This window comes from Trematomus bernacchii, unplaced genomic scaffold (assembly GCF_902827165.1).
Source record: "Trematomus bernacchii unplaced genomic scaffold, fTreBer1.1, whole genome shotgun sequence".
Lineage (NCBI taxonomy): Eukaryota > Metazoa > Chordata > Actinopteri > Perciformes > Nototheniidae > Trematomus > Trematomus bernacchii.
The window spans coordinates 1,866,978-1,937,160 of NW_022987910.1; the positions used below are offsets into that span (position 1 = coordinate 1,866,978).

The window sequence follows — 70,183 nt, forward strand, 5'->3', positions numbered from 1 at the left end:
AAGGAGGTCTGGGAATGCTGAAGGGGGGCGAGAGTGAGGAGGGAGGAGAGTTGGAAAGTTGCAACTTCAGGGCAATATAGACCACATGCTATGGGAAGGAATGCTTGTGTCTTTGTAGAAGAGTAAAAGAGCAAATGAAAAGAAGAGAGGAGGAGAATGGAGGAGGAGGGAAGGAAGGAGGGAGGGATCTAAGTGAAGTTCTGCAGTGTGGCTCTGTGTCTGAATGAAAGAGGCTCTCTCTCCCACTCTCTCCTGCTGTCTGTGTGCATGGCTCATGTCTGCAGCAGCAAGTGAGCACATGTCCAGAGCAAACACAGCGAGACTCTCTCTTGACTTCAAGCTTGAAGTAAATATTTTCGCAGGAACTTCGCCTGAAGGTGCAACTTTAAATGTAGGTCCCTGCCTGACTACTTTCAGGAATATGACTGCTTTCTTTGAGGGTTGCTGAGCATCCAGAAAGTAACTTATCTTTTTCAGAAATGGTCATATGATGGACATTAAGATTTTGTAACTTGAAGACTTGGACACTTTCTTTTTTGAAGAACTTGTGTTGTGATCTACAGGTATTTTTGCAGATACTACTGACAAGGATTGAATCTCTTCACCAACCAGACGTTGGGGTATTGCTTCTACCAACCGGCACACACATCCTGGACATCTGCATTCAATCAAATGCATTTACTGGAACTGGATCAGTTTGACCTTACTTTACACACATCCAAATGTGCAGTTTGCCATATACTATCTGGGTTCTGCGAAGTGTACATGTCAACTTGCAGGCAGGTGTGATACTGGGTCAGTGTGTTTGATCTCCTATAGAAACACACACGGATGCATCTGCAGAGACCAGGGAATCAAATGAGGACATCCAATCCTTTCAGAAAAATTCATTTTGAGTCTCAGCCCTGTGCTTGACAGATGCTGCTGGAGACTTAACATGTGCATTGTTTTAGAACAATGCTCTCCTCTTCTCACACATTGTAGTGAAATATCACACCCAAGCTGCTTTGATTTACTGCATAATTGGGTTAAGAGCCAATTTATCCTAATCTGAAAGACAGTATCTTCAAACCATGGCCCTACAGACCTGTAATTTGCATCACTCCTTGGTTCCTCACCTCCTTCCCTTTGTCCTGCTGTTACTTCTCCATGCCTGGGGAGGGTGCTGTCACCCCCAGTGTTTGGATTACAAGCCTCCGTTTGAGCCCCGACAGCCACTGGTCTTCTGTAAAGAGTATAGCAAGTTTGGATGCTGCGATCTGGAAAAAGATGGGGAAATATCAGCCAAGTTTTACACCATCATGGACAACTTTGACCATTCAGGTTATGAAGCCTGTGGCAGGTACATACGCAGCATCCTCTGCCAGGTAAGCAAAACATGTAAACAATCATATCATTATTAATATGTTTGATAATGTGTCCATGTGTTCAAAGGATTATTTTGGTATGATTTGAATTTGGTTGTAATTGATTTAATTTGTGACATAAACTATACTTCTTTACTGTAAACACACACCTGTCACATGCTATAGTCATTACCGAAGTAAAACCCACATTAATCTTTCCACCATGGGTTAGTGTAGCTACTGACTTTAATATACGCGTTTTTGTGAAACAAAATAATTATGGCCTGCATGCAAGGATTACATTTGTCTGACTGAGGATGTTTGCTGTCCCTACTTTGAAACCTGGATTTAGTGTCCAAGGTATTGCACCAAGATGTCTTAAAGAAACAGTGTGCATATTTTTAGTCGTTTATTTAAAGCATTTTCCTCTGGTTTAGTTTCTCAGGTAATAACATTGCCACTCATATTTCAAATGGGAACCAAATAGCCACCAAGCTTGTCTCAAACACAAGGTTCTGTCTCACTCCAAAGGATATTGTGGTGTGGTTGACATCTGTTAGAAAGCACTTACTCATGCTTAGAGAGTTAAACCACATTCTTAACTAATGGTTATGTGTTCTTGGGTGGACCTAAACAAGTCAAATAAAGCTGTGCAATAAACTTTTAAACTTACTTTGAAATAAAGACCATAAACTCACCATTTGATAAGAACATAACTAAATCCAAAGGCAATCCTTTGAGGCAAAACCTCACTTGAACTTTGGACACATTGGCACAGATGTTCAATTGTTGACTGGACTCACTGGTTTTCTCATGTGTGCATCATACTGTATGCAGTAAATCAACAAAGAGAGTATGCTTCCTCCCTGACCAATTCCCAGACGTCTTTTTTTAGTGTCTTCTCTTACACAAGATGGACAGAAACATGACTCAAGACCCTAAATCAGAATGACTTAATGGAAAAAGTTGTACCACCAATTAAACGCCACATTTACTCAAACTTTTTTTACTCCACAAAATTCCCTTGAAGATCCTCACAAATTGGAATAACCTTAGCTGTCTTGAATTGTGGAGGGGAACCTCAATCAACCTTAATTATATAAACATCTTCATGATTGGTGGATGAAAAAAAATTCAAACTGAATATAATAAAACTTTACATTTCTTTTCAAATGTACATTGATTGCATTACTTTTCCATTTAAAAGCAATGACTCACTGCATAAGCCCAACAAGACATTTCCAGGCTTAATGTTATTGTGATAATGGTGTTAAACTGCAGTAGAAGTAGACAGTATACTCTAACTTCCAACGAGCAGGACGAAAGCATATGTTAAGGTCTGTTTCTATTTCAGTATCACTTTGTTTTTAATTATTTTCTGAGCTTGCTAATCTTAAACAACTTCCTCCTCTCTTTCACTGGCAGACTGAGAGCCTTGAAGCCAGTCCCACACTGATTGTATAATTACAGTAGGTGCTGACTTTGCAGCACAGACACTAACTTTGTGCAGATGGTGAGTGCAAATTGAATGATAGCTGCAACACAAATCTGTCTCGGCTCATTAACCTCTTCTTTAAATCCTTATTTGGAGAAAGCCAAAGAAAACGGTCTGTGGGCTCTCCCAAAAATAAAACCTTTGTATTAAGGCCAAAACAAAAGAAAAGAAAAAAACTTCCTGGAAGTTTAATTCATCATGCACTATGTTAAGACAGTGACAAATCCTATGACTCTTAAAATATAGGTTTCTATCATTCTGGTAATTATAGCCCAGTGTGGTTCTTTCCAAGCAGGGTAAATGTTCTAAAGACAGTGCTGCAACGCACGTACAACTTTCAACAAAAAGTATAGTAGCAGTGAGATGTAGCCAGAGTAATGTAGAGTCCTTGACAAAGTAAATATGAACATCTGAGACAGGGGTTACAAACAACATTACCTATTACGACCTACTTTTAGAAAGCAAAAAATATACGGTTACTTAGCATTAGCATTCATTTATAAAATTCTTAAAGAAGCACAATTATTATAATAGAAAACAAAAGTGTTTTGGTTACAAACCTTTTCTGTTTTTTATGATTTCAGTCTTTTGACGTGGTTATTCAATTAAAGTGGATAATAGCACCGAAATGGGTGTTTGTTAATTCTTTAAATTATGAATATTTGTATTGTCAAAAAATCTACTTGAGAGCCTCACTCAGACACACTCTGTGGTTTTCAGCTCCAAGGGTTGCAGTTTGAGGTGAAAGATTCCCTGGAGGTGGTCGGATTGCCTCTCTGCCAGGGTACTCAGAGTAAACCCACCACACTGAGGCCCTCTGTTCTCCATGCACTGCAGGAGCTTCCTAGCACTGATAAGACAGTAAAGAGAGAGAGAGAGAGAGAGAGAGAGAGAGAGAGAGAGAGAGAGAGAGAGAGAGAGAGAGAGAGAGAGAGAGAGAGAGAGAGAGAGAGAGAGAGAGAGAGAGGCAGACAGACAGGTGTGTGTGTTGTTTTTGTGGAAGACAGGAGGGAGATTGTCATCTTCCCCCAGCTTAACTGACAGAGCAAACAATAATTTCCTCATCTGGCCCGGGGTACAGGATATATCAAGTTCCTGCAAGAGAGGGTCACAAAGAGAAGGGATGGAAAAGAAAAAAGAGTGAGAGAGATGAAATCAGTAAAAATAGATCAGTAAACTCGATGAAAACAGGAAGACAGAAGTTGAAAAGTTCAATTATTTTGAGCAACTGTTTTAGAATAATGTGTTTTTGTGTCTGTGTCTGGTCATTCAATAATTGAATTGAAAACACAACTCAAACCAACTGAGGCCATTTCAAGCATTTAGTGAGCACTTAGCAAAACAACACAACACTGAATTAATTGTTTCCCAGTTGCATTTTTAATAAGAAGTGTTTCTGCATCTTTTAGACTCTTGTCTCCAATTACAGCTGAAGAAAACTGCAGATGTTCAAGTTTCTAAACAGCATGTGAGAGCCCCATACCACAACAAATCCCCAACACACAGAAATGCAGTATCCATACTGTAGTAACTAACCCCAACTATAATTGACTATACTTGAATCGGGTCGTTTTTGTAGGAAAGTTGAGGCACAGGTACCTCTCTTCCATTTTTTTTCCATCTCCCTTTTCTTTTAACCTTACTTTCTCTATGGGGTCCATGTTCACACATTTACTGGCCATCTGTTTGCCATGACTCCTCTCTCTGTCTCTCACACCACAATGTGGACATTTAAGTGCAGTATGGAGTCAGTAAGGCAGAAGACAAAATAAAGGCTTTTATTTCCAGCTTAAGTCTGAAATTCAGTTTATTCCTAACTGTACAGCGTAAACAACAAATTATGGTAGTTTGAAGTGGCTGCATTGTTAGGGAACAGCTGTTAGCACTTACATAGATGCATTTATCCTACCCTATGATAGTAGGATACAAAATAAAACTCAGAACAAAGGCTGTTTGTTTAATTTCAGAGGGTCAAACAGGCGAAGTACAGACACTGCAGAGCAATGTGACCAGTGCCTTCTTGTTTCCCAGGCTCTGATCTCTGCCCAGCAAAGCACTTTTATGTTATTTAACAAAGAGTCTCTGTTACAGCTAACTTCTCTTCATCTCTTCTTTGGCCAATAATGAAAATCTAATCATTTGTATTTTAGGGGTTCCATGCCATAATCGTAAGGGTTAGGGTTGATCCAAGGGGCACCAAGAACATTTCTGAAAATTAGATTAATGTAAGACTAATAAAATAAATGAATTATCTCAAAAAGTGATAAGTATAGAGAAATAACCCTTTTTTTCTTTTTTAATCGTTTATTTGGCAGGGACAATGCACAGTAATGAACACTTAAAGGTAGGGTAGGTAATTCACTTCAGAAACACTTTTTGTTATATTCCATGGAATGCTTTTAACATCCCAATAGCAATGAATACATTAAATGCTTTGATAATAAATACATTAAAAAATGTCATCTGTGGAAGCCGTAGTGCTGTAAAAAGCACGACCAATCATTTTAGCCAGCCCGGCTAAAATAACTGGATGGCCTACCTGCCTGTCAGCCTTCCATCTGTGCACAAACTTATCTCGTGCCCTCATTGGTCATGTGCACGTTCGTGTGTGTTGGAGGAGGGGCTCTGTACGGAAGTCTGAAGGAAGAGGCAGATTTTTTCCGGTTGTGTACTTTCAAATTCTAGCGCACTCGAACTGGTTTCTCCATTCTTACCTACCCTACCTTTAAAACATTCAAATGTGTCAAGCGTAACAGTGCCAGATTTAGCTTTGAGCTAATTTCCATCCGCAGTCCCTCACATAAAACATTTAAGAAGTTTACATTTGACAAACATAGCAAAAACAAAATACATGATATGCAAAAGGTGCAAAAGAGCAAGAGCAGCATACACAAGTATTTATGACATCGTAATACAATATAGCAGCAACGACATATAAAGTGCAAGAGAAGATACAAGAGCTACCTAAAGTGCAAGAGGAGATACACCTGTGTTAAAGTGCATTTAGCGGTGATTGCACGGATGTTTGTTTCTCAACCAATCTTTGAGTTGACCTTTGAAGCTATTGAGAGTGGGACAATCCCGTATCTCAGTTGGGAGGCTATTCCACAATGAGCTGCCCTTAATGGAAAGTACATTTGGTCCAAAAGTGGTCCATCTGCGGTGGACTTCACAGTCTCCTCTGGTTTCTGACCAAGTGCAGCGTCCAGTGTGTTTTTTGCATAACAAACCTTGAAGCACATAGACGGCATGAACGCCACATCTTCTGCCTTTCTATTATATTCATTATTCATAATATGTCATAGTTAATGGGGAAGCTTTACATGCACAAAGAAATAAAGGTGTAAATTATTAATAAGCAGAAGATCCAGGTAGAAGCACACACCCACATGCACTGTTAAGAGACAGAGTTTGTCTGTGTAGGTGTACGAATAAAGTTTTTGTTTCTTGTGTGTATTGTTTTCATGACTGCACTGTATGATCTCGGAAGCTAGTTTATGCATATTCAAAATATTTCTCAGATGAATTTGCATCTAATTACAATAGATTATGTGGTTGCAACTACAAAATAAAGAAGACAATATTTATTTTGTGCCTACATTATCTTTAAAGTGCTCTTCTTCCCTTAGACATTTAGGAGAAAAACTGAAGCAATCTCGAAAAACTACTGAATCTTTCCTTACCTAAAAGTAAGAGACAGCAGCAACTTTTTTGTTCAAGGCTTACAAGTGCCATGTGCATAAGAGTACGTCTAAGACCTTCTGATGTGTGCTGAATTATTTAATGTAAAAGTTTTGCATTCCCCAGACCAGTTACTTTTTGATACCTAAAAGCCAAATGCATTTGGAAAATAAACTCATCCTTGGGCATTACGCAAACAAAACATGACAGTATTCAAAAGCCTAGGATCGTTTGACCATCAAGTTGTAACCTCTTGTCAACAATGTTATCTTGTCAGTTTGTCAGCATAATTACGGAATAAAACACCTGGCCTGATTTGTAGGAATCTTGGTGGAAAGGTGAAGCATTAGACAAGGAATAAACATATTACATTGTGGGGTGTTTCCCAATCATGGTACAAAAACAATTATTATTGTTGTCAACATTGGGAGATATGACAGTTGGACTTCTTCTATGCTCCAGGGTGCTTTTCTAGTTCAGTTGTGTGTTTTTTTAACAGTGATCTCATCCTTTTGAGCTTTGGGCTTCGTTTTTATGGTGATGATCGGTTAGGATGATCTGGCTCTGAGTAAAAGAGCACCAGTTGACCACACGATGGTTTGGGTGTCGTGCCTCCGTGTGCATGAAGCTTACCATTCTGGGTGTGGACAGTGTGGTTGTGACTTAATAACTGACTGGACCTTTCCAGGGATCCATTTATACCATACCCTCAGACAGCCAGTATATAAGCAGGCCTGACCAGTCATAGTGAGGCGGTGAAGAGCTGCGGTGAATAAGTACACAAATCCTATATTTATGTGATCCATACATATCCTTTACTTTACCTCTGAGGCAAACACATTGGCCTAAAGGAGGGTTAATGAGTACAGACACAGATGAAGACCTACGTAGATAGAACCAGAAATATCCAGTGAGACACAATACTCACATACAATTATGAGAAAATGTCTGTCTTTATGGCTTCTTCATTACTTTCAATATTTTTGTGTTAAATCCTCTTTCCCTTTGCAGGAGTGTTCTCCATACTCGGCCCACCTGTTCGATGCTGAAGATGCTAACACGCCCATGCGGATGCTGCCTGGCCTCTGCGGGGATTACTGCTCCGGCTACTGGATGCAGTGTCGCTACACGCTCAGCCTCCTCTTGGAGGACTCGGGGAACCCGCAGCAGTTTGCAAACCTGACTGCAACGATAGAAGAAGACCGCAAAAAGTTCTGTGACTATCTGGAGCTGAAGGACAAGCAATACTGCTATCCTAATGTGTTGACAAATACAGGTATGGTGTAGAAACAGGTTCAGCAGCACACACACACTCACACTGATGAACACTCGTCTGATCTTACTGTGAGGTTGAGTGGAAAAGTGGAACACATTTTGATTTCCCCACTTAAATAAACAGCCAACATGAACAAACAGGTTGTCAGAGACTGAAAAAATTGTTTCCACTGGCAGGAACCTGAACTTGCACTTACAGAACAGTCTTGTTATGAATTATGAGCAGACATTGCTTCACCTTGTTATCCTGCTCATAAGGATGGCAAAATAATGATTGTTTAGACATATATTATACATTATACAGCTAGCCTCCCCATATCTTATGATAACAATCCATTAGATGAATATGAAGAAGGTTGTATTGTTTTGGTCTAGAACTGGCAGTAGTAGGTTTTATATGCGCAGGTTGGATTTGGAATGCAAGATACCAGGTCAACTCTTTTCTATAAGACGCACTTATATTTGGCCCTAAAACCCTTTCCTGTTTTGTGTGCATCTAATATTCCATTTACTCCTTCCTTTCTTATTTACTTTTCTGTCCCTAGAGCTGAATGCTAACCTCGGCTTGGTCCGTGAAGATCCCACGGGATGTCTGGAGCTGTGTTTGCAAGAGGTTGCCAACGGGCTCCGTAACCCTGTGGCCATGATTCACGCAGAAGACGGGACTCATCGATTCTTCGTGGCGGAGCAGCTGGGCTATGTGTGGGTGTATCTGGCCAACGGCTCCAGGATCGACCGGCCTTTCCTTAACCTCACCCATGCCGTCCTCACATCACCGTGGGCAGGAGACGAGAGAGGATTCCTTTGCATAGCCCTACACCCAAGGTTCATACTTCTATTCAAGTTATCTGTGAGGGTTAGGGACATCAACAGTGATGGTTTTCATGATTCTCAGTGAAAAAAGGGTCACTAAGCCTTTGTGTGAAGTATGATCTCTTCTGCTTCCTTTTCTTTGTAAAGGTTCGATGAGGTCAGAAAAGCCTACGTGTACTACTCTGTGTCCGTAAAGAAGGAGGAGAGGATACGTGTCAGCGAATTCACTCTGCTAACAGCCGATGACAACCAACTAGATCACTCCTCTGAGAGGTGAGGAGAAAAGTCTACAGAAACACAAATGGAGACAAATGAGTTATTTTAGAATAATGTTGTAGCGGAATATTTGTAAGTTCTGGTATTCTACACGTTTAGGACTATTCTTGAGGTGGTAGAGCCAGCATCCAATCACAATGGAGGACAGCTTCTATTTGGCCGTGACGGGTACCTGTACATCTTCATCGGTGATGGTGGCCGAGCTGGAGACCCATTTGGAAAGTTTGGCAACTCACAGAACAAGTAAGTATACATAAACCAATATAGTAGCTAGAGTGGGTTGACTTTAGTTTTTTCTTAAACTCACGTCAAATGTCCTGAAGTAGCCGACTGTTGTTGCAACATGCTACAACAGCATACCTGAAAATTAGCTTCAAATCTGTGACGTGAGCCTTGGAAAACTTTGACAGTAATTGTTTGGAAGATCAATCTACTTGCAAAAATAAACATATCCTTTGATTGCTCTGAGAGGTTGTTAACATTTTATGTGAAAAAGGTACTCTTCATGTCAAATTTTGCGAGACACCGTGACGTTGTTAAGATGTTGGCTAGATACCAATACCAAAGTCTGGTTAGAACCAGTTCTGCCAAAAAGGAGTTCCCGATAATTCAATTCCAATTAAGTCTAATGAAAAGGAGCAGATTTATGGAGAAAAAACACTTAAAAGCTTTGCAGACTCTCAAGTTGCTCTGTTGTAACTTTCAATTATATATTTTACAAGTCTGGTTATCTTCCACTTATGAAAATTCCTGTAATGATTGGCTTAAATGCTGCAAATTAGTCCAATTGTGCACACCAATTATCATAAAGATGCATGGCAGGCCCTGTAGAGCACTTCTTCAATTGGAGCTGCAATAACAAACGTATTGTTCATTCTAGGGGGATTATTGAGAACTCCATTATGTATATTTTTTAAATAGAAGTGCTCTACACTTTCGGGAGGATTAACAGGGCTGAAAGTTAGCACGCCACCGAAGATTATTGAAGAAGTTGTGTAAATGAACTGTCCGAAGATCAAGAGTGATATAGATTTCCATTATTGGACTGCATATTTGAAGTAATTGTGGAAAGAATGTAGAGCATTAATTAAGAAAGTACAGTATGTCCATTGTTCTCTTCAGGATTAAGCAATGACAGTAAACACATTTATTAAAGAACAAGCCACATAAGCATCTGGTGGCAGTCCACAGACGTCAATGGGAGATGTGACAAGATGTGTTGATGGCAATGGTGCATGTAAGCTTTATAAAAGGAGCTTTTGTTGAAGGGACTGCAGGGAATAATCTCATCAACATGACCTTTGCAGTGTAATTAATTTGATTAATTTCATAGAAAGGCTAGCTGTATCTAAAGGCATTGTTTCTTTGTGTGTATATGTTTATGTATGTGCACATATGTTTGTGGATGTGGTTTGTTTCACTGTCATGAAAGATTAGCCTTGATTGCTACAAGCTACAACTGTCATTCTTCATTATCATTTGATCAACTTTCAGTGGCTTAAATGTGAATTACAGCTAAAGGACAACAAAGTTGGAAGGACATATATTACTACACTATACTCCAACTACTTCATGCATCATACTTACACTACAGCTACAAATACTTGGACTATAATAAACAATTATTGCAGCTTCATATTAAAAGAAAAACCTTTGTTATGCTCATGAGAGAGGCTCAATTAAATTTAGACCAAAACTAAGAATAAAACAGTATTGGGTTAATGACACTTTAGGAACCATTTCACAAGGATTATCTGAGATGCTGACCACTTTTCTCCAGACAGTTATAGCGTAGCTGTTTCTTAGGAGTTTTGTTGACAGGCTCCATTAGCCGTTCTGGGAATGAGGGAGCACACAGAGCGCCAAGTCTAATATTGACACAACACGTTACTGACCACCACACATTGGTATGTGGAGAGAGAGAGAGAGAGAGAGAGAGAGAGAGAGAGAGAGAGAGAGAGAGAGAGAGAGAGATGAGAGAGAGAGAGAGCGGATAGAGAAGAGATAGAGATAGAGAAGTCGATCTATTCTCTTCTAGAGAGATCTATCGTCCTACGAGTATCGCGTAGAGACATCTTCGATTTCTCTAGCTAGACAGAGTACGAAGAGAAGAGACATTTAGACAGACAGACAGAAGACAGAGACAAGAGCAGAACAGAGACAGAGACAGAGACAGAACAGAGACAGAGACAGAAGACAGAGACAGAGACAGAGACAGAGACAAATGTGAAGCATTGTAACCAAACACAGTTGGCCTTTACCAGGAAATTAAATGCAAGTTTGATATTTCATTGCAGAAAATAAATAGGTTTTTCACAACAAGTAGAAAAGAAAATGAGACAGTGTTAGGTCAAAGATGAAACAAACTTTACACAAAATGAACACAAATTACAGGTAAGGATCTTTTTGGATCTGCCTTTTATTAAAGCACTCACTCATTCTGTCACCTCAGTCTTTCTGAATCCTTTTCATTCTCTCATCTACTTTCTGTTTTGAAAAGATCAACACTCCTCGGGAAGGTGCTGCGTCTTGATGTGGACAATGACGATGGCACCCCGTACAGCATCCCCTCTGACAACCCTTTCTTGCACGAGAAAGAAGCTCGACCCGGTAAATCAGCTTACATTTTCTACAAATGTTGGATAATGTTATTATATCTCTTCACAGTTAGGATGAATTGAATATTTAAGATTATGGCACAATTCCAAATATGAATTTAGACTTTGAAATGTGTGTCTACAGTGGGGCTTCTCTAACTGAGAAAAAGAAGAAGAATGAACACTGAGAATAAAAATACGCCTTTGGTGTCTGTACTCAGCCTCACAAAGGATGCATGGTATTTGTGTTTACATATAATGTGTTTGTTTTCTTTCCGTTCAGAGATTTATGCCTATGGAGTTCGCAACATGTGGCGTTGCTCCATCGACCGAGGTGACCCCAGCACAGGCCGAGGCGGAGGCAGGATGTTTTGTGGTGACGTAGGCCAAAACAAATTTGAGGAGGTGGACCTTATTGTTAAAGGTATGATGACTTTAGTTCAAAACACCATCTCATTTCAAAACCTCTAAATTCACGATCACACTGACAGCGTCTTTATCATATCTCCAAAATAAATGGTTCAATCTTACACTAGATGGCTGTCATTATCTACTCATCCTCATGTCATATAACTCTGTTATCTAAAGACCACACAGAAATGGAGTCAGACATTATAGTTTAATGTCAGCCTTCTACCTTACAATTACAGTGAAAGTGATCTGCTTATGTAGAAACCCAAAAGAGCTATGAAATAGTCATCTAATTACAGCCAAACAATACTCTTCTCAGTTAGAAACTTTCTACAGTATATTTACTGCACCGTGAAGCAATTCCATTTTGAAATAATGGTACGGTAGCTGTCTGCCTGCAATGTTGCACTAACTTTGTATGTACATGTTTGAAGGAGGGAACTACGGATGGAGGGCCAAAGAAGGCTTCAGCTGCTACGATCGCAAACTCTGTCTAAACTCCTCGCTAGGTGAGGACGCTCTCCTGGCTGCTGCCATGCACTTTTTTACAATCTATGATGATGAGGATGATACGTTTCACAATATATATGCTGTTAAAGACTGTGAAAGCTTCTTAAATTTAGGTACATTTAAAAAGCACTTAAAATGATGATGCATAACTGTCATTCTTCATGCTTAGTGTGTAGTGGTATTGTCTTCTTGTTATGCTGACAAAGGAAGTTAATTCATAAGTTTTTATTTTATGTCGATGTCTAGATGACATCCTGCCTATCTTTGCCTACCCCCACAAACTGGGCAAATCAGTGACGGGAGGTTACATCTACAGAGGCTGTCAGATGCCCAACCTTAACGGACTCTACATCTTTGGGGATTTCATGAGTGGGTTAGTGTTTCTGCGTTATTCCATAATGTAAACTTCACACATCTTCTTCAGACACATTCTCGCCCTCACTGCAGATACCCAGTGTCCAATTTGTCATAGTGGCCATAGTACACAGCCTATTAAAACAGGCACATATATTTCTTTGTCCTGGAAATTGTGGATATTAAGCAAAAACCTTTCAACACGACACTTCAACATCAACCATTACAGTAAGCATGACATTCTTGATTTTAAATGTTTAATTGATGTACTGTTTGTTTCTGTTCAGGCGTCTGATGTCTCTGAAGGAGAATGTCGCTTCAGGTGAATGGCAGTACAGAGAGATCTGCATGGGAGGAGACCAGACCTGCAGATTCCCAAAACTCATCAACAGTTATTATAAATACATCATCTCTTTTGCTGAGGATGAAGCAGGTACGTTTAAAAGTTAAAGCAATGTTGAATAACTTGACTGAGCCCCATTTCTTCCCTTTCAATAACTTGTGTTTGCTATTTTCCGTTTGGATTGTCTTTTACTCTCCACCTATCTCTGTCTCCCTCTCTCTCTCTCTCTTTTCTCTGTCCATCTTTCTAGGTGAACTGTATTTCTTGGCCACTGGAGTGGCGAGTGCCAAGGCCAGAGCAGGAGTCGTCTATAAGATAGTGGATCCTTCCAGGTAGCTACACATTACAACTCAATAGTAGAGCAACAAATACACTTTCATCATACCTGCAGGGGTTTGTGGGGTAGAGGTTTTTAGAGTAGCTGATCTTAGAATAACCTACATTTCAAAAGTTCAAAAGTACTTGTATAGGTTGCATGAGTGACCTTTTTTTCCCCTCTCGTGTCTACATAGGCGAGCAGCACCAGGAAAATGCAGCTTCAAACCTGCTCCTGTTAAGATAAAAGGAAAACTGATTCACTTCTACCCCAAAGAAGGTAAGGAATTCTTTAAATAATGTTAACATTTGAGACAACATTTCCTGGTAACCTTCTATTGCACGTTTAATTTCTCAGTGTGTTTTGAATCCAACAAAATTATATTGTTTATTATTATCATTATTTTGTCAATGTGCAACATGTAGAAGTTATGTTTCATAGTCTGAAGCATTTTTTATTACGCTGATCAAATGTATTTTTTGTTTGCAGAGTTCGTAATCAACAAGAAACCAACAACCACACCAATACCAACAACATCCACAAGAAAAACTACAACAACAACGAAAACACCCCCAAGAAGAAAAACACCAATTATTATTATCAAACCACCAATGCCAACAAGAAAAACAATAAGAAAAACAACATTACAGACAACAAGAAAAACACCCCCAACAACAGCACTAAAAACAACCTCAAAAACAACAATTAAACCAACAACCGTACCAACAACTGTCCAGAAGGCCAAGGAAACAACCCCCGCCCCAACCACACCCACCGGTAGGCCCACTGGTGAACCTGTTCATCTTACCAGCTCCACTGATAACCCAACTACTAGCTCCAATGTTCACACAACCACTAAGGCAACTGGTAAAACTAACCGTAAACCCACCAGTAGACCAGTGCAGGGAGAAGCCACCAGAGTGAAACCAGCTGCTTTCTTCTTCTGTGCTCTACTGTTGCTTTACATTTAACATGCTAATAGCCAAATTACTAAACTCTGTTCAACTGATTTTCATTCAATGATTAATGCTGAGGGATCTTAGTTGCTAAGTGAGATACAGGCAGTATAGTGGCTTAACTTTATAAATAAGTTATATTAAATAAATACATACAAAATAACATGAATAGTTTGGCAGCTAAGTTCAAGTAAGTTTACTTTGAAAATTGATCAGAACCTTTTTTAGGTAGTTTTTGGTCAGTATATAAAGGTAAAACAAGCAGCTAATACAATATTTTAAAGATGTCTTCTTACATGGTGAAAATAGAAGAGATAAAACAGGTACCAAATAGTGAGGAGAGAAATCTACTACAGTAAAACAGCGAGTGGGCCTTCTTGATACATGCAACAGCAATCTATTTATAATAAATTATTTTATGTTTTTTGTGGAAAATTAATTCAAACATTGTTTATTATATTTGAAAAACTAGATTTTCTGTTTTGCTTATTCTTATATTAACCACTTCTGAGACGCCATAAAATAATATGCAACATAGGTAGGTAATAATTTAATGCAATTTTGTTCTTTTACATATGCTTATTATCAGTCTTTGCAATTTGCACTGGAAAAGCTGAAAAAAATGCAATGCATAAAATGCAACAAAAAAAACAATGCATAAAATGTTATTATAAATCATTGAATGGAAATATTCTGAAACTTGATATCAAATACACTACAGCTTTTAATGATATTTTGCTAACTGCTAACCGATCATATTTAGGAGGTTTGCCTTTGCTGACGCACAGGGTAAGGACTCAGGTACAGGGCTTTTAGAAAAAGTAGAAACTTGATTTCCTGCTAGCATAAGTTTCTTTGGCTGGTACAAGAATCTTGAGCAGAAACAATGGTGCTTATTTTTGTGTTGGGTATCTGCAATACTTTAATTTAAATCAAGTACTTTGGCATTATTTATTTTTAATAAATGGTTCTGCATCAGCTTCAGTTTGGACATTCATCTTTGTGTGTCTGTGTTTATGTCTTTCCTTTGCCTTTTCATGGATAGCATTGCTTTAAATGGCTTGGAGAAATCTGAGATTTGTAACATCCTCAGTTCTAAAACTACCTTCTTGGTGTATTACTAAAAGATATGTTGCAATGTTTCAAAAATAAGCTTATTTCATTTTTGGAAACAGTGGGAAACAGCTAGCCTAGATCTGGCCAAAGTTAACACAATCTAAAGCTCACTAATACATTTGTTATACCGCCTACTCACAGAAACAAAATTTGAATATAAATATTTAAAGTTTCACAGGGATTCTTGGTTGGATGCATTGACTTCTTTGACACTTTTACCCTTTTGGTCTGGTGGTATGCATATTTAATTATCTTTGGACGGATCCAGACGAGCTTTCCCCTCATGTTTTCGTCTTTCTGCTAAATTAAGCTTACTGGAATTAGCTTCATCATTACCAACATAATGGTATTAATCTTCTCACCCACTCTTGGCAAGAAAGACAATAAGCACATTTCCCAAAATGTCAAAAAAAGCACAGTGTTAAACTACATATATTCAAATAAAGAGGGTGATTCTGTCTCTCCATCAGGTTATCGCACAACCATCATGACTGCGGCCTTCACTAGGAGTGCTCAAACACCAATCATCCCCACATCTCCAACCAGGAAACACGGGAGACCCCTTCAATACGCTCCTATTACCACCTCCAAATCTTTAACATCAGCACAACCTCCTCCTTCCCCATCCACAACATCCATGAAACGCCCCAAGGTGGCTTTGACCTCTGAGCGCCCAGCAGCGTTGACCACACCACGGCCGCAGTATTGGAGTCTGAAACCCACGACATCAGGATACAAGCCCCAGAGACCGCCGGTCAACACAACACCGACCAAAACACAAGAAGAGGGGCAGCGGCTCGGAGAGAAGCTGGAAAACACCGGAGGGGCTAACCAAGTATACAAGAGGCCCCGAGGAAGAAGTCGAGGTTCGAAGAGAGGAAGAGGAGGAAGAGGAGGAAGAGGAGGAAGAAAGCTGCGTGCCGGCTCGGTGCGACTGGTGACCACTGATGGATTATCAGATCGAGGCAGACTGGAGATCTTTATCCGTGGGGAGTGGGGGACGGTATGCGATGACCTTTTCACCAGCAAAGCAGGTTCTGTGGTGTGTCGACAGCTCGGCTTCACCACGGCGTTGGCGGTGATGAAGAGGGCTGCCTTGGGGGAGGCGGACCGCAACGTCAGGATCCTGTTGGATGACGTGGAGTGTGAGGGCGGGGAGAGGTCGCTGCTGGAGTGCAAGAGATCCAGGGTGGGGAAACACAACTGCTCACATGGGGAAGATGTAGGGGTGATCTGCGGTTAGCATGGAGGAGATGAAAGTAGAACAAAGTATAGGAAGGAAAGGAAACAAGGAGGCAGGGGAGGGATGTATGTTATGTATTGCATACAAGAAGTAACGGGATGAGGAAAAAAAGTATTAGAAGAGATTATAAAAGATGACTGCAGACTGCTTTATTTTCAAGCATGAATGTTGGTGAGGTTGGACAGGTTGCTTAAATGTCTATGAATTGTATTTTTTTTATTTTCCAGGTCTACATATTCATGTTTCATATGTCAGAAGACATATGTATGTTTTTTATGATAAGTATTTTTTTTTGTAAAAGGTCAATAAGGAATGAGTGAGTGTCTTGAGTAACTTGAATCCTACTTTTGAAGTGTTTTCTGTTTACATACTTACATGTGGCAGACACCAGATCCTGTTAAACAGTCAGGTGTGTCCTAAGAGAATATATTTGTATTTTTGTATCATCTCAAGCAGGTCTTTTATTTTTCTCAAACAGCTTCTTATATTTGCATTTTGATACCTTTTTTAATGTAGTTTTAAGATGAACACATCTCAAGAGTTTTAACAAGGAAATGCTGGACATTCTGAATGATGAATGTAATAAAAGGTTTCCTATTTTATATAAAGAAATTTGAGGGCACAGAGTGCCTGTGATATGAATAAAGATTTACTGCAAACTGACAGCCTTGCTCTTCTCTATTATTCTCTGCCAATAGTGATCTGAGGAATGAAGGCTTACATTGATCAACACCGACTTCTCTACAGCTGCGAGAACAGACACATATTAATCATGAAACTATTTTTCCCACTGTATGGCTCTGCTTGTGTTTGGTTTCTGAGAGTTTCAATAACACTCCACTAATACACGACTGATTTTCAGAAACCTGTGAGAGTAAAGCAAGATTTTTACCATGGGAAAGAAAATGTGTTTTAGGGAAGGGAAAGTCCAACTGGCTTGCCTTTTTAAGTTCAATGTTGTCAAGGGAAAGAAGGAAAGAAAACAGACTACAAAAATATTCAAGTGCCGACAATTATACTCTAGATAGAATTATCACTGCTCAGTAAAGTGAAAATGTTCTCCCCTTCATTTCATTTACATAAAGTAATTTCAGTGGCAAAACTGTAATTAATAAACAAAAAAAATATTTATGATAAGGAAAATAATCAGTTTATATACAAATGTCAGAATAACATTTGCCAAATGAGAAAAATAAATGATTGAACTCCAGATTGGGCACATCATAAAATCTGGTTTCCCCACTCTTTGTATCTACATTATATGAAGACTGCATTGACTACATTGTAACACTGCCACACGCATCTTTTAAGAGTTGTTGTTTTTCTTATATAACCATTGAATAAAAATCAATGTAAATATAAAATGTGCCAGTTTTGGGTTTTGCACATACGGTACATCTTAAAACAACAAGAATAACAAGCAGTAAATGCAGACTAGCTGTCTGGCAAATAAATGTGTCTGCTTGCACACTGTAATGTTTTACAGATCCTGACACACCACTAAACTATAAGGTGCGGTGCATTGCTCAGTCACAGCGGTTTGCATGAATGATTACAGTAAAGGTAACACGTGTGTGAACCTCATGTGTGTGTCTGTCTGCGAAGAATAGTTTCTATCCCTGTTCTTTTTATGAATCCATGCTTTTATGGCATTCAGAGTGTGTGATGGCATGTACGCCAAAAGACAAACCTGACCTTGCTAAGGGAAAAGTATTTTTTATTTCAAGACCTCTGTACTATTTTAGAGCGAAAGAGTCTTCAGGCAGTCAGGCAGGTAAGCATTGGAGTTCATGAACATGGGCAGAACATTTTTATCTACTTTGGCTCTCAGTATTTTAGTGAGTTATCAAAATATAAGGCATTTCAGAGAGAACCGTTTAAGCCTATATAACAAACATGAAACTTTGCCTAAAATTAATTTTGTATTAAAGAATAAAATGATCCTTACTAACACAGTTTTTCAACAGCACACTGTGAACAAATGGTCTGATATTTGTTTTGCTTCTGCTTCTATACCAGAGGGAGGCAGTCATGTATCAAGTATTATCACTGGTGGAAGATTTTATGAGAGCAGTTCATACGACCCTTCATATGAATGGCGACTGGGGAGATTGTTTTTTTTTTTTCAGTGGGTACAATTATGATGAAAATCTAAAATATTTAACACGAAAAAAACTGTAGACTTCTGCATCACAACATTGTCATGGGAAAACGTTACTATAATTAATGCAAACCATAATGCCAGACACCACCGACTGTCCTACATTGCAACACTTTTTTAATCCCCGTAATAAACAACATAACAGTGCTAATCTTTGATGGTGCCTTGTGAAAGTAATTAGTAAGAAGAAGGCTGGTTATAATGTCAATAGACTATAAAATGAATTGTTCTGGGGATCGAGAGAGGGTTTCATTTAACATAAAAAGAAGGAAACAATTTAAATGTTGTGTCACATCACGATTTAATCATGAGTTCTTAAGTGTGGTAAAGACCCTTTTCTTGAAGCTACAGACCAGGCTGATTAAAGCATCTTTGGAACAAACGAGTAACATTAAGACAAACCAAACCAATTGATTGGCAACAGAGGAATATGTTTTAATCAGTTTGAAAATGTTAATAATTACCAATTAAATTCTGTCATATCATTCTGGCCTCACTCCTTTCCATTTCAACAAATGTTTCACTATATAACTGATACAAGAGAGAGTGTCAGAAACATGCAGCAAACTCCAGGCACTGAAGCCAAGGTGGTATTGAACATTGCTGAAGATCCTCAATGGCCACTCGAAGCTGGCTTAAAAAACGAGTAATCTACATAAATCCATGTAAATGAGTCCAATTTTACATCAGAAATAAACTGTTTTGGTCTATATTGCAAATGTGCCTGTTCATGACAACTGTGTGGGCAGATCATTTATATAGCATGTTAAAATGATATCTAGGCTTAAAGCTTTTGAATCGTTGAGGGCTGCTATGAGTAGGTGGGTACTTACTTAGCTTATTGTAGTAAAAGTTGGATGGTAAATATTTCTGGTAAGAACATTGAAAACAAGAACAAAAAAAAATGGATGGACAAAACAACCATGGCAAATAATATCCCAGTTAACAGAATGTAAGGATGCACCTTGAGTCATATTGGTTCGGCATCAGCATACTTGCGACTGTAGGTTATGCTGTGTATTTAGCCTTTTTATGTTGCCAATGGGTTTTTTTACGCCATAAATATTCTTTCGGTATTTTTTTATGACAGAAGAACATAATATTTAAAAGAATAAAATAACAGTGAATCCCTGAGTCTACAAAAATATGTATTCTAAAGTCATCTGAAGGTGAGAAGAGTTTTATTTTTTTTTACTTTTAATTTTCAATACACTGGTAGCGGATGATCTTATATACAAATGAAGACTCTTAGAAAGATAAGACCGAAGAATAGAGGGAATATCCTAGTTAGTCATTCAGGCATGGTGAATAATGAACAGGGCGGGATTAGAAAACGCATAGTGGAATCAGCAGTCAAGCAGAATCTGTGCTATGGATGAGGATGTATTCGTCTGTCGCATTAAGAGCAGCCTTTAAAAATGAAAAGTACAGCCATGTTGACTTGATGTGACGTATTTGGCACACAAATGCATTTGGCATTCAGCCCCTAAATGAATGAACATTGCAACAGTGATCAGAGAGACAGAGGTTTTACTGTATAGGGATGTGAGAGGGAGATCGAGTGGGCAGTATATTCATCTATGAATACTCTTCTTGACAGTCAACTTACATATAGAATGAACAATGGGCTACCGAAATGTGTTATCAATGCTGATGCCTCTATAACCTTTCTCTGCACACTGGGTGCTTTTGTATGAAAACAATAATACTGTTGCTTAATCAGGCAACAATTTAAGAGGCAAAGCAAACTCTAACCAGTGAGCATGTTTGAATGATTGGAGAAAACATTGCGATGATGTGTCCCACTTCCTGTTTACTTCTTTACTGCCAACTTTGTCACAGTCAAATGGTCAGCAATGCATAGCATCAAATGCCACGAACAAAACTGAATAATAGTTCAAACTGTTCACTCCAAACATAAGAACGTGATGTGCCTATTCAGCTGTATCACATTGTGACTCATGAGCAAGACAACTTAAATAAATAATGTATTCATTTCGATTTGAAAGGTCACATGGCATTTAACCACGGGTTAGTATTCAGAATGGTTAGTCCTGTATTTGTTTTATTTAAAGCAGTTATGACTTAAGAAATACAACGGTGATAGATTTATGTTTTATGTGCGATTAAACATTCACACAATTAAATTATATTCTTTCACATGCCAGATGTTAACTTCCATACATTGTACTGAACAACGGTGAAGTCTGATATAGTGGCAGTGTACGCATTTAACCTCTTCATATTTTCTACATTTACGCACAGATTTAGATATTGTATGAGTGGCAAGTTATATCTGCACCTCTAAAATAATATGTTTTGTTTAATCATGCTTTCAACATATCACATACATGTCGATGCCATAATACAATCCCTCACATTTACCAAGAACATAATGGGATTTTAGATGTGCATTAGACTCATCAACAAGATCTAGACCAGTATCTTCCAACAAGAATCAAATTCACCTTCAATATGATCTTAAAAGATCGATCAGATAATCAAAGACAATTACTTGCCATTTCAACTGGATCAATTGCCAAAGAGAGACAAGGCTCCCCCCTTGTTTTAGTTGCCAATTTCATATATTTTCCAATAACTACCTCGAGTCCTGAACTGATGATTGATGTCATGCGAGGAAGTATTTTATTGACTGCAAAATGTTCAACCTTGGGTCTCTAACCGGTCTGCATCGATAGGCCTTTCTTTGGTTATAAGGGCTTTCAGACTATCAATTGATAAGACAAAAAACTAATATTTAGTTGCCTCCTAAATAACATTACCACATGTGTGTGCATGCTACCATGCTGGAAATAAAAGTGGGACCGACATGTTTTTTTGTACTTTATATTACGTTATATAGTACGTCAAACATCCAGTGGGCTGAACTCTTTCAACACTAAAATGTATTCTTTGTATTCGTAACCATTAAAATATAAACTATAAAACACTAACTGATGACAAATTGGTTGACCAGTACCCCTGAAAAAATGTCTACTATACACACACACACACACACACACACTTGTATATGCAAAGACACACACCCTTCCGATCCGGCTGGCAGGACAGATGGTGGCACTGGGTGACGCTGGAGGCCAAAAGGATAGCGCTAACCACACACACACACACACACACACACACACACACACACACACACACACACACACACACACACACACACACACACACACACACACACACACACACACACACACACACACACACACACACACACACACACACACACACACACACACACACACACACACACACACACACACACACACACACACTTTACACATGATGCACAATGTTCAAACACACTCTCCCTTTCTTTCCCTGGTCACACAATGGGGCTGATGTATAATTTATTTGTTCAATGACTTGGTCACTGTTTGTCAAAAACAATCGCCATTTCAAATGAAAGTGTTCTCTACTCTGTGTGTGTGTGTGTGTGTGTGTGTGTGTGTGTGTGTGTGTGTGTGTGTGTGTGTGTGTGTGTGTGTGTGTGTGTGTGTGTGTGTGGCTGCACTGTGAATGTTTGTCAGGTATGCATGCATAATAAAAACCTTGCTGCATGTTTATTTTCCAGCAGGATGTATTGTTGTTTTTGTCAGCCAGTTGCAGATAAAAGGAGAGTCAGAGAATGTGTATTTTGCAAATGCATATGAGGAAATATGAATGTACTGTGAGTGTATTATTCATGTGGCATCATTATGAATGGTGTTCACATGTCCTGAGAGCTTTCCACTCCGAGATTCTGGCCACTCTGTTCTCGAAGCTTCTCTTAGCGAGGGAGGGGTGAACAAACCAAGTGAGAGGACAGAAAAAGAGACAGAGAGGTGCTGGTGGAATAGGAAGGGGGTGAAAGAAGTTATGAGGGGTAGTAAAGGAAGGATGAGGAGAAGAAGTGGAATGAGACCGGGAAACAGAGGCAGAGAAGGACAAATATAGAGAGACAGGGAGTGGATGAGGAGGGAGGGAGGGATGCTGCATTTTGGTGATAGCCCAGACAGAGACTGCAGGAGCAGACAGAGGCAAGAAGAAAATCGATGAGAAACTTAGAAATTAAGAGAGCGCAGCGGAGCATTATCAAAGGGAGAACGGCAGCATTACCATACAGGTAAAATATCAAATAGCTACAAACTAATTATGAAACATTTACATAATACATCCTGGAGTCTAATAGTATCGTTAAATGAATAACCAGCTTAGGGCTTTTTCTTCAACGACAGCTGTCTCAAAGATTTCCTGGATGTCATAGAGGAGCAGTCAACCTGTCAAAGCATCCATCCATACATCCATGCACATGTCCATCTTTATCCCCCATCTAGCCCTCCATCCATCCATGTGCTTCCACTCACTCATCCATACAGTCTTCCCTTCTTTCTTCCAAGCTCCTCCTCTTGCTTCACTATCCATCTTACAATCATCTCTCAATTCCACCCACACACAAGCTTTTTCTCCACAAACCCCCCCTCTTCATCACCGTCCTCCTCCCTTCATATCTCCTCTGCTGTCACTTCCAAAGATCCTGAGGGCAACTTTCTCTTTATTGATCTCCAAATATCCTTCTTTCTCTCTTCTTTGTTTAACATTTACCACTTCAGATTTCCTTTTTCATTTTGTCTAGACTGTGACAAACGTGTACTTGTAAAAGTAACAGGAGGGGGAACAGAGAGGGGAATAATAGGATAAAGTTTGCATCTCTGACGTCATCAATGGCAACTGCTGTCAGAATAGAAGAGACCACCTGTAATCAGCTGCTGTGTGAACACAGGCAAAAAACGACAAGCATGAAGGCAGACTTGTGCCTCTGTTGTGTGTCTCTCTTTCAATTGTGTCTCTCTGCTCGACTGTCTCTCCACAGGACATCCTTCCATCTACTCAGCGGCATGCAGAGGTGTCATTTTGGTGCCTTGGACAAAGAGAAATTCTAAACCAGTGATTCTCAAACTTTTTTCAATAATGTAAAAAGATTCAGCCAAGTACCCCCTGATCAGCACAAAAACAATTTGTTAGGGAAAGAATGCCTATATAAAGAGGTACAGTACAGTGCTGCACCATCGGTGTCTGATTTATTAAAACAACAACCTTGTAACTGAGAAACACTTAAATGCTACATTTCAAATGTTTACAATCCATCACTAAATTCATGGCCAACCAATTTTAACATCATGCAATAACACTAAGACGACATTAGTTGCATTGAACTGATCTTTTTAATAAGTTGTACTTACAATTTAGTGAGAAACATGGGCTTGTGCTTCACTGAGGATCTTTGTTATTCTCAGTGACAGGAAGGCCACTGCAGTTATTACACTTCGCTTTTGAAATATGAACTCTGTTAATATAAAACCCACACTGCTCAAACTTCGTTACTTTTCCAAAACATTTTTTTTTTTTTTTTCATTAGCATAAAATAAATCTCACATGCCCCCTGCAGTACTCCAACGTACCCCTAGGGGTCCGCGTACCCCCATTTGAGAACCACTGTTCTAAACGGATCCTGACGTGATGTTAGAGAGAAGAGTAAAAGAAAAAAGAAAAACATAGGAACATTTGCAAGCCTCTGGAGGGAGAAGGGAGGAGAGAGCAGTGTGAGTCAGAGCACAGCAGCTAGAATACTTTCTAGTCAGCAAAGGGAGAGGTAGATGGAGATAGAGGAGAGGAGCAGAGTGAAGCGATCATCAGACAGAAGAACGACAGGATGAGACAGAAGCAGCCACATTGGCATGCGGTGAGTGAGATATAGGCCAAGTGATTCAGCTTGCTAGAGGGAGAAGAAGGCAAGAAGAGGGTGATTCTGGGAAGTATAGGGTTTGACTGAAGAGGGTTGAGAGAAGGTTAAATGAAGGTTGGCTGCAGGGTGGACAGAGGACATCGGATGACAGAAGGACAGGCTTAATGAAAAACGTGAGCAGCTCCAGGGCAGGGAGTCCTGAGTGACTGTTTCTTGCTACAGTGAGGGAGCATTACTGAGGTTTGCATGTGGCAGGGCAAGGTTGTCCATAAAGAAGAACATGAGAAAGTAGAGGGGTTAAAAGAGCAGAACAGATACAAGAAGAGAGAACATAATATAGGTACAAGAAACATGGCCAGATAAAAGCAAACTTTGTCGTTCAAGCAGAGAGCAAGAGCTGAAAGGAACATACCGCAAATCAGAGAACATGTCATCCAATGTACAGCGCCGGGGATGTGGAAACTTTAACTGTGACAGCACCACAGCGAGAGGTTCCTGTTAAATATTGATGCTGACAGACCACTCTGGAACTGCTCGCTCCTTGCACCACAGAGGAGGAAACAGGAGGAAGAAACAGAGCGGCTATTTTATTCTAAAGGATTTTTTCTTACGTTTTTTACGGAGATTGAAACAACTACAGAGAGAGGAACTGGACCTTCTGCTTGTGTGGGGAAAACAAGAAATAAGTACATTTGGGACATCATTGAGACTACGTAAGGACCAGAACAATTCCTACAGAACAAGAACCAACTCTGGCTGATAAATTCAAATGTATATTTTGGATTGACATGCTGTAGATGCCTTGACAGACACTCTTAGAAGATCACTGCCAGATGAAAGGAGCCAAAGTGAGCTGAAGCATTAATAAATGTTTCCTACTTTTATTTTTTCCTTCACGGATTGGAAATGTTCCAACTATCTTGAAAATTGCCTCATTACAGAGATTTAGCCAGTGGAGGACTGCTGTCATGTTTTGAGGAGATATCAGTGTGGAAACGCTTTGATGTGCATCAACACGCAAGATCCTTAAATTGGAAGGAGGACGTACACTTTGTATTTGTCTACATAACTACATAGAATGATTCTCCAACTTCTAATTAGGAAAGAGACTTCCTACAGTCTGACCTAAATCACAGATTCTCCAAAAATCACGACATCAATGAAGAAAGACACAACACCACAGTCTCCGTTCAGCTGCGGATAGACCAGCTGCAGCTTCATGTGTGTCCGTGTGTGTGTGTGGCTGCGTGGGGGTATAAGGACTGTCAAGGAGCTCAGCTGTGTCTGTGCGTATGTTTGTGTGGGTGTGGATGTAGAGGTGTGTGTGAGCCCAGCTGTGTCTAAGTGCATTTTCAAAGGATTGCCCGGAGCTTTTGAGTGAGTGTGTATTTGTGTGTGTCGCCTGGATTCTCCCCACCAGCGACAGAGCTGGACCTGAACAACAGTGGTGAGACGGGGGACAGGGAGGGGGAGGAGGAGGAGAAGAGGGAGGTGAAAGGAACCAGCAGGACAGATGAGCAGAAACAACTGACAACATGCTTGGATAAAGAGAAGAAAAAAGGGAGTTTTCGGCTGCCCCACTGGTGCAATGTGTGGTGAGTAAACATTTCTCCGCCGTCGTGGCTTCCATGTGTCTCTGCTTATGTGTGAGTGCATGTATATCCACCAATCATATCGCATCATATTCCCACCAGAAGGTTAGCCAAGGTCAAAGGTGAGAGGTTACTTAGGGAGTTAGGGATCAGGAGTATTAGGATAGGTCCCATTATTGGATGCAGGATGTGTCATCTTCACATAATAGGTTGGTCCAGTTGGACAAGTCCTTTTTCCTTCCTCTGATTCACACATTTATTGTAACCACATTGTCCAGTAGGTCACGTGAAATGGAGCTTTTCACCGGAAAGAAACTGACCCCTGTTTCAGTACCCATACTACCATACTATTTTGTATGCCAGAAAAAGATTGAATACGTCCCAATACATATTAAATGCAATATGCCAATACTACCAGATTGTCCTAGTGCATCCGGTTGCTTTTTACAAAGTAGTATGCCCCAATAGTTTGCATATTGCATGCAACAATACAAACTAATTTAATTAAATATTATCAGCTAAAAACCCAAAGTTATTTACACTCTTCAGAGACTTCTTTGCTGTCCTGAGTGTCTGACTTAGGATGAATTTTGACATTCTGAAACCTCTCCGGTATGAATATTAAACAATGCCTTTCCACTAGTAATCAATGTATTGGGCATGAAAGAGTTTATGCTTGCCTAGCAATAACCTACTGCCGGCAGTCTTCATTAATAATTTACTACTAGTAGTAGTATTTGTAGTCTTGGACCAATCACAGTATCAACTATATTATATCTTACATTAAGCACACTCATCCTCTCTTCCCGTCTTGTTCCTCACATACAAGTACACACTATGAAAACACACATGCCCAAAAGCGGAAGAAGCGGGTTCGTGGCTGAGGAAAAATGACAGTTGCTTCATGGCCGTTGGCTTCATATTCAAGCAGCGCCGGCCAGCCGAGCTCGTAATGAGGCCGAGGGACGCTCAAGTGTCATACGGATCTGGTTCCAACACCATCATTCTGTGCATCATGCTGTGTGTGTGTGTGTGTGTGTGTGTGTGTGTGTGTGTGTGTGTGTGTGTGTGTGTGAGAGAGTCAAGAAGAGACAGAGAAAGAAAGGGACTTTGTGAATGTTTGTGCGACTTGCAGTAAACCGCTGCCTTATTGCTCACCTTGCAAAATGTATCTTTATCAAAATACAGTAGCCCACAAAAGCTCTCTCTGTTAGCATATCTACAAGTTTGTAATTGATCTGCAAGGAATGAACAGAGTGTATATATAATATAGCCATTACATCACTGATTGAGACTTTCTGTGAAGTCAATAACATTGATCAATGACTCCAATCATTTCCTGCAATTCATCCTTTGATCACTCCTGGATAGACAAGGTACCCTGCACTACAACATGGAACTCAATTTGTTGATATTGTAATTCACATCATTGGTAATGTGCACTGCTTAGCAAAACTCAAATACTTTGGCGGGTTAAAGTTGAAAAGGAGATGATACAATAAGATAAAGTTTTCTCATATCATGACAAATTGCTGATGTTTTTAGTTATGCAATCACTCTTCTTTTATTCATATTTTAATAATTTTTCTTTAGATTTTGTGTAGCCTGTTACTCTTTTATTTTGCTTTCGTGTGTTGCAAAATTTGGAAGGGTTACAGAATATCATATTACCATCAAGAAGAGGTTGAGTAATGAAACATGAATTATTTCGTTTACTTTTTGCTGGCTCGATGATTTCTAACAGCTGCATACCGCACAGGTGACATGCTGGTGGCTGTGCGGAATACAATTACATTTGCGGTTATCAAAACTACCATCACCCATGCTAGGAATGTGAATATAATTGCAGGGTAGATAAAGAAATGAGATGTAACAGCAGTCTATCATGTTTTAGGGCTTGGATTTTTATTCCATATGAAATCAATTGACAGATTATGGTCATCCGCCCATACTAAATACCTGCTTGGAAAATATACATTGCCTACCATTAAATCATTTATATAGCCACTACACCAAGACAAATTCCTCTTATGTGTTGACCTAATTGGCAATAAACCTGTTTCTGATTATGATTATGACAGTGAATTATAATCAGTGTGCTTTGTCAGTGGCTCATTATCAGCATTGGAGTCAGTGCCAGTCAGTTCTGGTGAATGGAAAGAGGACATTAGGTAATGAATCTCCTCTACTCATACTGCAGTAGTGGGTGAATTAGGTTAACACAAGTGGATTATTTCAAATGTATACATATATTAAATTCCTGTGGGTAAAAGAAGAGTATGCAAAAGATTGAGGTTTTCTTGCAGGAAAGAATTGCAGCTATTTGAGACTTTACAAAATAATCAAACGCATACACGCTCACACCAATCTCTTATCTCTTCTGTCTCCTCTATGGTTTATAGTTCATATACTTCAATGACTGTATCTCTACTACTACTGTTTAGTGAAGATTCAGAAAGGTAACATTAGATGGGGGTAAACAGTGCAGGATAGCTCTCTTGTACCGTGTTTAAAGTATATATAAAAATAGGGGGGAGCATTTCACTGTTACTACTGGGCCATATCAATATGAGATCATCGGTGATGTAAACAAGAAACTAACAGCAAGGCACACTTACATTTTGTCCAAAGTACTTTAAAGTGGACCTACCCATACCTATACAAAACATGTCTGTGAAGTTTGTTGCTTAAAATACCAAACAGATCACCCATTGTAGCCATGCCTCATACTGCTCATACCCCTCTTTTGCACCCCCCCTGTTCCAAACAGGCTGATTCTGCTTTAAATTGAACGTCTGCTGCTAGCCACGCCCCTTTGTAGCGTCACGCAGCTTTCCCCTGCTGGAGAGAGATTTCTACCGGGAGATATCAGCTAAACACTGCGGTGATTAAATGCCATGTTATGCTCCTAACCACTTCAAGCTTTATTTCTGAAACAGTATGGAGCTCAAACCTTTCTCTCTCGCAGGGTTTACCACAAGGACATTACGTTAAGGTCCCATCTCATGCTTTTCCGGTTATTACCCGTCCCCTTGTGTGTTATGAAGGTTTTTATGCATGTAAACGGTCTGCAAAGTCTCAAACCCTCAAAGTACACCCTGTAGCGAGTAAAACTCTAACACAGAAAATACCTGTCTATGCTGCCCCAGAACGCCTCGTTGGAGATTTCTCTTTTTCCATTGTTTTCTTCCTGGGTACAGTGACGTGCCCATACCCAAATGGACCCATTGGCCCAAATGGACCAATCCATGGAGCTCCTCACACACACACACACACACACACACACACACACACACACACACACACACACACACACACACACACACACACACACACACACACACACACACACACACACACACACACACACACACACACACACACACACACACACACACACACACACACACACACACACACACACACACACACACACACAACACACACACAACACACACACACACACACACTCTCAGCGGCGAAACTGCTTGTTAGCACCCCCCTTTTTCTTTTTCTTTTTAGAGATGTGGGTACGGAGGAAATGAGAGAGGGTTTTGTTTTCTGACACTTTGTGAGTTCCCTGACACACCGGGGACACATATTTATGTATGAAAGACATCAAAAAGTGCATTTTGCATAATAGGTCCCCTTTAATAAGACTTTTAGAATTAACTGATCAAACCCACTTACTGTGTGATGTAAACCTATAGTTATGTTAGACATCTGTGTGTTTGTGACACTAACCCAGGGGCTGTACGGTCTGTGTATGTGTGATAGTCAATTTGTTGGATTGGGTCTGAAGAAGAGAAGGCGACTTTTCTTTCTGTTGTATCCTCCTCGCTGCCGGGGGGCTACTTTGCTGAGAGGGAAGCGTGTGGTAGCTCCAGTTGAAGGGCCTTCAGTTGGCGGTTGTGATGTCTGATCCGGCCAAGAGTTGCCTTGGATCAGACTCCAGGCAGTGGGGTTTACATTGGCTGGGTTAGAGTTGCTGCAGCTGTTGGCTGGGGATCCATCTCCTGGAGCCGCCCTGCTGGGGTCAATTTCTCGTTTCTGCCATTGTTCATTTAATCCGGTTGACACATTTTCAGAACTTTCAGAAATCCTCTCCCATCAAAGTGATTGACAAGCCTTTGGGGCTGCCCCAGTTCTTTGACTCCTGACCGAGTGAAGACTGAACACTTCAGTGACTCACCATTGCATCATAAAAAAACAAGTATTACAAGACAGATGGGCAGGGGCTAGCTGCTTATCATGCTCATGTGAGTATATATATCTCAAAACAATACATCAAACATCTTCAAATTCTGTGGATAATGTTTGTTTGTTTAGAATAGATAAACTACCAAATAAAATGTTGGCCATATCTCATGTACTGTACCTTTAACAGTCCATCTTTATGCTCACTCTCTGTCTTGTAATATATTCGAGCACATCTATCTTTCTATCACTCCATAGACATAGAGCTGGCTATTTGGACCATACTCAAAACAGTGAAGGTGTGTAGAAACAAATATTGTGATTAAATCAATCCACACATTAATTGTAGAAGATTGCAGTTGTGTCCGAAAAAAAAACACATTTCCTTCTGAAATAAATGCAATTCAAAACCCCCGGTAATGAGCCCATGTCAGATAAAATCAAACCTTATACTTTACTGACTTTCTTTCCCTTGAGGAAGGCTTCTCAGTCAGTGCTTACACACAGCATTTTCATTGCGCTCGAAATAGCTCCACCCTTTGAAATCTTACATATAAAACCTTAAAATCCAACATTTTGTTGATGAGGCTTTTTGGGAGCATTACACAGCCTCAGAGGAAGCAAGAAGTGTGCAATGAAGGGCAAAATAACCCTTCAAGAACATTAACCTCCTGGTTATGTCTGCACAGATTAGTGCTTACTAGCTATTTCATGAGTTTACACAACTGCTCACATTTTCAAAAATGAATATTACTAAAACATAACTTTTTAAAGAAAATATTATGACAAATGACTTCTTAAATCAATCTTCCTTGTGTAATATCACAGGCTCGTATTTTCACTCTAGATGTTTCCTTGAGATGACCCCGTTAGTGAGTGTAACCTCTCAGACTTCCAGAGTAATCTGCAGATGGACCATCTGTAGGGGAGTCATATCACACCCTATATAAATGAACTTGACAGCGAAACAAGCAGAGTAGCTATCTGCACCAATAATGATGAATATTATGCATGAGTTTCATGGGGCAGACCACAGCGCATTGCTCATTCAGCAAGGAAGACCTTGTTGAATTCCCCAGAGCTACACTCTGTGTTTCTACTGCACTGGAGTATGTCCTCAGAGTGTGGTTTAAAAACAAATTAAGAATTATATTGGATTTTGGAAGCTTTAAGTACACATTTTCCTAAAACACCTTATTTGCATGAAGAATAAAAGCATGAAGAATACAAGCCAACCCCTTAAATTAAAATGGGCAAACATGCCATTGATTGAGCTGCTGCTGTTCATTTATATTTGTTTTCTTGAAGAGAGGGAAGGAGGGAGAAAAAAAACTAATAGAAGTGAAAGAGAGTGTTTTCTAGGAGTAACTGTATGTTGTCTGAAGTCTAGCTTGTGACTGGATAGTAGATGCTGCAGTTGTATTGCAAAATAATATGCATTTGGTAAACATATGTAGTATGTGTGATAATTCATGCTTGTTCTTTAACTCTAGAAGACACTGACAACACTGACAATGTAAAAACATTAATGTTGAAACTAATCAATTCAACCTCAACCTTCAAGTCAAATAAGTACAAGCACACAACATATTGTAAGAAATTATATTTCATAAGAATATTAGAATAAGAATATTTCACTTGCCTTTAAACAGTCTACTATGACCTTGTGAAATTTGCTTTTGTTAATGAATATGTTGAAATGTTTGCCTTGCGCACCAATACAAAACTATAGAACAACAAGTGGACAATACTGTAAAGCAGACATAGGTGAAATTGAAATGGATGCTTCCAAATCCACACATCGGCCGGCCGTTCCAGCTAACTATGGGTCGTCACTTCACAAAGATGCCGCTTTACGTTACTGGTGATTGAAATATGGTTTTGTATGTGTCTGTTTTATACAACTTGTGCACTTACGATAGGTTGACTGTAGCCTGGCACAAGCAGATTAAGAAACAGACGATGCACTAGTTGACAATTAGCCAAGGTAACTGACTAGTGGGTCTAAATGTGAAGAGTTCAGTGTAGTGCAAATCTCACATCCGGTGGAAAGCCCAGGAGATGTTCTTATTTTAGCACAAAAAGAGATATAAATACACACACATTCAGAGTCCTCATCCTAACCTCGCTATCTCTGTTCGCTCCCAAACTGTCACAGAGCACAGCACATAATACACCAATCAGCTTCGAACTTCATTCATTTTTAACAGACACCACTGATCACACATCACCACTAACAGAGGAAGGTTAAGATGTTTGTGTGCAAGTGTTTGGGAAAGAGAGGGATCGTTTTTCAGCTACTCATAAATACTGAACATGTTTCATTCTCTTCTGCATATCTTTTTTACCAGACTTTCACCTCTGTTTAATGTCAACTTTGTCTGTCTCCATATCCAGGCGTCACGCCCTGTGGGGGTGGGGTTCTTTGATGGTAACCATGGTCCCCGGCAGCCGCTACGTCTGCAGCACTCACGCTAGAGAGGAAGACCCACAGAACGACCGCGAGGAGAGAATTTTAGCCATGCTGGGCATCATTGGGACCATCCTCAACCTTTTAGTGGTCATTTTTGTCTACATTTACACCACTGTCACCTAAGCTTTTCTACAAGAACTTGAACGAGAGCTGTTGGACCTGTCCCTCACTCTCCTCTTTCCTGCCGTCCTCCTCTTTATGTATATACTAAAGAGGGTTTGATTATTCAGAGTGAGCAGTACGATGTGAGGATCATTGTCTGTGTGTTAAGCTGGATAGAAGCCATATTTATCTAGACCTGCATCACTGCTTATCTCTTCAGACAGCTCTACTTTGTTAGCTTAAGCCTGCTGTCAATCACAGAGCAGTAGCTGCAGGTGGAGTTATATGCACACTCACACAGCTTCAATTCTTTAAACTGCATTTCCAATTTCTTCAGGCCAATTACCCAAATGTATATGTGTAATGACTGGTGTCCATTCTGGTTATGGTCACATGTATCTGTATTTATATAACTGGGCCAAACTGTTTTCGGTCTGATGGTGATCATCATATTTGACTGTGTTCTGTCCAAATATCTTCTGTTTTGTGACTTAACATGTTAAAGTGTGTCTTTTGACAATCAAGCTACTCTGACATTTAGGATTGTATCACTGCCAGTTAAATATATCTAAATGGTTTGACAAACAATGCACATTTGAGTTAACTTGACAAATTCAGTGGTTAGGGAGATATCTTTACAATATAAACCTGGTTAAAAGCGAACAAAACTGCCAAGTAAACTATTAACAGAGGAATTGAAGCCAATATACTTGTGAGAACCCTTAAATATACTTGAATAGAACCTTTATACAAATATACAGATAATCACTCGCACACATTAATAAATACTATTTTCTGTACTTAGTAGTGACTGTAAAAGTTGTACATGGACCTGACGTGTCCTCACCTGAGCACCCCAGAGGAGAGATTCCTGGCTGTGCTGGGTGTCATCGGCATCGTACTCAACCTCGTGCTCCTCCTGTTTGTCTACTTATACACCTCCACTTAAAATATATTCCTAAACACATATTCAGTTATGAGATAATCTTGCCACACCTAACAGCACCAGTACCTTAGAGTACACTGTTCAACCACATCTGTATATATTGTACCTAAGCACACTGTGGTTAACATTTGTAGTACTTTGCAAGAACATATATAATAGAAATACACATTAATGATTTACCTTTTTTAAATGTGTATCCTACAGTTGGTGTTTTTCTATATTGTGATCGTTCTCATGTGTGCATGATGAGTTGTTTTGCTTGTATTTCTTTCAAATGTATACCTCTATCAGGATTTGAAAAATACCTGATAAATGACTGCCATTTCTTAAAGTTATTCTGTTTATTCTACAGGCTTATTGATGTTATAAAAAAGAAAGCAGAGACATGGAACTGGGTGGTGTTAATGATTCAATCTGTGAAGAGTCTCATCACACCATCAAAGATCTCTCTGCCTCTTTTCTGGTGTCATGTTACTGTGATTGGATCCGTAAAGCCTGCATGGAGCAGCATTGGAGAAGGCAGAATGTGAAACTAAGAACATTTCGCACAAATCAGGACAGTGATATGTTGCGGTGCAACACAAAGGAATACAGCCACAAACAAATCAGATTGAGCCGGTGTGGATCGTCTGGAAAAAGAAGAGATAAAGCCTCTGCGCAAGTCCTTACCATCTGTGTTGAAACTCATAAATGCACAACAAACTCTTTGGGATTGGGTTACAGCATTTCCCCTAGAGCGGCATGTCACTATGGATATGAGTTTAGGTCTAAGCACTGTGCCTCTAATGGAAGAGCAAACCTCAATGCAGCTGACACGCAAACAGAGAGGACCGGCCTAAATCTACACTTCATCTTCGTCATTCTCTTCTCCACCAACAAACTCACGCCAGAGAAGACATAATAGAGAGGACCCAAAGAAATCTCTTCAGTCGTTTCCCATTGCACAAAACTTTATATAATTGATATATACACATGCACATACTTCTTTTCATACACCATCAGTCACAGGATGAAGACATAACAAGCAGGACCTCAAAATGAACGAGCATCTCCTCACTTAACAATTTCACATGCTTGCTTTTGAGAAAATACATACTGAGATTTATCTAATCATTGCATATAATATTACTTCTTACAAAGTGTATGCATGCTCTTAGTAATGGCATCAGTTTATTATGGAGAATTCATTTTAACAGGTTAGCAGACATTCTAAAAGTACCATTCACTAAAATCTAAATATATGATTCTGGTTGCTATAGTGTATTTTTACAAGTGTAGAATTGTACAGATCAGTATATTTCCATGGTATAGTCTACAGAGTGCTGAATGAACAACTGAACACAGTTAACCTGAAGAAAAACTCATATTTTACTAAGTATCTTTTAGTTGGTTTATGAGTTTAAAAACAGTGAATCAAAACAGTGTATGTGTACTTGAGGACCCTTATTGACATTTTGCATTGTCCTTTTGATTTAATCCTTACACAAAATGATTATTCCCAAAACATTTACCTTATTCAGGAATTCTCCAAGGAAACCTTTAGGTTGTAATTTCCTCATCAGTTCACTCAATTAAATTAACATTGTACTCATCAAAGTAATTGCAGGAATGTGGGAGAAAATATTTCCAACACAGCAAATTACACAATGTTAGTCCAACAAGTCTTGAAGTCAAAATGACCCAAGTGTCTTTAAAGAACATCTTCCTGGTTCAACTTTGACCTACCATATTTTCTGTAGTAATGCGCATTTAAGATTTTCCTTTGCAATGAGAGATTATTAGCAACATTACGGCTTTACTCCCTTTTGATCTGGCAAAAACATTTAAAATCTGTGGGCTATTTGTCCGAGATCGTAGCACTTTAGATTAGTTGAACAACAAAATTAAACCCAGATTGTGTGAACCATTGTTTTTGTTAAACCCCTAAATAAAGTCTTATGAGAACCAGCAAACTTATGCCAAAAAACATTATCACTCTTGATACCTAAAGCTTAAACTGGTCCTCACAAAGCTAGAAAGACAAGCCCCCCAGAAACACGTGCACTTGCTAGTTGCATGTCTCTTCATTAATTAATTTTGCACCATCTTTTAGCACACATCAGGAGATTGGACCGTCAGCACACTGCGATGTGACTTGCACACTTACCTCCTGTCATATCTAATAATTGCAGAGCAGAGTTTGTTGAGCTAAATCTACTGTAAGAGTGCACCAACGCTGTGTAAGCCACTTTTGGTCTGCCAGACATCTGCTGTCAGATTGTGACAGTCGACCCAGAGCTGTGTAGAAACACATTTGAATAGACTTTGAAATACCTTCAAAGCACTAGAGATATTTTTGGTTCTAAAGGGTCACTTGATGTTGGCAAATAAAGAAATTGACACTGTTTTTAACACTGTTTAACTCAGGATCACTTAGGTGCTGTTTACACGAGAATGCAAACGGTTGTATCCGTTACTTTTCTCTTTCGTATAGCCCGCTCGTTCACACGAGGCCGTAACGGAACCGCGGAAACGGACCCCGCAAACGATAACGGGTCCCAAAGTGGATAGATCTGCAGACGGAACGCTCTGGGGGGGCAAACGGCTCGGTGTGTACGCCCTATACGATCATTTCCTGATAACGATGAAGCCATAGCCCCGCCTCTCCCCACCTCTGCTGCTCACTGCTATAGCATGGTCAGTAGCTACTGTCAGTAGCTACTGCTACTGCTACTGACCATGCTACAGATGTTAGTGCAAAATCTACAGCTCCTCTACCACAACCATCAGCAACAAGTGGACATGGAGAATTACATGAACTACATGTTGCTAAATCCACCGCGGGGCATAAACAGAAGGGCAACCATGGCAACCATGCTCGGGGGTCTTCTTCGCTGCTTTTGGTGTATTTTGTGGCGGAAGTACAGCGCCACTTACAGGCCCAGCATATGTACTACAGCGTCTCCAGCGCTTTCGATTGGTCTCTTGCGGAAGTACAGCGCCACTTACAGGCCCAGCATATGTACTACAGCGTCTCCAGCGCTTTCGAGCGGTCTCGTGTGAACGGAAGACTTTTTTGATATCGTATTCGGTTAGTTTGTGTTTCGTTTGCGTGTAAATGGTGTCTTAGACACTGGCAAAGGTTTTAAGATACCAGCTTCTAATATTTGTCTCTTTTTAAAGATGAAAGATTTATTTAAAATGAATAAGTCATCTACCCCTGCTTTATAAATCAGTTTGAAGACATAAATAAGAACAACTCTTAGGTTTCTATGTCTTTCCTGTCATTTACTAATGCAATATGGCCTATGAGAAAGTTGAATATTGGTTTTTCTATCTATTTGTTTTGCTTTTCTAACCCCTTTTAAAGAGTCCCCCTCACAAAATGGTACCAATTTTACCAAAACACTGTTTTCAAAGGCCAGGGATGAAACTGTAAATGACAATTATTTTTGTTCTAATAATACATATTTTTAACTTGTCAATATTCATGCCAAAACAGGCCTATTAAAATGTATTTTGAAAACTGTGAGGCAGACCAAACCTTTCTTATACAACCAAGAGTTATGTGGTATATTGAGCCTTTTGTATATTCATTATCTAATTACATTTGCAGTAGCTTTTGGTGATATGGTGATCAAACTCCATGGTTACAGTACACATGTTTGTGTGTGAACTGTATGCTTTAATTTGTTTTTGTAAAAAACAGTCTAAAGATGACAGACTCACTGCCAAGCCCATGAGAGGAGAGAGCCTAGAGGACATGTCCTGCCATCTGCTCTCCTAATAGACCTTTAGCCACCTCCTCAAAGCACAAACACACACACACACACACACACACACACACACACACACACACACACACACACAGACACACACACACACACTGCATGTACCTTTTTCTCTAACAAAATGTATTTTTCATGCATCAAAAACACAACACTTTACATTGATTAATTTGATGCTTGAACATTCTGTTTACAATGTGCATATGCATTATGTTATGGAAATAGTCAGTAATGCCAGAGGAAAACAGCTGCATCAAAGTACACCTGGGAATCCTAACCAGCCCCGAGGTATGGTTGTTAACACAAAACACTGAAAACAAGGAAGAAATGACAGGCAAACGCTCATTCTTGAGTCTGGGTTCAAATATGTTCATTTTCAGATTCTGAGCCAGCCGGCAACTGTGTTATGTTCAGCCAAGGCGACGGAATTTACTGTTTTTTCATGATGCATGACTTGATTTTAGCCTAGGGCCACATTTCACACAGACTGTCTGAAACTAGACAAGACAAGATAATGTGGACAAGAGCATCCCTAAGATATTTCAATGTTATTTCAGAGCAACAAAGCTGAAAAATATTGTGTTATCTCAGATTTTGACAAAAGAGAAGTCCCTGGGGGTAAATGGGAAATTTGCATGGGGAGGCTGAATTGTTACTGCCCCGTTTTGAACAAATTGGGGCATAACTGATTCTGGTTTTACATTATTTTCTGCATTAGTTGTTGTACAAGTTCCTTGCCTGCAGAAAATGAACCTTCAAATGACTAGCAAATTGTTCCATAAACAGGCAGGATCAGTAAGTAATATGTGAAATATACAGTTTGATATGACCACTAAGAGTTACTTTTGAACAAATGCTTTGAGATCTGGTGTACTTTCATGTGATGTGCTTGTAAATAAATATATTTATAATGTACAGTTATAGTAATGCCAATAAAACAAAGAAAAACACTTTCAAAGAGTTTGGCCTTTCTTTAATTTAAATGGCAAAATCTTCATACTTTGAAAATAAGTTTATGCCAACAATGTTACTGTTGGTATTATGATCTCTTCCACTATAGCAACCTTTTTTGATTTGATAATAAGTTGTAGTCTTTTGTAATTCTGACCACCAAGGGATATGTTCCTGAGAACTGGATTACAATCCAAAATCGGATACGAAAAGACATCTGAACCATCTCTTGTTGTGAATAATCACCTTGCCTGGCCAAAATAAGTGAAAATATCAAATATGAGTCTTATTTTGTGTCCATTGGCGGATATAAGACCACTAAATGCACACTATTAACCATACTTACATAGTTCTGATGGATTATATGCAATGTGTTGAAACTGTGTGTGCTTTAAATCATGCCTCCAGTTTCCATCGCCATACTTGTTTCACTGGGGATTGTATCTTTCTGCCCCGATGACTCCTGCCTTAATTTATATCTGGGAGCCTGAAAGAACGTTATTTCACTTGACAAGACAATCAAGCTGAGCATCCTAACTCCTCAAAATGTTTTCTTATGAAGTTTTTTACTTATTTTTCACCCAGATTCAACTTAGTGCTTAGTGCTTGGTTCCCTTTAGCTCCTCTGAGGGTTTTTCCTCTTGTTTATTCTTCCGGCTTGTCGGTGAGAGGCATACTAATTTGTATCAGTATGAAAACATGGTCATCACCCAAAGAGCAGAAGTCTTTTAAAGTAGTATGGCTGCTTTAGTAGACCTGTGCTGTTGTGTGCAGCCATGCTCAGTCAACCAAATAAACAGTGTGTCCTCAGGCAACCCATAGGACAGCCACTGACCTGGCTAATGTGGGTGGCTGCCCTCTGTGTGCATATAGACACACAAACATGAATGATTTTATAAAAGACTCATACAAGTGTGACTTTCCTTTCTTTCTGTTCTCCCTTACCCTTTGCACTCTCTGTACCGCAAACATTTATGATGTCTCCTCAGCGCCCGGTCCATTGTTTTCCATGTTCCTATTTCAGTCTTTAGTTAGTTTGCCAGCTCAAGCATGAACCCCATCCTTAGCTCTAAGCCTCTAGCCACTGACAGACGAACAAGGAAAGATGTTTTATGTAAACAGTAATATAATGTCCTACTTGCCTGTTGAGTGTAACAAGTCACTTAGAAGTTTATCCAGCCTTGAAGGAAAATACCCAGTGAGTCACATAGTTTTCTGCTCATGTTTATTGTTTCCAACCTCCTTAAGATGTATCTAGCTCTCCATTTAATGCACAAGCGATAGTGTGTCCGGAAATATTTAGATTATTTACATTTCACTTTTAAACTAAAACACATTCCCACTTGGAGATATCAGGAAACCAGCGTGGTTAGCCAGCATTTACTCAAATTGTATTGCTAACCTTATGAAGGACACGAGAATCGAGAAATAGGTAATGGTAAGTCAAATAATTGTTGTCTGTTGGGTTTACTAAATGATAAATATCAGATCAAAATCATTAATGTCCTTGTCACGATTGACTCAATATCTAAATATTGAATGGTGAATGAGATTCAATCCGACATGCATTAAAACTTATAAATATGTAAGTGCCTATACACAAAGAGGACATTGATTTAATATTTGGCTTTAAAACAAATAAAATCAATTAGATGACAACTTTGCATTAAAACGTCATCAATATTCATACATTCACATAGCTATATTCTCAATCAATAGTTCTCTTTTAGCCATTGGCAATTCAAAAACACTGTTGTTTTTCTTTAAGGAAAGAGAGCAACATAATATGTTGTGCAACTTTTCTTTATTCAAGCATAATTTGTTTAGCATTGATAGAAAGGATAAGATGACGTGATGTCTCATCATCGTCATCATCGTCACTTGGATCTAATGGGTTTTTTCCATTCAGGATAATTTTTTTAAATGCCGTTTTTTAGTTTAATCCTGGAACTCCTGGAGTCAGGACACCTAGAAGCGGTGTTTACACGAGAACAAAACGGGTTGTATCTGCTACTTTTCTCTCGCGTATAGCCCGTTCGTTCACACGAGGCCGTAACGGAACCGTGGAAACGGACCCCGCGAACGATAACGGGTCCCAAGGTGGATAGATCAACAAACGGAAAGCTCTGGGGGGGCAAACGGCTCCGTGTGTAGGCCCTATACGATCATTTCCTACGATCACCTCTGCTGCTCACTGCTGTAGCATGTTCAGTAGCTACTGTCAGTAGCTACTGCTACTGCTACTGACCATGCTACAGATGTTAATGCAAAATCTACAGCTCCTCTGCCACAACCATCAGCAACAAGTGGACATGGAGAATTACATGAACTACATGTCGCTAAATCCACCGCGGGGCATAAACAGAAGGGCAACCATGGCAACCATGCTCGGGGGTCTTCTTCGCTGCTTTTGTTGTATTTTGTGGCAGAAGTACAGCGCCACTTACAGGCCCGGCATATGTACTACAGCGTCTCCAGTGGTCTCGTGTGAACGGACACATTAAATGAGCCGAATGTGTGTGAACACACACACACACACACACACACACACACACACACACACACACACACACACACACACACACACACACACACACACACACACACACACACACACACACACACACACACACATTGAAAGAGAGATATCTTTCTGATGATGTGAGAAATGTTGTTTCAGCAGGTTCTTCAAATGATTCATGAACTGTGTTTAACACTTTCTTCCAACAAAAAAATAATCAATTCTGGGTCAATCTTATTGTATCTTATCTTAGATAAATGTTGCACAAAGTAATAGAAAGTCAGTATAAGGCATTACAATTTGAAGATCACTAAACACTTCTAAATGATGACAGTGGAATCACAGATGTTTCATAAATGGTAGATGTAAAAGAAAATTATATGTATATAACTTGAGTACTTCAAAATATTGACCCCCATGTTTTAATCCCCATTTTCTTTATTTATGGCATCAATCATTATCTTGTGCAATTTTGAACCTAAAGCTGATGTTGCAAGATATAATTTCTTCAGAGGCCAATTAAGTCCAATTCAACTTTTCCATAGACTAAACTATTGGCATTTGCTGACAAATGGCCCAAGGTAGCTTCACCCCAACACCTCACCTTTACCCCTTAGTCTTTCCAGGAAATGAAGTCTCAGGGTATCTCTAATATCAAGGTTCTCTAATGGCAAACACTCTTCTGTGTGCTTTGAGCATGATGGATGTGCTTCACCTCGTGAGGGTCAGTTAATAATCATTTCAAGTTGAAACGGTTTAAATGATTCAATGATCAATTAAATGTATCATTCCGTAAAACAGAAACAAATTCCCTAAAGGATATCGGGGTAGTTTGACAGTGGCTGGAAGTACACATTTCTCTATGGGGAGTTTCTTTATCTGTATAAAGAGCTTTCAAACTAACAAAAGCAGTAATTACAATCCACACACATACACACCAATATGAGGTCACTAATGATGTCAGCACAAAGTATTTGAGGCCCCTTCCCTCTCTAAGTAACACACAAACCACACACATAAAAAAAACACACACACAGAGGAAGCTAAGAGCCAACATTATATCACCTGACACAGAAAAAGTGACTTGGCAGAGGAGCAGCTTCTTGGCCTTGTGAGACAGTCTGTGCCATTAGCCGCACAGCGAAACAAAACAGAATGCCTTTATTCTCCCACCAAGTACAGAGCTGTGGGTCTCTGGAGCCCTGGGAGGAGAGGATAAAGAAGACTTTAACTCAGAGAGATAACGCTGGAGCACAAATCAAATCAAATCAAATCAAATCAGGTTTTATTTATATAGCACATTTAAAAGCGATTTTTGGTCGAGCCAAAGTGCTGTACATGTAATAAAAACACATTACTACAAATCACAATAAACGACAATAAATTACAACAGATATATCTTAAAAAAACAAAATAAAAATAAAACACACGGAAAAGTCAGGAGTCGTGCTCCGCTCTAACTAGAAAGCCAGAGAGAAGAAGTGTGTTTTTAGTTTAGATTTAAAAAACCCTAGGGTCTGGGCCGACCTCACATGGAGGGGCAGAGTGTTCCAGAGCCTAGGGCCAGCTGCTGCGAAGGCTCGGTGCCCTCGGGTTTTTAGCCTGGTCTTGGGCACTACCAGCAGCAGCTGGTCAGCAGACCTTAAAGCTCTGGCTGGGGTGTAGCGCTGGAGCAGTTCAGCTAGGCCGGAGCCAGCCCATTTAGTGCTTTAAAAACAAATAAAAGGATTTTAAAATCAATTCTGAACCGAACTGGAAGCCAGTGTAGTGAGGCCAGAATAGGGGTGATGTGGTCGCGCTTTTTGTGGCCAGTCAGCAAACGTGCAGCAGCGTTTTGGACTAGCTGTAAGCGTTTAATTGAGGCCTGGTCCATACCCACATACAGAGCGTTACAATAGTCCAGTCTCGAGGTTACAAAGGCGTTAATAACACTTTCTAAGTCATTAAAAGATAAATACGACTTGGTTTTGGCCAATAGTCTTATTTTAAAAAAGCAGGATTTTACTACGGTGCTGACCTGCTTGTCAAATGTAAAAGTGCTAGTGAAGGTCACTCCAAGGTTCATGACCGAGGGGAGGATGTTTTTTTTGATAGAGCCCAGAATATCAACCGGAGAGGCTGGAGGTTGCGGTCCAAAAAAGATGACCTCGGTCTTGCTCTCGTTGAGGTTGAGGACGTTTTTGCTCAGCCAGGATTTTATCTCTGCTAAGCAGTCCATCAACTGCTGTAGTGAGTGTGTGACATTTGCTTTGAGAGGCAGATAGATCTGTACATCGTCGGCGTAGCAGTGGAAGGGAATGTTATGTTTTGTGAGTATTGAACCTAGGGGCAATATGTACAGTAGAAAAAGGATGGGGCCCAGAATCGAGCCTTGGGGAACCCCACAGGTAAGAGGGGCTTTGGCAGAGGAGAAGGCACCTAGCTGTACCGAGAAGCTACGGTCTGTCAGGTAGGACCTGAACCATGCAAGGGCAGAGCCTGTGATGCCAGCGGACTGTTCAAGCCGTGACAGCAGGATGCTATGGTCCACAGTGTCAAAGGCAGCTGTCAGGTCTAACAGCACCAAGACAGCTGGGCCACAAAGTCCCACCAGTGATCATCCCTGTGAATATTTGGATCTTTTTGTTAATGGACTCAACAGAATACAGGTTAAAGTAATTTTTACTGTGCTGAGTGAGTTTAAGTTCTGAAAAATGGAGCCATCGGAGCCGAAGAATGATAGAGGACACTGCAGAGAGGTACATTTTAGAATTTTAGCTCATCAAATGATTTATAATTTTTTTACTTTCTTAAAAAATGCATGTTGGTGAGAACACTTCATATTGTAACTATTTCATTATAATAGATAAAGAGATAACATGTAAAACAAACATATAATCTGTGTCTTTGACTAAATGAAATATAACATTACTTAATTTTACTCCAGACCAGTGGTGGAAAGTAATTTTGAGCATTTCTTCAAATACAAGTACAATTTGAGATATTTGTAATTAAATTGGAGATTCATATATTATTCATATAACACGATTAACAAATAATTTATCCTTTTTTATGAGTACAGCAACAAAATTGTATGTACACGTGAATGCATCAATTTGTGTAATCCAGTAATATACAGTATTCTGAATTGGGCCATTTTGCACAGTGTTACCTTTAACTGATGGATTACATTTTGATGCTGATAATGTTATACTGCCACTTGAGTAGCCTATACTTATGAATGCATGATCCCGAGAACACAACGGTTTTGTGTTGTTTTTTGTGAGTGGTGTAATTTATGTATCGCTGCTGCCATCTGGTGGCGGCAACATGTTCAGACACTAAGAGTGAATCTGATAATCCCACACTACACAGCTCTCTCCTCTCTTTCAGGGGGCCCAGCCAGTGACCATGCTTCCTAATTTAGACAGATGGAAGGTGGATCCAGAACACATGCTTGGCCTCACGGTTATTGTGGGCGCAGTTCTCAACCTGCTGGTAGTAGTGTTGGTTTATATCTACACACCCGTCTGACATGCCACACACACTGGATGGATTCATGGTTAAACTGTTTACTGTTTGTTGGACTAATGTTTAAATGGGACAGCACCTTAGTGATGGATGTATGGATGGACAATCAGAAGGAAATTACAGAGTGCTTTGAAGTGACAGGCCTTTTGTATAAGTAGTATTTGTCCTATTGTTAGTCTTTAACTGAGGTTATCTCAAAGCTAAAGTCTTTTTCCATAAGGTAGCAGTTGTTATACCAACACTGGGAACACATTATGTGCTGTTGATCTACTATAAGTTAAAGGGGACCTATTAGGCAAAATCTACTTTTTCATGTCTTTTCTACATCTGTTTCTTAGATATTCTGAAAGTTTCAGGAAAAAAGATTCGCTCACTTTTTGTCCTGATCCATTTATATAAAAACCTGTCTGAAAATGAGCTGATCAGATTCTGGCTACTTTATGATGTCATAACGAACACTTCAGAGACTTGTTTTGTATATGTCTGAGACCTATAATATATTGATAAAAAACAGTATAATAGGGGACCTTTAAAACACATTGAGCATGACACAAATGTTATTCTTCCTGTAATATGTATGCAATAACTGGATGTATTTGCCGATTACTTGTTATATGCTTTGTTTGTTAGAACTGTATATTAATAAACAACACATTTCAAGTGGAAACAAATCTGAATTGTTTTTAATCACCACCACTTTGTTATTCAAAACCACATCAATGAAGCATCGAGGATCAGAAGACAGCAAAGTATGAAAAAAGATTTGTCTTGTGAAAATCAGAGTACTATGTTGTGTTAAATAAATATAGTAAAATAGTGCAAGGAAACAGAACTACAGAACGTCATATCTTTACAAAAATGTTCCAAGAGCTCAATACAGAAAGACAGATCAGGAAAGTGTGCAGTTGTTCAATAGACACGGTTATTTACATGCCTATGTATTATCTGTAAACACTGTAATAAAGCAAGCTTTTTTTTTCTAGATTGAAACCTACTCTCTGCTTTTCAATACTAATATATCCATTATGACATTAATATTTTAAATATATATTTTGATTTGTTTCTTTAAGGTACAGAAGTAGTATTATTGATTTGATTGTTGATGTGAATATCTGGCAGTATTTGACAGCTGGTAATGATGTCAATCTTCTCGGACACAGCCTTTAGGTCATCCAGGATTAATCTGATGCTGTGGGAGGCATTGATGATGGCGCCCTGCGAAGTATTCAGCTGAGATGTTGCACTTTGCACCTTCAACAAAAACAGTCAGGAAAAAAATGGAATGAAGGCATTACAACCATAGACAATAAACTGTTACAGGATACTTACAATAGGATATTGCAAACGCTTATATTGTAATTATGTGTTACAAAGGCGATTTGTAAGACCTTTGTATTCCTAATGAATATATCTGATAATAAATGTGCTGAGAAAAACACAAACCTCTCTACTGGCACTGCCATAAGCATGCCGTAGTGTCTGTCCCACATCAGAATACAGCCGGCTGTTAGACTCCTGCAGCTTCTGTTGTAAAAGGGTGTCGCCTGGAAAAAAATAATACATACTGAAAAAACTGAGAACTAAACCTAATTTTCATTGTTCGCTTATCTATTTGTTTGAAGCCATCCATGGAACTGCATTTACTTTTAAATACAATTAAATAATAAACTGTGCAATACTGCTTTTGGCATTATTACTTTAATATAATGCACATTTCCAACATAATTGTTTTTCAGCATTAATATGGTTATTAATAATTATACACAACTATATGCATATTGTAATATACATATTTATTTATATTTGTTTTTGTATTATATTGTAGTAAAATGTGTATATTTTAACTTCAACTTTTCTATGTTTTTATGAATATTTCTATTTAATATTAATCCAAAATGGAGCAACTATTATAAAATCAAATTTCACCTCTTTGTGGAAAAAAGTATTGTCAGAATCAACATTTTGACTTTTGATTACTTGCTTTATTTTAAGATGATGATTACAGTTCACCTAGAGGCTCATTTGTGACGTTTGTAACAAGATACTCTAAACCCACTCTCAACCTGACGAAATGCATCTGTTTTATTCATACATCAATGCATTTATGCAGCCAGATTATTAACTCACTCATGAAGCATCATGAGAAGCAGGTAAATGGACCTCTGAGTTAAGCAAACTCTGCAGGTTATATATTATCATAACATATGTATTACCCTAAGTATAACCATTCATTTACCATTTCTTTATAGTATTCCTCACCTTGTGGCCTGTGTGTGGGACTGGGCCTGTCTTCCACTATGGACTGGATATCAGGATGGTCTCTCACTACGATAAGAGGAGGAAGGTCTCTCCTGAGAATCTGAGTGCTCTCCTGGCTCAGAGAGGAGGCTCGGCCCGGCTGCTCCTCCTCATCCTCACTGTCTGTTTCAGAAGCCTCCCCAGGAACCTGACAGCATTCAGAATATCACAGACAGCATAGTTGTTTTATATCAGATGGTGTGGAGGTATTGGTTGATGATTGTTGACACGCTTTCATCTCTCTATGCCACTCAAACAAAGACAGCATGCAGACAACCTTGGCTCCCAAGGTGGCAGTTTGGGGAGTCATGGAGGTGATGTACACTTCATCATCAGAGTCTGTCTCAGAGGCCTCACCCTGTACCACTATCTGGTAACTGCTGGACATGTCTGTACACACACACACACACACACACACACACACACACACACACACACACACACACACACACACACACACACACACACACACACACACACACACACACACACACACACACACACACACACACACACACACACACACACACACACACACACGAGCAAACACACACACACACAAAATCAAACCAGGTTAGCTACAATTAAAAGATAGTTGATACACAAAGTATATTGTCACTGTAGCTAAACATTGTATTGATAATAATCATAACGATAACATTGAGTCAAGATTAGGTAATGTAGATCCAGACATATCAGCCTCCCTTTGATCGTTACAAATGCACTTACCTAGAAACTTTAGAACAATGTTCGCTAAAAGCTAATGTTAAAGTATAAGGTCCAATAATCAACAAACTGTCAAACCTTCTCTGTAATATCATAAACACAAATCACATGAGCAATAAGGAAGTGGCTTGTTTTCCAAGACCCAATCCGATCTGAGCTTGGATGTCATGTGATATCTGACGTCTCATACCGCCATTCGAAGACAGGACAGCTCATATAATCATGGGTCCGTTTGTCATTGAAATGGCGTATGCCGATAATTTAACGTAATTCTCAAACACGCTCTAAGTTTGGTGTTCCCCACATAAAAGCAAATTATTATGTAACTGGATGTGTGATTGTTGTAACAGCATGTAAGCCGCTGCCACCAGGTGCTTTTCAACTGAATTGCAGTGTTAAATTCACGCTAACTCCGCCTTCCTGATCCAGAGGGGTACCCTGAATTGAATATCGAGTGCAACCCAGGAAACAAGCTTCTGTTTACTTCGTGTAGCCTACACTCAGTTGACAGGTACAGAACATTTAATGTTTTACTCTGTTTAATGTATTGTAACTGCAACACATGTTATATACAAATCCACAGTTTTGTTCTTATATACTGATACAGGCAAAACCAGGTTTGGAAAATGTTGCCAGCAAAAAACACGAGCCATCTATCTGGCGCTATCGATCAAGCTAACGCTAATGTCTTTAAGGGTTTTCAATGTCCCCTTACTCTTGATTTTGTCTTTTGAGGCACAGCTAACTAGGTTACGTGAAACTGTTTAGCTTATGTGTTATATTGGGCTTTATGGTTTGATTTTTGTTTTTGGCAGGAATGGCAGACGAGTGTTTGTTTGACTTTCTCCATATGGAGATCGTCTCACATATGTACACGGAGCAGCAATCCAGTAAAGGGGAGATGGATAACAAGGTGTGTTCAGTAAAGGCGTCAAACAATCGACTGAGACTTAATATAAGGGATAACTTTAGTATGGATATGCACTATTTTCTGTATAAACCTTGCTACACACTTTCTATTTTTTAATATGCTAGTTAATAAGTGCATTGTTGATACTAGCAAACCCTATACCTATGTGTACTGTGCAAATAAATAGATTGCATTTCCTTTCCTTTAGGATAGAGCTGTCTGTGTTTCTGTCCTTGAAAGCATGGGCTTCAGGGTGGGACAAGGAATCATTGAGAGGTAGCTAAGCATATAAACACATATTCTGTATGCCAAACACTAAATGCTGTGGTGCATGAATCCATACCTACATAACATGCCTGTGTTGATGTTTGCTCTGTGTAGGTTGACCAGGGACTCTCCCAGCTTCAAGGATGAGTTGGATGTAATGAAGTTTGTCTGTAAAGACTTCTGGACGAAGGTGTTCAGGAGGCAGGTTGACAACCTCAGAACAAACCATCAGGTAAAATAAAAGTTAACAATAGTCTTTATTGTATACAGGAAACTGGGACCTGATTTGTGATACATACCTGACCTATTTATTGCAAAGAAGAGCTAGAATACCATCATCTTCAATAAAAAATGTACTACGATCAGATCATTTTGTTAGATCTTCATCTGCAATTAAAGACGTCTTGCTGGTAATTTAAGAAACAAATATATGCAAACTTGAATCAAGTGTTGATTCAAACATGATATTGTTTGCTAGTATGGTTGTTACTACAAATGCATGTTTTCTGCCACAGGGTACCTATGTCCTGCAGGACAACAAGTTCTCTTTTCTAACTCAGCTCTCAAGTGGAAAACAGTACCTGGATCAGGCTCCTAAGGTTAGTCTGTCTGTCTGTATTGCATACTACATACAAAATAAGAGTTCATTTATAAATAGTGCTAATTTATATTTGTTGTGTTTTCTTTCAGTACCTCGCTTTTTCCTGTGGTGTGGTGAGAGGAGCTCTTTCTAACCTTGGTATGGACAGCGTGGTGACAGCCGAGGTCTCTGTTATGCCATCTTGTAAGTACTTTCCAAACACCAATTCATGCCTCTATAACAATCCTAGCCAAATATGTTACTCATGCAAGTTGTAAGAACTGTTTTTGGCTGGTCAGGTCAGAACATGTTGTTGAGAGTCATTAGCTTCGCTTAAATAACACACTTACTTTCTTAAGATCCTACAAATGGTTCATCCCTCTGACATTTTTTTCTTTCCAGGTAAGTTCCAAGTGGTGGTCCAGAAGTTGTGACCTGATCCTCTGTGCTACCCTGGAGCAGATAAGCAGGGCCCTGAAGGCTTCAGTTAATCCTTAAGAGAGATAGTAGTTCCTGTCCAACCACAGATGGAATCAAACATCACCCTGATTCCCACAACTAAATCAAAGAGGACTAGGCAGGTTCCGCTAAAAAACAAGGTGCCGATGAAAAGGCATAAAGGATTCAGGGCTTACCTTCCCTTGTCATACTCTGACACCGAACACAATTTGTTTTATTTCTTGTGAGTTTTTATTATTTGAGTATGGTTAACTGAAATAACGTATGGTGTTCTCAAATGTAGTTTTCACAAATAATTGGAGCCTGGCCCTACCTGACCTGGCCGAGCTTTTTAATAAAGTATCTACAGTCACTGGTGTTAATGCAATAATGTGAATGTATAGTGAATGAATAGGTCATTTAATATTCTTTGTAATTTGTTACAATTTTGAGAGCTCAATTTGAGAGGACATAAAAGGAAGACATCATTGAACATTTGTTGTTTTTTAGGATAGAACAACTGCGATACCATCTATTTTATCATCCATCTAAAAAGTAGCTTTTTTGAAAATGATTGCACCTCACATCAAATTCATAATTTAATGCACATTATCTGTAACTAGTTCCTGGTGCTGTGCTCTGCCTTGTAGCAGACTGCCTTTTGGGGCTGGGTCATTCATGAATGCTTTTGTTTTTTTAAATTTCAGTTCATTTAAAGGCAAAATGCAAGTCTAGAAGTAGCCATTGCTGCAGAAATTTTACTTTTTTCTAATTACGTTGATTTACTGGATGTGATATCGGTTTCTCAGCAACAGTCTCTTCCTTTGTAGTGACATTATATTTTGGGGTTTACAAACTATTATTTCTTGTACCAAAATGTACATTTGTTGTCCTTCTGTACAGATTAATTTGTGTAGTATATAGTAATGAGATTTGCTTGCTGCAAATGTGATTAAATCGTGTTGTATGGCTTGACATAATTGTGCATGGATTTCTGGGTTATATTTCTTAATGACACTTTTTATTGTCTACTCTAATATTATATAAATCCCTACAGAGCTTAAAAACTTTGATTCCATAAGTATGGGATTTTTCTGTGTTTGAAATATTATTTATATATAATTTATGGCACAAACAACAAAAAATCACCGTCTGTTGAAAAAGAAAACAAAGTAATGAAATGAACCTCTTGTAGATGCTGTTGCCTCCCACTAGAGAGCGCATGAAGCTGTCGTTGTTTCGTGAGTTGCTTTACCATCATGGTTCTGCTCAGTGTCTTGTTTTCTTTTTTCTCTATTCTGTAGTAATCTTTCTGGTGAACTTTTATTGTCTGGGAGAAAAAAGAACAAGAAGTTGTAACTGCTCTACAAAACAAAACAACAAAAAAATCTCTTTTGTTATTCAAATTAGTTTATCACAATCAAAGCAATTTCTTTTTTATTATTATTCAAATAATGCAATGCAAGATGCGTACTTATCCTTTGCATATTCTATAATTATTAAATGCTATTAACTACTATTTTTACGCAAACAATCTATTAAAACATGTACCTGAAACACAATTGGCCTAGAATTCAGGACTTGTTACTTTCCATAGCACTGTAAATAGCAAAAAACACAGTTAAGAGGGCTATTAAGATATCTTATGTAAATGGGTGCTTTACCTTTGCTCTTTTTATTACTCTTCTGCATAACAACACATTTCACTGTGCGCACTAATACAGTAGTTCCATTTCCCATCATCCCTGCTTAAGTTATTAATATTGCTTTCATGTTGCTGATCCATATCATGAGCTTTGTATTAAGAGGTTCTACTGTATGTGAGTGCACTGCAGTTCTGATATATTCTCTCTAAAGTTTCGTCCCTGCAGCTTAACTGTACTTAGTTTTCAAGAAACTCAAGGTCTATTTGAGTTTTTAAGTCAGTGGTTGTGCCTAAGTTTACAAAGGTATTGCCACATCCATCATCAGGTTGATTCAAATATTTTACACCTTGGGTTCACCTCTGGGTTTTAATTATACCTACATTTTGACTGATTGATTGACTGACTTTAATCTAGTCGATGGATTATGATGCTAACTCTGTCTTTATTTATGTCTCTGCTCTAAAACATATCCCTGACGTTGTTCCAGTATATAATTGTTGTAATAGTTTTTACACAACAAAGGTTTACATTTTATCCATTTAATGAGCTTCCAATAATGGCTCAGACTCGGCTCTGAAAAACTGCAGTCATTACTGTCTACATGAGACACCTGATCAACATTGCATTTCAATATACAAGGAGAAACTCCAGCGTCAGTGTTCCATTGAGTTTTTTACATAATAAATATTATCATGAATGACAACATTCGAGTAGTGTTTGTAGGTAACATAGCATTCAGTAGGGAATATGCTCACTGGAAAACATATCATGCTCATACAGTATGTTGACAATTTAGTAAAGTCAATGTTGCACTAAATATAGACATCCTCTATGGTTTAAACACGGCAGATTTCAAAATACTGCTGCTGGTTTATAAAGCATTGAATGGTTTAGGCCCAAAATACATTTCTGACCTACTGCTAAATTATGAACCATCCCGATCTCTCAGGTCTTCTGGGACTGGTCAGCTTTCTGTCCCTATAGTCAGAACTAAACATGGTAAAGGAGCGTTCAGTTATTATGCTCCAAATATCTGGAACAAACTCCCAGAAACCTGCAGGTCCGCTGCAACTCTGACTACTTTTAAATCCAGGCTGAAGACTTTTCTTTTTGCTGCTGCTTTTAATTGATATATTCATATCTTAAACTGCACTGTAACTTGTATTATCTTTGCTTTTTATTTTTGCTTTTAAATTAGTGTTTGTAAATGTCATTTTATATCATTGCTTTTAAATGAGTGTTTTTAGATATCATTTTATAATATGCTTCTTAATGCTCTTAATGTCTGTCATTTTTGTAAAGCACTTTGAATTGCCTTGTGTTGAAATGTGCTATATAAATAAACTTGCCTTGCCTTGCCATAAAAAAAGTGGGAGGAGAGAAAGTGAAAGACCTGGACTGCATCTTGAAGAGGCACTCCACCAATTTCCAATCGGCCTGTGAAAACAGTTGTAAAATGGCTTCTATGGCTCTCAAGGGGGCATTTTATCCCTGGTGATGTCATCAGGGTTATTTCTACTTGGGCTTGGAGAAAACTGATTTTTCTATCTTCACAAAAAGCCTGCTTGACAAACTGATGGTTTGAAGTTGGGATAGCGTAATATATGAGTGGGAGGTGTACAATATATATATTTCTTGCAAGCACCCACATTTAATGGAAGTGAAACACTACATGCTATTTAATATATTATTACATCCTTTGTCTAAAACTTTGGGTTAGCACTCAAACTGTTCTTACTTCAGTATGACAGCGGCCCTCAAGATAAGAGTTCTTGAATAAGCTTAAGACTTCAGTAAAGTTAAAAAAAGATCCCTGTTTATAAGTAGACACTCAGCAGCACCAGAATGGATTTTGAAGTGGGGCTTCAGCTTTGGGTGACGTTATAGTCTAGGGAACTTTTCAGCCTATATTTGGTACAACTCAATTATGGTAAGAAATGCATTCCCCCTTCTCATTATGGCACATAAAGATCAAAATGTCATCAGTTTAGTTTTTTTTGCTCAATGGTTGCAAACATGGGGTGAGTGCAATACTTTCATCGATGTGCAGTGCTCTTTTGAGAAGCACTTTAAAAAGAAAGAATCAAAATTGATGGCAAATAGGTCTTCCAATCCAATATGCCTGCTAACATGAACAGAAACCCAGCAGAGCTAGGTTCAGTCTTTAGAGCTGGGATGTGAAAATACAGACAATTCATCAGATTATGTTGGATCTCGGATGACTTTGAATGTATTTGAAATACACAATGGTTGATTTTGATTGGATAAAAGTCAGATGCGTTAGAACCATAGGTTTGGAAACCATCACCAAGGTTGAACTCACTGTAATACCTAGGTTAGACTTTGCAGTTTACTACCATAACGTCTAGAAGTATGGGGATAAAAACTCACATTGCCGCCGCTTTATCGGTGCCATTGCAGGCAAGGGCTTCCACTCTACCCTCTAACAACATTTCCCATACTGTTTTTCTTCCTGCAATGCAATATGCAAATCAGTTAGGGAGATTTTGTTAGGCGTCTGCTTAAATGTGCTGCACCTGATTATAGCCAACTCTTTCACCCATTTGTTGCAATCGATTAAACACTTTGCCCAAATCCTCTCTGTAGAGAAGGAAAAAAAACCTGAAAGGGGGATTAGAGAGAAAGCCTGGGAGGGGGCGGAATTATAGAAAGTTGGTGGAGGAGGAGGGTGAGATTGAGAGAGGGGACAAGAGGAAAATGAGATAATAAGAATAAGAGCGAATAAGGAGCCTCTACAGGAGGCTGGAGGGTATTGAAATGTAGAAAAGAGAAGTTTATTAAAGGGGAGTGGGGGGTGGAGAGGAAGCAGTGTAGGAGAAATGAAAGATGAAGAAGGCATAACAAGTTTCTTCTTTTTGTACCAAAATGTCTCACAAATGCTATGAAGTGAAGAAATCTGCAGACTGTCTATAGGTTAAATTGAAGGATGATGGGGAGAGTTCAGCAACAGCTGTTTAATGCTTTCTACAGGGCTCTGCCTCCCTTTCTACTGCTCTCTCCTGCATCACAATATCACCAATACACTCACAAAGAGGAACGGTGAATGGAGAGAGGGAGGAGAGTAAAGGAGGAGGCGGGTGATTGTCAGGGGCTAGAAGAAAGACAGGAGGAGTTGGGGGGGTGGGGGGGTACAAGTAAGACCTGCATTCATTCTCTGAAATTGATGACTTTCTAAAATTCAGTAACACTGTCCACATAGGCGGACTGAAGTCTTTTGTAGTGTGAGGAGTTGACAGAGACTATTGATCTGGGTTAGGTTTCCTGAATGCTCACTTCTATTCATAGGCAACAACAAACTGGAATCACAAAATGCCATTTTTGGTCATTAGTGCGACCTGACAATTTGCTTAAAAGTGGTCAAATACAATGTTGTCAGTTAACATATGTGTAGCTGAAGGCTACAACAACCACATTTTCAAATACAGTGGTAAGATCAATATGTTGATGCTACCTGGATGCTAACAGAATAAACTCAGAATTAATTAGGCTTTTGCTTAAGTTATTTCATATTTCAATGTGTTTATTTTATTTAGTAGTGCAATAGCTAACAGCTGGCAGTAGCATAGTTATTTATTAAACTGAGTATAGCATTAGCTTGTTAGCCGATTAGTAAAACATTTAGCTAAGTCATTTGCCACCTAGCTTAATGTGCTTCCTAAAACCACTGAAAGTAAGGTTATGTTACGTAGCTTTGACATTTTACAAATGCTAACCAGTTTTTCATATCTTTATTTTTAATTTCTTGCTTGTAGGCGTATTTTTTATTCCAGAATAAGTTGTAGGGCCTAGTATACAAGACTTAAAGAATACACCATAAAAGCCATTGTCCTTAAAGCACCCTCACAAATATACCCACGTGTCCTATATTTAACAACCTGTATGATCTCAGGGGATGCCGCCCACTTTCATCCTCTCAGATTGTTCCATTACTACTTTATCTAACCACTTTTTTTTCACAGCTTCTTTTTCTGGCTCCACTTTTACCTTTTTTACCCCCTTCCTTCTCATTCAACTTCCTCCACTCATGCATAGTAAGAGTAAGATTCTCTGTCTCGCACACACAAACACAAACTTTGTTTCTCGGGGCCATATGTTGACCCGTGGTGGACCTGAATACAGCCATCTGCCTGCTTTTCCTATGTCCCACAGGGCAAGAGTGTGGGAGAATGTCTATGAGACACAATACAGCCACACACCCACAGCCACACACACACCCTATACAGGCACACACATGCCTTTAACTCCTTCACAGCCACTAATCACTCCCAGACAGCCATCCCAGCTCATGTTAACAGTGACAAGATAATAGCTCTTCTGTGTGTGTGCATGAAAGAGAGATTCCTGGAGGCTCAACCATATGTATGCATTTGTTGCCCTGTTTTGTTTTTTTGTCGGATAATGTAAATGGGGAAAGGAGAAACATCCCACGATCAATGTTATTTTTGTGATGTTGAATTTTCACTACGAGTTGTTTACAGAAACGTAGACTACAAAGGCTGTTTTTACATGTATGACAAGTATATTTCCCTGATATCTGGAGACCAATTAAGTTTTGTGGTTTGACCTGCTAAAAATCCTGCGTCTACAACTTGCTCACCATAGAAACAGAAGATCAAAACAGTAATAGCTGTAGAAAGTGGAGAGGTGAGGGGAAGTAATTGAAGGAGAGGAAAGAAGTGCGGGAGGAAGGACGGAATCAGCAAGGGACATGGGTGGGAGCAGAGGATTGTTCAGATTAAACCCCAAACAAAAGACTTCTTATCTCCACATGAAATCTCGAGTCTGGCATGACTACACACACACACTAGTGTCTTGCTATTCTACAGCAAACTAGTTAAGGCACAAATTACTACAAAATAAGAGACGATAACTACACTTGCTTTGATTAGACATTGTTGCTATGGTTGTTTATTAAAATGAGACAAAGCAGTAACTTCATAACCTTTTGGACTTCAGTCAGTTAAGCCAATTTCAAAACAGTGTTTGAATTCTCTTGATCATGTATGCATTTAACTCACTTTAATTGAGTAGATAAAACATTTTTAAAAAGCCAAGAAGTGTACTCTCTTATGATCAATGAGCAACACTGGTTTGTTGGCACATTTTAAAAGCAGAGGTTGTAGAATAGCGCAACTGTTATTCATTTCCTGTTTCACACTTTCCCCTGTAAACACGGACGACCTATTGTGTTTTACTATTGTGTGGTCACAATAGTAAAACTTGAAGATACAAATAAAGTTTTCTAGTCTGATTACCTATGCTAACCATTCTCAATGAAATACAAAGCTAATCTAAAGTCATAATAAGAGAATGCTATAATTTGTTCTACGGCTTAAGGAACAATTATGTAATGATTTCTTCCCAGTATAGTTCAGTGAAAACCAAGTCCTAGTCAGTGTGGCAATTTTTCACATTTGCCTAACTTAAAAGGATCAAATGCCAATTTATTGATTGTGGAACTTTACATCTCTTGGCATACATACATGTTTCTTGTACCAACTTTGGAGTGAAGCATATTCTTTACTTGCTTCTTCTCTTGACATGTGTATATGCAGTTAACTTAAAAAAATACAGGGCCATTTTGAGATTTTGATCTACAATGAAAACCATAAATGTCAGTTCACCGATTTCCTGCTTCCTTCCTGCCTCCCTGCACCTTGAAACGACATGTCACAAATGTGTGAACATTGTGGCAAAGATACTAGAGCCAGTATAACGCATACAAGTAGTCAGAAAGTCGAGAAAAAAACATACACACGTCTTTTAACTTTTGCATTAGCAACTTTCAGTAGATGCGCCAAATACGCCTCTATAGATTTTACCTGTGGAAGTTTAAGTATAAGAAGCAAAACAAACTTGTGAAAAGATCAAAAACAAGAAACTTTATTACCAGTACAAAAAAACAAGAGAAACCAAATATATTAAACTTGATGCAAGCATTACCAACTCAAAGTCCTCTATAAATACGTTAAAATAAATTAAAGAAATTAATTTACTAAAGATGATCACCTTAAACACTAAACGAGCCTTAAACATGTTGACGAAAAAGGCAATTTTAAATAGACCAGTAACAGCAGTGTTTGTTCTTCTAACCAACTACGTCATAAACACACAAAACAACTGAGTAACATTTCTATAACACTAAGCATACATACCCTAACCCTACAGAATGCTGGATCTAGCTCAGTAAGGCAACCAACCTGGGTGCACAGTTCACCTAAATGTGACCAGGTACACTACACATTCATAACAGTACAAATATTTAATATTGACGGAGGGATGAAAAATAGTGGGGTGAGTCACAAAAATTATAAATATTTTTTAAAAAGCTTGCACCAGTGCTACCTGCGGACAAAGGAGGGAAACAATCCACACTCCTGGGAATGTTTGCGTTAAGATCATCTAAAATACATACTCAGCAATGGTTTAAACAGGACTGGCATGAAATGTTCCCTTAACTGTTTCATACTTTTTTCTAGGAAATGAACCTCTGCAACTTTAGCTATGTTCAGATCATATAGGTCTGAATAAGATGTTGAATAATGCATCATAAACATTGGATTCAACAAAGTAGGATCAAGTCCACTAGGCTTTTTGTTAAGCTAAAACAGAGTAACCCCTCTTCCTTCTGTAGGTTACATTTGGTCATTTGGCACTTAACTGGTAGCAGTTTGTCAATAATGAACAAGACAAAGGAACACTTGTAGTCATCTTAACGGAGAGACCTGAACTTACACTAAGCTTACTTGACTAAATAAAATGATTCACAGCCCATCCACACATCACTCCTAACGAACAAGCAAATATTGTTTCAACACATGACCTGGTAAATAACGTAACAGGCACTTCAGCTGTTTAAAAAAACGTAACATTCAGGTTGGAGGCCAGTGATTTAAATGTAACCTCAGACTGTAGAGCTATGAGGAAAAAACTGTTTCACCAGCTTATAAACACGACCATGTGAACAGTTGATGGAAAATCCACAATTCCTAAAAACACAAGTTACACTGTGTGTTTGTACCACCATAATCAAAATGTCAGAGCTACAAAAGATGTCTTTGGCTTTGTTAAATTTTTTAGAGAATCACTCGGATGATGTTAAAATGTAATAAAAAAAATTGTGTGGTGGGACTCGACAACAAGCGGCACAAAGGCCAATCACACTGTGATTACACATTTTTTGTCTAAATTTGCCATGTCAGCATACTATTTTGGTAAAGTATCAATCGCTCCCAGCACTATTTGAATTCTGACTCATTACGCACCATGTCTGGTGGCAACACACAATTCAGTTTCTGCATCACTTTAGCTTCTCCCCTTACAGATAGATATGACCGTGACATTTTAGCCACTTAAACCTAATGGGCTAATCTCTCCGTGCGTTCTGAGTCAGTCACAAAGTCTTTATTTCCTTTGAAGACACGCAGGTGCAAAGAACTTCTGAGGTTTCAATGAAGTGGCAATGTAAATTAGGGCCGTGTGTGTGTGTTTGAGCATGGATATGTGTGCACTGCATATATTGTGTCTCAAGAGTATCTTGGGTCTGCATGTTTGAGTGTATGCAATATGTATGTTTGTGTTCACAGCACACTGCAGCCTAAAGGCAGAATCCAGTAGCATCCTCTGGAACGGAGAGCTGACTGAATACTGCTAATCGTCTGCCATTAGCATCATGCATGCCACCGCAGGATTCAGAGCCACTGAGCGAGCTGGCAGAGCTGCTCCTATCCTGCTCCTGGTCCTGGTCCGACAGAGAGGTATAGGACAGACTTCGGGCACCCAGTGGCCCCGGAAACACTTCTGAAGCACTTGGACTCTGCCCCAGGGAAGGGGAGGCATTCGGAGACAGCCCACATGGAGAACAGCCAGAGTCTGGGGAAGGCAGGAATGGAGACCGAGGATCTGCTGTAGGGGCCGGGACCATGGGGGGTTGGAACTGGTGGACAGGGGAGGCCTCAAAGGCAGAGTCCATCTCCAGGAAGGCATGAGAAAGGAGGTCAGTAATGTCAGCGCAGGAAGGAGGCGAGGCCGATGGAGCACGTGAGAAGGAAGCTGTGGCAGGAGGAGGTCGAGCGTTAAGGGTAGGCTGAAAGGCTGGCTGGGGGGCAGAGGGAAACCCAGCAAAGCTGAAGCTATGTCTGACAAGAGGAGGCCTGTGAGAGCGGAAGGAGCCAGGTGGCTGCTGGGGAATGCTTGAAGAGGAGGATGACGAACAAGAGGAGGAACGGGACAAGGAGTGATTAATTTCTTCCTCATTGTTATGGACAAAGTGGCAGCGCATCCCATAGGGGCAGAAACCAACGGTGTGAAATGTGCGGCATGGCTCAGTTTTGTATTTTGGATGTCTGTTAAGATCACGCAGCTCATCTAGCCCGTGAGCAAACTGGCACTTCCCACCGTACTTGCACAAGCCACTCTCATTGAAAGATCGACACATTTCAGTCTTATAGCGCGCCGATGAAGAGGAAACGGATGAGGAGGAAGAGGAGGAGCTGGTATTCAGTGCGTTGGGGCTGATGTCACTTGGGGAATGTAACATGTCAGTCCCGGGCCAGCCTAGACCTGCCGCTGTGGTGCTGCCGGTCTCTACCATGCTGATGGAGCGCTGTGCAAGGAAGCCTGGCTTTGCCCACTGGTTGGTATTGGCGGTCTCGATTGGCAGAGGGCTTTCTGACTCTTGTCCCCATTGGCTGGAGGTCAGAAATACACTGTCGGAAGAATCAGTGGGAAGGCAGGAGAGAGACGACAGGGAAAACGATAAGTTGCTTCGTGGCTGCCCAATGCATCCTGGGGATCTCATGGCCAGACTGAGGGATGGTAGTGGTCCGTTATGGTCCCTCAAGTCCAGATTCAGTAATTGCTTTTAACAAGAAAAAAGAGAACACAATATTAGGCAAAACAATCTAACATTATTGTTGAGCGATTACGTTTTTTTTTTTTTTTTATCCATGTTGCATTATTCAGTGTCCATCAATTATTGTACATTTCTATACACTGACATGTGTTGACATGCAAACGGGTGGAAATGCCTTCTGGTGCAATATTCAACGCAAACTAAAGACTTCAGTAATGTAGCTTAATAGTTTTGTAGCGGAGAACACAGATTTGAGGGCTATTAGAAGTGAATTGGCCAAAGATAATTTTATTTAATAATAGTTATTGAAATAATCACGACATGTCCTGTCATTTGAGGAGTGCGATTCTATATTGGTTATGTTTTAACTTAATAAATGGATTTATAAGTAACAATTGACTATATTTATTACATAAACAATATTAAAAACCCAGATATATTCATCGCTACTATAGATTGTTTTATACACCAACTAGATCAAAAAGGTTTAACCTGGCAGTACATACTTTCCTCTTCAAGCTAAGAGATATAGTGCTTTGCATTGCAAAAATTACAGTGAAATGTCCTATTTCCAGAGGTGGAAGAAGTACTCAGATCTTATACTTAAGTTAAAGTAGAGTAAAAGTGGAGAAATACAAGTAAAAGTCCTGCAATCAGAATGTTACTGAAGTAAAAGTACAAAAGTATTAGCATCAAAATATACTTAAAGTACTCATTATGCAGATTGGCTTATTTCAGAATAATATATATTACATGTGTTAATCATGATTATTGATGAATTAGATGGTTATCAAAACTGGTAAAGATGCAGCTACTCTACTGTAAAGTAGCTTCTGAATTTACTCCAGGTGTGACAAATTACTTATTTAAGAGTTGATTATGTCACATCATTAATACAAATATGTTAAGTAATTGAAAAGGGAAAAATAAATGCAGTGGAGTAAAAGTACACAATTTAAATCGGAATTGTTGTGAAGTACAGTAGCAGGAAATGGAAATACTCAAGTAAAGTACAAGTCCCTCAATTCTACTTCGGTATACTACTTTTGCCATTCTACTTTGTTATTTTACAACACTGCCTATTTCTGAAGAAAATATTTGTATTTAACAAACAACATGTTCCTACGTGACTTTAACTTACTTGCATCCAGTGAACTAAACATGTTTCCATGCTAGCAAGCTTGGCAACTTTAACTGTCGACTTTTTGTTGTTTGGCGCAAGTTCTCTAGTTAAGTTTACGGTGCTGTTTTGATTCGAATTGTTGGCGTTCACTGCCGTTAGTAGTAACCTCTCTATGACCAGTAACGTTACCGTGTTGAAATCTTAAATCTCAACCACTGAATTAGCAAATTAGTAGACTATTTAAATAGGCCCTTGTTGCACTAACTTCAACAACGCTCCCATAACTCTCCCTACAAGTTAGCTTTCAGTTAAGGCTAATTTTGAGAGAAGATTATTATAAAAAAAAGAGCTTGAAAAGGCCACAAATAAACAGAAGAAAATCACGGCTAATAAAAGGACAACAGTATCTGCTAAACACTTGAAATTACACAGAGCAAACAGCGTAACGTTAGCAGTGTAGCTAGCTAGCTAAAGTTTACCCCCTCCCTCCCTCATGACCTAGCAAACTTTTGCTCCGCTCAACTTTCTCTGCGCTTTCCGTTTACCTTGCACATCATCTCTTCCAAGTCGGTGAACTGGTTGAGGGGGAAAGAGGGCATTTTGCTGAGTTATCAAAAGTTTCGTCCGTTCCCGTCTGCCCCCGCAGTGATAGACGTGGGCAACTCGCTTGCATGAGTTGGTCAGAAGTTTCTAGTTGTGTATGCTGTGCTAAACAAGCCCAAGACCCAGACCACGTGTGGATTTAAAACCTAACACGGCTGTTAGCCCCTCCCACGCCTCTGTGAGTCAGCCGAAAGTTGTTTTCACCAGACCCAGCAGTCCCTGATCTGTATTGTAGTCTATCCGGTTCAATGAAAAGTAGGCCTAGTTGTACTTATCCTATTTTTAATTCTTTCAATATAAAGGGGATCCTGGTTTCTCTCTATCTTTTGGAGTCATTCTCCTAAGCATGTTCCTTACGCTTTAAAGTTCGTTTCAAGACATACTGTAGGCCTAAGTGGAAATAGACCCTACTTATTATCCTTGTTTTTTTTTACTGTAGCTAACGTTCTCCGGACACATCTAACACCATTATGGTTAAAAGACTGTACGAATGCAATGTAGCCTGAATAAACTAATTAACGTAGTTTGCCCCAACATTTTTACCAGAACCTAAATATATGAAGTACTTTTTGCAACCCAGTCATGTTTCACAGACCATGTCACTGATACTACCAGCAGTGTAGTCTAATGTAGTCTTGATATTAAAACAATAAGCCTAATGCAATGTTAGCTTTTAGCCATTTTCCCGACTCCTTATGGTAATGTCTGATGCTGATAAAACTCCCCCTTCAGTTACCTAAGCTTTTTAATACATTATTTTATGCCAGGTAGTCACAGGCTATGTGAAGATATGTTTTTTGTGAAATGTCAATGTTGTAAACCAACTAAATATAGATTATTACAAATGAAAGGCAAACAACAAAAGCAACCAATGGCAAAAAAGGGAACACAGTCCGAAAACTGGAGGACCAAGACAAGGGTATACCAGTATGGAGACAGTCTAGCCATATGAGACAGACAAGGAGGAGTGAAGTCTTTGATTTCCAAGGTAGATGTGTGAAAAATACCACTGCAGAGCGATGAGACTATCTGACAGTCCTACTCTCACACGCAGGTTTGTTCCTCTTTTTTTTTGCAAAGACCAAAAAAGTAAAGTTATCTTTCCCTAAACCTAAACCTAAGACTGATCACAACCCAATGTATGACCCAATGCCTATAGCCTGAAACAATGTCAAAGTGGGCATTAACAATAGGCATCTCAAACTCCTAGCCTATAACTGGTAAGACATTTGGTCCAAAGACAGAGTTTCAAGTAGACACACATACCCACAGGTCTGCCAGGAGTGAAGTTGTCACACCTTAGGGATTGTAAAGAGGATTGCAACAGCATGCCCAGTAGCCTGACAAGTTTGCAAACAGTTGGCTCCAACTAAAGCGGAGAAAAACAGCTTTTAGTTTTTCCTGTGCAGTTCAGTGTTACCATTTGCCGGATATGGGGATTTTATTACCACTAGGGCAGTTCTTAAACTGAGAATGTAACATATGGTTAAATTAAAAGCTCCATCTCCAATTAAAGATGACAATGTTCACTTTTTTGAAAAGAGGTTAGTAATATTCTCACAGGATAGTTGCCTGACAAAGTATTTAAAAAAGAAAAGAAGAATGTCAGAAATTGATCAAGAAGGTGAAACCTATAAATTAAAGTTAAGAATAGCTGGGCTTCCACAACGAGAAACAAGTGTGAACGTTTTTGAAACCAGCACATAGCTCTAAACCCCTTTAGAAAGATGAGTACAGCTGAGAACAATGCCTGCCAAAGCTTTGTTTTGGTCCAGCCAAGTGGTCACCATTAAGTGTGTGTGTTTGTGTGTGTACATGCATTGACAGAGGCTCTCAAAATCCCATCCTCCTCCCTCCTGTGATGATGTAACGTTATCGGTCCACTCTCGTAGCCTGAAGCTTTTCTCAAACTGACGTGTTTGGACTTGTGTGATTTGTATATGAAGCTAAATGTGTGTCTTTCCTCACATATCTGCGGTCAAAGGGGACTTAAGAGGTATCTTGGTGTCCAGCTGTCCAGTGCCATGTAAACATAACATCCCAGGTTTGAATTTTGCAGAGGATCTTCAATCCACGTCATCGCTCTTTTCTGTCCTGTCACTCTACTGTTACTGATGAAATTACCACAAATCTATTTTAGTAAAGAAAATGGGGATTCATTTCTTGTGTCTGCCTCTAACATCAGTTCCTCAAACAGGAAGCTTGGATGCTGTATTGTCCATATACATCAGGTCATCCGATTAAGATGGACTGCAGAATTCTCATCTGGCATCAGAATGCATCCTCAATACATTTTCAATTACATTTAAGTGACCTTTTGTTCTCATATTTCACATTCACATTTTATTGAATCATTTAGTAACTTACCACTTCCAAATAGAGAAACTACACATTGGATCATTGCAGTGGCTAAGTCTGTTGTGCGTTTGGTTTTTTAAGCACACTAAAAGATCAATGCAAAACAATAAAAAGGGTAGAGATGGGGAGGAGTGACTGACAGCAAAGGTGTCTGGCCGGAAATCGAATTGGGAATCGTAACCCCTATGCCACCATGATGACACACCACGTACTGTATGTGGACACATTACCAGGAATCCAGTATGCATTTTAGCATTGTTCAATCCTGTACAAAAAATGTAAAGCTTCTTGCTTTCACTCATGGTGGAATTAATGCCAAATGTGAACAAGGCCTAATTATATTGCAGCTGACCTTTGGATTCTAACCCAGACATAAGACATTGTCCTAATTAGTTCATTGTCTTAAGAGGTTGGCTTTGTGTGTTTGTTTTTTAGCCTGAGATGAAGACCACCACTGTGAACAACAAGCCATTAGCAAGATGTCAACAACACAAGGGCCTTGAGGTAAGGCCTTTCTGTTGATTTGCTTAAGTAAACAAGTTTTATCTATAAACAAGCTTTTTGGCTGGCAAGTAGAGTTTACTACTATAGACAAATCCCTTTTGGGTGAGTAAGGGATTACTGGGAGTAATAAGAGAAGGGGGAGTTTCTGAAGGAAAGGGGGAGGGGAAGAGGTAGGAAAAGGAGGAGAGAGATTTGAAAGAGAGTTCTTGCTACTTGATGAGTCCAGCTGGGCTAGAGGGTCTTTGGAGCACAATGACCTCAATGAGCTGCAGAACCAACTAACAAACTAATGGCCTGCTCTCTGCAACTCTACCCCTGTACACTCACACACACACACACACACACACACACACACACACACACACACACACACACACACACACACACACACACACACACACACACACACACACACACACACACACACACACACACACACACACACACACACACACACACACACACACACACTGGAAATAACAGAAGGTAGTGAATTGGTGGGATAGAAGGGCTTGTTAGGAGGGAAGAAAAGGGGGTGAGGAGAGGGATGAAGGGACAGGATTGGGGGCTATTAAGAAGGAACAGGGGAAATGAGGGGAAGGCATTAGGAAGGAATCGAAGACAAGACACGGTTTCTATAAGACTGGAAAAAAGTTACAGATTTGGGATTACTCAACCAGATGCACAAAGATGTGTCATGGGACGCATTCCCTTCTTTGTCACATAATCTTCCTGCAGTGAAATAATTAGCCTAGTCATTAGGAAAACATTTGCCGAATCAACATCTGTTTGATATTAGAAGAGATTTACAGTGGTGACATTGCTCCATGGGGTGGCCCTAAAATGATTTACTGCAGCCAGGATGCCTCTGTTGTACACCTAAGATGTTTTTGAAGAAAAAGGATGAAACCATAAAGTAACACGTGTTTTGTGAGATATGTGACAGCACACCTAACATACAAACACTGCAGCGTGTTTCCATTAACAGGAAGAAAGATGTCTGGAAGTTTGGAGCTATAAGAAACGGATAGGCATGCTAGGAGAGCTAGCTAAGGATAGGGAAGCTAGCTAAACCATAATCCGAACAGTGTGTGCGTGTGTGCATACGTGTATGGGAATGTGTGTGTGAGAGAGAGAGAGAGAATCAGTAGACAACCAACGGAGTGAACCAATTTTAATGTAACATTGTGTGTTGTGTGTGTCTGTGTGTCTTGTTCTCAGTAAGACAACAAAGTCAGACAAAGTAACGCACGCACGCACGCACGCACGCACGCACGCACGCACGCACGCACACACACACACACACACACACACACACACACACACACACACACACACACACACACACACACACACACACACACACACACACACACACACACACACGCAAACAAACACTCAGCCTATTGAATCTCTCATGATTAAGTGAAGTCATTCCTATACAGCCACAGGCTTCTTCAGATGAGAGGCTACTATTGCTATTGAAATATTAAGGAGAGGGGAGGAGGGGTCTGTAGAGCTGATGAACATCTGCTCCTCTTTTCCTCCCCTTTCTTCACCCCCCTTCTCACCGCCTTCTGTCTTACACAATGTACCCCCGCTCCATCCGCTGTGTGTGTGTGTGTGTGTGTGTGTGTGTGTGTGTGTGTGTGTGTGTGTGTGTGTGTGTGTGTGTGTGTGTGTGTGTGTGTGTGTGTGTGTGTGTGTGTGTGTGTGTGTGTGTGTGTGTGTGAGTGTGTGTATGTGTGAGAGAGTGCATTTGTGTGTTTTTGTGCTTACACAGAGCCTTTCGGATTTACAGAGAGAGTTTGGGATTTGTGAAGAGAGTTTGCCTGTCAGTCAGTAAAGTTTTAGCAAAGCTGCAGTTTTATTCTTAGGGATACTGTGCTTTCAAAAATGATTCCCACTATTTGGCATTAATACAACTACCTTCTTAAAAGTCATGTATTTGAACAGCTGTTATTTATTTAAAGGAATACTCACTATAACAGTAAAGACAACACACAATAACTGTCAAATGAAGTAAAGCACATTATATTCAACAATTAACATAAAGGCTTAGCAGCTACCGTGTGTATAGGCAAGATAACCAGAGTGACTGCACCGGAATGTTTAGTTATGCATAAATACATAACAACTATGTCTCTCTTGATTCTGTTTAATGCGCACGGACACATCCAGAAACGCCGCACAGTAGGGTTCTACTCACAGGGCAGAGGTCGTAACCTAACCTCTGACCTCCGACTTCACCTCCTCCCTCCCCTGCCCACTGGAATTCACTCCTGTGGATTCAATTAGAAGAAGAGAGAAGAAGAGCAAGAGAGGAGGACGTAGAAGATAACAGTGACAAATGTCTCTCAAATGTCTAGCAATGGACAACGAGGCAATAACACAGGGCAGAGAGAGTGTGAGAGAGTGATGGAGCGAGAGTTCAGATCAATTATTTTGACTTGTTTTCTTTGGATGAAATTGGCAAAAAATCCTGAGGTAGACTATATGGCCAAAACTATATGGACTATTTGTGTCCTTTAACTTCGGAGAAGTGTGCCACAGTTAAGGCTACACCTCTTAGTTCCATTTGAATCAACTGTAAATGTTACTATATAATCAGAATTATTAATATTTCATTGATTCATGTCTTGCACTGCACTGTAGCAGCACCATAACACTATTCTGCTGTTCAATATGTTGTAATTGTTTAAAAATGTATTCCTGTATTCCTTTTTTCTATTAATATTTAACTCCTTTGTATTTATGTGTATGTTTATATTGCCCCTTTATTGTTGTCCTCTGTATATTAATGCATGTTGTGTACCACATTTTGTATTGCCCTGTCCTGTAGTTAAAATATGCTATCGAAGTAAAGTCGCCATGATTTTCCTTTATATTTCAAAAAACGGTGTGCTTCCAATTTTGTGGCAACCTGAATAATGCATATTATTTACACTCTGTATTATCAATTCAGTCTATAGTATGATTACACAGGATCTTGCTTGTATTTGCTCTATTCTACTGCCCTCTGCTGGATAGTGTCTGAATACTCATTAGCATCACCATTGTTTGTGTTGTCCTTCACTCCAAACAATGAGCTCTGATTGCAAAAACATATGGTTTTGGACCAAGTGTGTCCCAGGATTGTTTTTTGATGTAGGCCAGTGAATTGTGCTCTAATGTGGGTTTCTTAGGCAAGCTGACTCTGCACAATAGGGGTTGAAGTAACTAAATTACATTTACTCTTGTTGTCAACATTTTTTTTTCCTTTGTGTATTTAAAAAAAATCAGTAAACATTTAGGCTACTTGCGTATTTGTTCTTGTTATTGACCGTTGCATTTTTGTTGCTACTTTTTACAAGTATACTAATATGCACTTAGCATTAGTATAGGCTACATCATCTTGCTTTAAATAAAACACATCAACATTAATTAATCATTGTTTCACTTGCGAGCACGCTCGCTGTGTGACCCGAAACAAATGGCGCATTTCCACTACACCTCGCTCGGTATGGCTAGGCCTCGTTAGGACTGGCTCACTTTATGGCGCATTTCCATTAGTTTAGGAACTGGGGTAGTATCTATAGTAACGCAGTGTAGGTGGAGCCGTGACGTCATCTTCAATGAGAACCCCAGAAAAACAACACAGCCGTTAGCTGTTAGCACTCAAGCTCACAGCTCCTCATATCTGTTCAGAAACTAGACAAAAGTTAAACAAGTACAAACCACAGACTGTCTGTGTCATGGCGAATACAGTCACTGGTTTATTTATGTCTGTATAGGCCGTTGTTGTGAGTGTGGACGGTCGGAGCATATATTGCGTTAGCTTAGCCAATTTCGCCTGCCGTCTGTCTGCAGACTTGTCAAAGCATTAATTCATGGTTTTTACTAACCGGTATCAGTATGTTGTTACTTCGGCATCATTTTGAAACGTGTATTACAATTAAATCACGGTCAAATATGTTCATCTTGTTGTAGTTGTAGCCCCCTTGCCAGCGATTCTCTCTCTAGTGGCGCGTTTCCACTACAGTGCGGAGCACGGTTTAAGAGGGCTATGACGTCAGCGGCCCGTCTTTGGTTGCGTTTCCACTTGGCCTAGTACCGGCCGGCGGGTCCTAATTCACAGTTTTTCTGGCCTCATAAAATCGCGGGTCTAGGGCCAGAGACAACGAGGCTGAGTCGGGCTGAGTATGCTAAACTAGAGAGAGCATCGCTGGCAAGGGGGCTACAACTACAACAAGATGGACATATTTGACCGTGATTTAATTGTAATACACGTTTCAAAATGATGCCGAACTAACAACATACTGATACCGGTTAGTAAAAACCATGAATTAATGCTTTGTCAAGTCTGCAGACAGACGGCAGGCGAAAAACCTTTTAAAATGCGTGTGTTCTAAATGGAGATTGGCTAAGCTAACGCAGTATATGCTCCGACCGTCCACACTCACAACAACGGCCTATACAGACATAAATAAAGCAGCGACTGTATTCACCATGACACAGGCAGTCTGTGGTTTGTACTTGTTTAACTTTTGTCTAGTTTCTGAACATATATGAGGAGCTGTGAGCTCTGAGTGCTAACAGCTAACGGCTGTTTTTCTGGGGTTCTCTGAAGATCACGTCACGGCTCCGCCTACACTGCGTTACTATAGATACTACCCCAGTTCCTAAACTGTAATGGAAATGCGCCATAAAGTGAGCCAGTCCTAACGAGGCCCAGCCATACCGAGCGGGGCCGAGCGAGGCCGTGTAGTGGAAACGCGCCATAGCATACTCAGCCCAACTCAGCCTGGTTGTTCCTGGCCCTAGAACCACGATTTTATGGGGCCAGAAAAACTGAATTAGGACCCGCTAGCCGGTACTAGGCCAAGTGGAAACGCAACCAAAGACGGGCCGCTGACGTCACAGCTCTCTTAAACGGGGCTCCGCGCTGTAGTGGAAACGCGCCAAAACACACCTACGATGACGCGCGACCGACAGGTGCATGATGGGTGTAACTATGCTAAATGCTAAAAACACTTCCGGTTAATACTGCAACGTGATTTGCTACCTTGCTCGTAAATGTGTACCTTCAGTGAAGTGTGTAAGGCCTTTTTCATGTTTCTGACAATAATCCCCAATGACTGCAGAGACTAAAATTATCTGAAAATGTTGAGCAGAGAG

At 39.6% G+C, this 70,183-nt stretch overlaps 4 protein-coding genes across 5 annotated transcripts; 2 read left to right on the forward strand and 2 right to left on the reverse strand.

The window, feature by feature from the left end:
* The first annotated feature begins 268 nt into the window (after nucleotides 1-268).
* Nucleotides 269-17,315, forward strand: si:ch211-136a13.1 (HHIP-like protein 1). 2 transcript variants are annotated; one of them, XM_034114979.1, is made up of 15 exons: nucleotides 269-459; nucleotides 564-1,367; nucleotides 7,534-7,798; nucleotides 8,343-8,622; nucleotides 8,758-8,883; nucleotides 8,986-9,129; nucleotides 11,387-11,496; nucleotides 11,767-11,907; nucleotides 12,329-12,403; nucleotides 12,651-12,777; nucleotides 13,046-13,191; nucleotides 13,352-13,433; nucleotides 13,614-13,696; nucleotides 13,907-14,194; nucleotides 15,960-17,315. In XM_034114979.1, the coding sequence occupies exons 2-15, from the start codon at nucleotides 1,074-1,076 to the stop codon at nucleotides 16,730-16,732; spliced, it is 2,934 nt and encodes a 977-aa protein (XP_033970870.1). In that variant the 5' UTR covers nucleotides 269-459; nucleotides 564-1,073; the 3' UTR covers nucleotides 16,733-17,315. The 2 variants fall into 2 exon arrangements, with proteins under 2 accessions (XP_033970870.1, XP_033970869.1); XM_034114978.1 differs by having other exon boundaries at nucleotides 269-1,367.
* A 28,037-nt stretch (nucleotides 17,316-45,352) lies between these two features.
* Nucleotides 45,353-47,832, reverse strand: bloc1s3 (biogenesis of lysosomal organelles complex-1, subunit 3). Its single transcript, XM_034115115.1, has 5 exons — nucleotides 47,726-47,832; nucleotides 47,274-47,386; nucleotides 46,958-47,144; nucleotides 46,142-46,242; nucleotides 45,353-45,949 (listed from the first exon to the last, which is right to left on the reverse strand). The coding sequence occupies exons 2-5, from the start codon at nucleotides 47,382-47,384 to the stop codon at nucleotides 45,764-45,766; spliced, it is 585 nt and encodes a 194-aa protein (XP_033971006.1). The 5' UTR covers nucleotides 47,385-47,386; nucleotides 47,726-47,832; the 3' UTR covers nucleotides 45,353-45,763.
* Nucleotides 47,833-47,958: 126 nt separating this feature from the next.
* On the forward strand, nucleotides 47,959-50,897 carry trappc6bl (trafficking protein particle complex 6b-like). The gene is made up of 7 exons (XM_034115304.1): nucleotides 47,959-48,233; nucleotides 48,538-48,635; nucleotides 48,841-48,908; nucleotides 49,014-49,131; nucleotides 49,415-49,498; nucleotides 49,590-49,683; nucleotides 49,882-50,897. The coding sequence occupies exons 2-7, from the start codon at nucleotides 48,540-48,542 to the stop codon at nucleotides 49,911-49,913; spliced, it is 492 nt and encodes a 163-aa protein (XP_033971195.1). The 5' UTR covers nucleotides 47,959-48,233; nucleotides 48,538-48,539; the 3' UTR covers nucleotides 49,914-50,897.
* A 6,543-nt stretch (nucleotides 50,898-57,440) lies between these two features.
* On the reverse strand, nucleotides 57,441-62,290 carry zgc:114130 (uncharacterized protein LOC570332 homolog). Its single transcript, XM_034115217.1, has 2 exons — nucleotides 62,107-62,290; nucleotides 57,441-60,444 (listed from the first exon to the last, which is right to left on the reverse strand). The coding sequence occupies exons 1-2, from the start codon at nucleotides 62,158-62,160 to the stop codon at nucleotides 59,182-59,184; spliced, it is 1,317 nt and encodes a 438-aa protein (XP_033971108.1). The 5' UTR covers nucleotides 62,161-62,290; the 3' UTR covers nucleotides 57,441-59,181.
* Nucleotides 62,291-70,183: the final 7,893 nt, after the last annotated feature.

Excerpts from the sequence above, each read along its gene's own strand:
- si:ch211-136a13.1 (XM_034114978.1), top strand. The coding sequence starts at position 1,074 with ATGGCCCTACAGACCTGTAATTTGCATCACTCCTTGGTTCCTCACCTC. Across the intron at positions 8,623-8,757 it reads TGCATAGCCCTACACCCAAG|GTTCGATGAGGTCAGAAAAG; the intron begins GTTCATACTTCT and ends TTCTTTGTAAAG. Across the intron at positions 9,130-11,386 it reads TTTGGCAACTCACAGAACAA|ATCAACACTCCTCGGGAAGG; the intron begins GTAAGTATACAT and ends TGTTTTGAAAAG.
- bloc1s3 (XM_034115115.1), bottom strand. The coding sequence starts at position 47,384 with ATGTCCAGCAGTTACCAGATAGTGGTACAGGGTGAGGCCTCTGAGACA. Across the intron at positions 46,243-46,957 it reads TCCCACACACAGGCCACAAG|GCGACACCCTTTTACAACAG; the intron begins GTGAGGAATACT and ends ATTTTTTTCCAG. Across the intron at positions 45,950-46,141 it reads ATGGCAGTGCCAGTAGAGAG|GTGCAAAGTGCAACATCTCA; the intron begins GTTTGTGTTTTT and ends TTTTTGTTGAAG.
- trappc6bl (XM_034115304.1), top strand. The coding sequence starts at position 48,540 with ATGGCAGACGAGTGTTTGTTTGACTTTCTCCATATGGAGATCGTCTCA. Across the intron at positions 48,909-49,013 it reads GGACAAGGAATCATTGAGAG|GTTGACCAGGGACTCTCCCA; the intron begins GTAGCTAAGCAT and ends TGCTCTGTGTAG. Across the intron at positions 49,132-49,414 it reads ACCTCAGAACAAACCATCAG|GGTACCTATGTCCTGCAGGA; the intron begins GTAAAATAAAAG and ends TTTCTGCCACAG.
- zgc:114130 (XM_034115217.1), bottom strand. The coding sequence starts at position 62,160 with ATGCCCTCTTTCCCCCTCAACCAGTTCACCGACTTGGAAGAGATGATG. Across the intron at positions 60,445-62,106 it reads TGGAAGAGATGATGTGCAAG|CAATTACTGAATCTGGACTT; the intron begins GTAAACGGAAAG and ends TCTTGTTAAAAG.